The following is a 72,089-nucleotide window of genomic DNA, read 5'->3' on the forward strand; positions in this document are numbered from 1 at the left end:
GCGATCCGCCAGGAACTAACGGGAATTCATGACGCCGACCTGGTAAAGAAATATGTTGTCCGATGTGTCTATCCCATACCTCTCTATGCCGCAACCATTTGGTCCTCTGCTCCCACAACACACTTCAACAAGTTCCTCAGCCTGGAATACTGGCTCCTGAAATGGCTCAACTGGCGGACGGGCAACCAATACACCATTTCTAGGGCTCAGTTCTACATAAATCTGGAAGTCACCCCATGGAAACAACAGATTGTGGCAGCAAATCTTCTTACACTTGCCAGACTAATCACAAGACGACTCGACACCCCTGACATCACTGATTTAATAAAAACTCCACGCATTGCCGGAAGGAATCAAATGGACCCAAGGCTCCCACTCACAATCAGCTTGAACAACCTGAATGGATTGAGACGCATGTTCCCAGGAAACACGGTAGATTTGATGAACAATCTAGCCATCGACCTGGATAGATTCTGCGAACAGCATTCATACAGACGTCAGAAGCTAAAGGACACATATACAAACATATACTTATGAGACGCCACCAGAAGGAAAATGCCACCACAATGCATCCCGTTAAAGATAGGTGAAGCCATCACTGGTCCTCTCTTACTTAGAATCTACTACTCCAAAGACGCCTGGCTGCACTATTACGTTCAAGATTGAAGAATTGAAGAGATACCACGTGTAACAACCGGTGAAGGACTGCCTCATTTCTTTATATTTTGTATATTTCCCTCATGCTTATGTAATTTATAGCAATTTAGAGAAAATAATATCCTTTAATTCTGTTAATTATGTAAAATAATAAACACTAAGTTCTGTACCTGTCGGGTTAGGCATACATGGGCCCCATGTAACCGCCAGGCACATGTCCCTGTCTTAACCTCTGTGTGTAATATCACCCCCCTAGCTTCTAGCTGTCCAGGGGGTGGCTCTTTGGCAGAGCAATAAACAGATTTAATAAATAAATAAATAAATAAATAAGTACTCATAGATTACGCAGTCATTAGTTATAAGATGAAGGAAGATGTTTTATTTATTAAAAGGTAAAAGCACGGGTTTAAGGGAGATTATGATAGTTGAAGGAAGACACGTGGCTTCTAGGCGCCTCCGTAGCCAGGTGGGAAGGAGCTGCAATGCGTAGCACACGCTTCTTGATTAGACCGGGGTTCGAGCCCGTCACCAGCAAATACGGAGGATGCGGAAAGGTCAGGAAATGACCACCGCATATCCCCCGAGCAATATGGCCTTAGTTGCTAATGCTCCTAAAAACCAAAAAACAAACAAACAAACGTGGCTTCTATCAGCTAGACAGAATGCAGATGGGAGAGAATGATAGCATAATGATTTCACCACTTATCACTCCTTTTGGGAAGTCTGAGTTCGAATCCCGTCGGAAAAACCTTAACAAGTGCAAAGAGTGGTAGTTGTCTGACGGCACCAGGTGTTTTCCTCGTCTCCGCGGTGTGAACTCTGTGAAGGCCAGAGATTTAAAAAGTGTGTGGGGAGTGGACGGATATGTAGCGTTGTGTACCGTTGTTCTTCTGACCATTTAGCCGCTGGGTACCTGTTGGGACCCACCGTTACCGCACTTGGCCCCGGGGAGGCAGGTCAGGTACCCAGTAGATTGTTTTGTTCTCTGGCAGGCCCTGCCACTTAGTTTCCAAATATTTCAGTGGCAAGGGCCTATGTGAAAAAAAAAAAAATTAATTAAATAAAAAAGGGGGTTAACACTAGAATATAAAATGCCAAGAGAGGTTTATGTAAGTATGGTTTAAATTTGGACGTTATTAATTGATAAGTTGTGTGGGGTGTACACTGCGAGTTAGACAGAGTGGGGGGGGGAGACTGAAGGCTGGTGGGAAAAGACAGACGTATGGGGACGATAGAGAAGGCGACCCCAGAAATTCAGTGAGGCAGGCCCATGCCTCACCAGGCGGAAGATGGGGGGAAGGGGGAGACAGGAACACATCTCCCCCCCGGCCGTGGAGGAGAGTAAAAGAAAACCAGGCTAGAGTGCTCGGTTTGATTGCCAATGTGGCTGGTGGCAGAAAAGCTGCTCGTGTCTCCACTCAAGGCTCCAAACCCTTAGGATTTGGAATCTTGAGTGGGATCAGGTACCAGTTGATCTCGCAGGTAGATATAGCTGCAGATATCGGCCCGATGGAACTAGGATGAAGGAAGCGAATTTCAGTACAATTGAGCTTCGATGAGGTTGGCGGTTGATGCTACTGGAGAGGGGGGAAAACCTTAACAGGTATGAGGTATGAGGTATATTGAGGGTCTAGCGGCTCCTGGGATTTCTCTCATCTCCGCGAATGTTCTCTGTATCGGTGACAGTACCCTGTCAAAGCCAGAGATTTAGAAGTGTGTGGGTCATGAGTAGTGTTATATGTTGGGCCCATTCTTTATCCGGCTTATTGGCCACCAGGCCCCTAATGGGACCCGACGTTGCCCATACCTCGCCACGTGGAGGCTAGCCGGTGTTACCATTGAGTCAATTGTACTCTGGCAGGTCCTGCCACTTACTTTCGCCGACCGGGCTAGCCGAGTGGGTAAAGTACCTACCCGGCAACCCAAAGGTCGCGGGTTCGATTCCCGCCTCGGGCTTGGATCAAAGTACTGCAAAAACCTTGGGAGGTGCAATATGGCCACAGAAGCCGATGCGCCAACAACTACCAAATAAAAAAAAAAAAAAAAAAAAAAAAACCACTTACTTTCCTGGGATTTTAGTGACTAGGACCTAAAATAAAATTGGAACGACCGCGGTTGATTTTAGTTCACTTACATTAAAGCGCTAATATGGGGTTTGACGCTGAAGGCCTGTTTCTGAAGTGCCTAAAAGGTTGGGCGAAATTTTTTTGGTGTATTTTAAATTTGGACGTGTAGGGCTATACACTGTGCAAGAGAAAGTGCTGGGAGGGGAGAGTGAAGGCTGGGGGGTGAAATAGGAAGAAGAGGGTTGATAGGGTAGGTGACCCCCAATTATTCAGTGAGGCATGCCCATGCCCCACCAGAGGGAAGGAAGGAAAACCTTAACAGTAGCAGTGGCTGCGATTGCTATCCCTCCAAACTGTATGGAAAGGGGTAAATCGCCTCAAAAGCGGAAAGAATTTTTGACGCCCGCCGTAGCCGAATGGTCAAGCGCGAGGATGCATACGTACACGTGCCTTTAGTGACCGGGGTTCAAGCCCGTGACTGCTAAATACGGTCCTGTTTCTTGTATTCTTTCTATCTTGTGAATTCCTCTGACCATGTGGTAGTCCCGAGGTATAAACAGAAAATTTATTTATTTATTATTATACTCACACGAATGAAGAACGCAGATATACCATGAAGGAAATATATCAATCTAATACAATAGAAAAAAATGGCATGGGAAAGTTAAAGCGACGAAAAGTATTGAAAGCTTAAAACAGCTACAAGTTAATTTGTAATTGAAACCCTGAAAAGATTAAGGCAACAAAGGCCGAGTATGAGAAATCACGGACTAAAAGAGCAAAGAACAGGAGAAGTTTTTTTACGCGTGTGAATACGACGAAGAAGAAAACGAATCGGACTGGATCCTGCATAATGGAATTAGCAATTTGATAATTGCAGATCACTGTTTATTAGAAAAACCTGCCAGCCGAAAGGGAAGTAAAGTTCCTGGAATACCCAGTAAGTTTGAGGCAGGCAGCAAAAGAGTGCATTGAACCATATGAGGACATTATAACTAACTACAATTCGGGAGAGATTCCTTTAGATCGAGAAGTACCAACGTATCTCCAATACCTAAAGGCGATTCGTAAAACTGTTAAATTACGGACACCTGAGAATAATCTCATATAACGCTATGCACTGTCTGTGTAAATTGCATGTGTTCTCTGGTTGGTTTGCCTGTTTTTCTGGACGAAAAACCCGAGTTTCCTGGGGTAAGGTGGGGGGGCTAAGATGGATCTTACTATCCTCGCCTGAAACCGACTAACCTGGCTAGGGAGCGAAAAAGCCCATAAAAGTTCCTCGTGTCACTGAACGAGCCAAACCCGAGCTTTTCCCATTCAGTGTGGAGAGGACATTTATTATGCCTACTATGCTACCAACGAGGTGACATCAATGACAAAAAAAAAATATATATATAATAATAATAATAAATAAAATAAAATAAAATAAAATCCCTATTAGCAGACAAATAACTGCCACAGCCGACTTCATGGCATTCTTGGGTAAGTTCATTGTCAAGTATCTCGGCACATTTATTATCTGATCTGCTAGAAATAATATTCAATGCAATTCTTTCGCAGCAAAACCTTCCTTGAGAAATGGAATAATCATTACATAAAACTAATACTAAAGACCAACTATGTCCAAGAAATACAGCCCTATCTCATTAGGCTTATCGCATTCACCCTTTAAACTCAATTAAAACGTCTTGGGGGGGGGGGGGAATAACCTTACCAGTTCTAACAAACTATATCTTGCCTTCTCAACCACCAAATGTTACTATGCAAACTCTAAACGGTCCACTCTGACAAACCTACTAGCTATGACCAAAACACTGAACAGCAAAGAACTTGAGGTAGACCTCCAATAAATAAATAAACAACAATACATAAATAAACAACGTAAATATAAATGCTCTCCTAGCCCTACATGAGAGCTATTTCCATATCAATGATAATATTTAAATACAAGGTACTGCATATGGGTAGCAATGATATCAACTGTGTGGTATTAAACTCAGCGTAGTGAAAAATGAAAGAGACCTAGGGGTAATTGTGAAGTCAGATATGAAGTTGTCTGAGCAGTACACACAGGCTACCAGGGCAGCTCATGGGATTTTGTCGATGATATACAGGAGCTTTGCTACCAGGGATAAGGAGGCGATTATCCCTTTGTACAAGGCCATAGTTAGGCTGCATTTTGAGTACTGTATATATACAGGTCTGGAGGCCTCATTTTAGAAAATTTGTAGATCTTCTGGAATGGGTGCAGAGAAGGGAAACGAGATTGGTGAAGGGAACAAAAGAGTGCTCTTGCCAAGAAAGGCTCCAGTTCTGCAAATTGCAGAGTCTGGAGACGGCACCTGCCAGGCAATCTGACTGAGGTATTTAAGGCTTTGAACGGATTGAGTAAGCTCAATGCTGATGGGATTCTTCCTCATGCCCAGACTACACACATGAAGGAGCATAAATTCGAATTGAGGAAGGATGGTTGCAGGATAGATGCGCGGAAGTTTGAATTCAGCCAGTGGGTGGTTGATTGTTGGAACAAACTTCCATTTGTTGTTGTTTGAATAAATTTAACTATGAACTGTACAATTTCTTGGACGGGGCTGGAAAGTGAGGTAGGTAATTTTTTTTTTTTTTTTTTTTTGGCTGACGCTCTATTAAGCTAGCTTTCTTGCATCATTTTCCGCTACTAATACTAGTATGCCGGCTGTTTAATGTCACTGTTAAGTGATAGAGATGTATTCCTTCAGTACAACAACAACAGAACCTACACCAAGACAATAAATGCTCGGTTCCACAAGGAGGTGTGCTGTCAGGATACTGTATACAGCTCTAAGATATACTAATGTACTTACTTTGTTATACTAATGTTTGCAGATGATATCAAGCTGCTGACACGTATTCTATCCAGAACCGACCTTGAGGCAATAATATCCATCTTTAATAATAAGATCAAGCAAGTCGCAGACTATATGAACAACTTTGGATTGAGCTTAACCTAAACAGTTCGGTTACGATGCTGTTCTCGCCAAAGCAAATACCAACTAAAATCTTCAATTAATCTTATTTGTCATCTCCATTATGTGGTTAGTCATTATGAGAAGTTAAACGATATAAATACTCTGTTACACCACATGAGTAAGTTTTAAGATTGTATTCAAGTGTTACACTTAGTATAGTTGGCTACGGCTTCTGAACCCAGTCTTCAATATCCTAAACAGAAGCCAAAAGATGGAATTCATCAGTACCGTAAAAGCAGCTAACCGCATTAAACGTAGATAGATGTAAAGTTTCAATATCAGCTTTGCTGTTCGCTGCCGCCTTGGAACCCCTTTCTAGCGCAGAATCGTAATTTTATTTCTTATGCTGATGATATAAAGTATTTTGTTGTCTCTAACGAAAGAGCTCTTGTGTCCGACGTCAATATCCACGCCAACGCCAAGCTACACGAAATGCATTTATACTTAAATAAAATAGGTTTATGGCTAAACTCTGACAAATTAGCACAACTGACAATAACTAACAAGAAGATAAAAAATCAAATCGAACTATCACAGGTGAAGAAAGTCAGCTCATACGCCGACCTAGGAGTGACGTGGAACGAGGGCCTTACCTTCCAACGGTACTTTCAGAACACAAGATCAAAAACTCTTGCCGCCATATGGGCTGTAAGACAGGAGATAACTTTGATTCGAAACCAGCAACTAGTGACTCAATATATCCAAAGATGTATCGTTCCTGTATCCCTATATGCTTCCACAATTTGGTCCTCTGCCCCAAATACTTATATTAGGAAATTTCTCAGCCTGGAATACTGTGTGCTCAGGTTGCTAAATAGGATTGCCGAAAAGCCTTTTACAATTTCAGAATCCGTACTGTATACAAACTTAAACATAGCTCTGTGTATTCATATGGTCACCCTACGTAATATCTGCACTCTAGCACAACTTCTGACTGGGAGTTTAGATGCCCCTCAAATTGAAAATCTTGTGGTCAGACCCCGCGCGGGAGCCCCTCTCCATTACCCTCATTTTCTCCGTAGCGCTCTCCATCACACGGAGGGATTAAGGCGGCTGTTTCCTGCCAATACTCTGAGCTCTTTAGAGACTTCAAAATCGACCAGAACAGGTACTGCCATGACAAAACCTACAGGCTCATTGCAGCGCATCTGTACACTAAACTATATATATATAATAAATAATGCATTACAAGAAAGAAGAGTTTTAATAGCAAAAGACTTCGAGCATCCACAAACTCACAGAAATCTGTAATGAACACTTTACAGTGTCTTCAAAAGACTCTTATAGGATGAGGATATTCCGTTCAGCAGAATGACTATGACATTCAATTCATGTGCAAAATGACTGTAGTTATTCCTATTTATTTATTTATGTACGTATGTTCTGATATTTTATTCTATGTAACTATATATGTTCCTATCTAATAAGTTATGTTCGATGTATGTATGAGCCACCCTCCTAGATAACTTCTGTACAGGGGTGTTTCTTTATTAAACTAATAATAATATACACTTAAAACCAAATCACGAAGTATAATAATATACTTATTTCGTTTTAAACCTCTTACAAAAAAGTTAGTGCTAATTTTATATACTCTTTAACACTAAGATCCCTAGCTTTACATACTGATGGGTCCCAATTGCCTTACTGTTTTCTTTAATAAGAAATAAAGATTATATATTTATTTATTTAACTTGGCAACAGCACAAAAGAAAACTTTATAGACAGACTACTTTAATCTAAAAATTTATATGCTGTGTATAAATTTTTACATTAAAGTACGGTTGCATTGGCCTGCCTTACTTTCCCCTCGTTTTTATCTTTTTCAAATAAGTTCTATTCCTAAATTCGCATATCCACTCCTCTTTCATTTCATATTTTTGATTTATCCCAAAATATATTTGTTTCTGAATTTATTCCCTGTTATTCCTTCCTCTCGTCCCTGTGTTAGTGGCGCACATAATAAAGATGGCATTAAAATAACCCCATGCATTATGTATGAAGGGTCCAAGTAAGGTAACAATTTCCTCATTATTGATTGCCTTAGCTATTGAAATCGCACAGCTGACGGTGTCCAATAGCAAGCACGTGGTTATTTATATGTGGCGGCCATTTCTGCTGCCATTTACCGGCGCCAATTCAGCCGGCATTTTTGCGTTTCGTACAAATGTGGTGAACTTATATTAGTGTTTGGTGCTTACGTTTGTTATAAATAATGTTCGTAGTTGTCAACTTTATTATTATTGTTTTACTAAGCGTGTTGACTACCGGAGACAGGTCCTGCACACCGGCGTAACCATGACAACGGTGACGTGTTTCATAAGCGTCGTGCCGATTTCACTGGCTAACGTGAAGTGCAATGCCGCATAACTTCTGAAGACTTAAGCGACTACGGATTTTGGCCAATTATAGGGATAACATGAAACAGTCTAGCACCGTCAGGTCGAGGGGTTCCCAAGCCAACCTAATTCTGATCATTTCTGTATTGCCGATAAATTCAACAACTGAAGTTGAATGAGAATTTAAAAGCCAGTAAAATATTTTAGCAATCCGCGAAATATATTACTAAGGAAACATATGCTCCAAATGGTAGTATCCACACCGCAGACAATTTCATCATTGGCTGGTCACTAAAGTTATTTTGCTACTTCCCGCTTCCTCTATCCAACAAGATTCAACCTACCCCATGAATGCTGCCATGCTTTCCCGGCTACTTCTGTTCGTCTCTACAGCGGCTCCAGACATCAACGCAAGGGCCATGACACCACACCAGGACGTATCTGTCATCCAAAATCATAACCCAAATAACACAGTTAAGGTGAGTTTCATTCAGGCATTTTGTAGATTTTACATTTCGTAAATGATTAACTTAAATAATCAGTGATCATTTAAAAAAACCCTTATTTTGAAAAGAAGAAAAAGCTTACTTGAAAATAAATGTGTAAAACTAACTTAAGGTTATTGTTCTATTATTTTAATAAATTTTTGTAGAAAAACAACTACCCAATAATGTGTTAATTTTAAACTGCTTATTATATTTTTGGATGTGATTACATGGGTAAGTAAACAACACGCCCATTGGGATCGACTCTCATCATACGGTGTATTTGTAATTGTGTAGATGGTAACTAAATACCTAACGATACAAACAACTGTTGCCATGGCTTCGTAACGATGTTTGGGTACTGTTTATTACTTTGTTTAAAGGGAACACTAGTAACTACCATTAAAGGAAAATAAGTCTTCTGTAGGCAAAATATATTCTTATAGGAGTGTTTATAGGTATAGTTATTCGTTATTATTAGTAGCATAATTAATAACGACCATAACTTTTAAAATCTTTATAAATAAGTATACAAATACACTGATGATATGTATTTTTACAATATAACTAATAAGTATTTCTCACAAAATTTAGCACGTTCACTGTACCAGTCTATCATCAACTAATATTTTGCGAATTCCCGGACCCTTTCAGGGATTAGTAATAAACTAATTTCGCAAAATCCCCATGCCTTATTATTATTTTATTTACATATTTATTTATTTATTGTATTGATGGCTTAAATTCTCAACAATGTTACGTATTGCCTATCAGTATAGAACGAAATGTCTGTTTGCAATTAGTATGGCATGCCACGGAGGAAATTCGCCCACTCGATTTCACAGGACCAACTACTTCGGAACCTTTTCGGGCTCGAAAGGATCTCTCTCTCTCTCTCTCTCTCTCTCTCTCTCTCTCTCTCTCTCTCTCACACACACACACACACACACACAGTCCTCCGTTCGCATTGAGGTCCGAGGAGAGTCATTTGCTTACATACATACTGCCCTACTATTCCCTGACGAACTGGAAAAACATCCGTGAAAAAGACAAAACAATTTTTGAGCCATTCCAATAGCTCCTGGTTGTCTACATGAATTGTGAACTATTGGGTTTCACACAAGAACAACTGAGCTGGTTAAAAGTGACGATATAATTATATATCACATACAATATTTTATATTCAAGTACATTTTTTGACCTGTCCTATTTACTTACAGTAACAGATTCTTCGAATGGAGCTACTTGGTTGCAGCCTCAACTCTGCTTTCCGCCCTCCTCCAAAATTACAAACCTATTTCAATAAATGTGATTATTAAATCCACAGACCCGCATGCTATTTAATAATAATGAAACAAGCAATAATTAATACCAAAACAAACAAATTATTTTGTAAATTTTTAACATTTATCCCTGTTGAATTCCAACCTGTTTCGTGGGGGAATTCATCGGAGGGAGTGGAAACGAGCATTATTCTAAAAAACCCCAGGACAGAGAACATAAAAGGTAAGGTAGAGAGAAAACTATTAGCTCGAGATGTCTTATGGGCTTTTTTTTTTTTTTTTTTTGATTTGGTAGTTGTTGGCGCATCGGCTTCTATGGCCATATTGCACCTCCCAAGGTTTTTGCAGTACTTTGATCCAAGCCCGAGGCGGGAATCGAACCCGCGACCTTGGGTTGCCGGGCAGGTACTTTACCCACTCGGCTAGCCCGGTCGGCGTCTTATGGGCTAGTGCAGCGGTTCTCAAATTTTCTGAGCCCACGCCTCCCTTGACCTGTAAAATTTTTCCGGCGCTTCCCTTGAAGTAAAATATCTATAATTGTGCAGTTTCTTATTTTTAATAGTTAATATAATAATTATTAATGCATGAAATAATAATTGGAATATTATTTTATTCTTGAAAAATGTGATGTTTGTGCTGGCTTTTTGTTGCATTCATCAAATCTAGGCGTCATTTCGAAATGGCGACACGTATTTCTTTTTCAACATTTAATTTTCATCTGTACTTAGATTTAATGACTGCGCCGTTCAGACTCATGCAAGGTCAAATAACGTGCGAAAATACCCGAACCAATTGCGCATAGTAACCGGATCCCAAGAATACGGTCAAGGAACACGATGCGTTCTCTTCATCAAAAATACCCCAAATATTTTCTAATAATTATTTACATACAGATCGAATAGCAGTAGATGTCTAATAGAAAAAAAAAAAAAAATCATTCTAAATACATTTTTAATATTTGCCATGGAAATCTTACATAAACTATTACATCGTCCGCGACGCCCCTGATAAATTATGGCGCCTCCCCAGGGGGTTGCGACACACAGTTTGAGAACCGCTGAGCTAATGGAAATTAAGTGCGGAGACAGTGTAATCCAAATTGTTTCCATTGCTAATTTCTTTTAAACTGTATGAATTTTATCAAATTGAACTCGGGAATTCAAAGCTGTTTTCACAAATTACACGAGACAAATATTAGGTTAACACCAATTTCAACCAAAGTACTCAAGTGCATGAATACAGCCATTGTTTTCGCTTACACCAAATTTCCCAGCCCAAAATGAAATACTTGATTTTGACAGCGAACCATAATAAGCATTAGATTAATTTACCCATCGTAACTTACTTTCTGTGCAATTCTAATGTTTATTATAATATAATAGGCTCATAATTTTAACAAATTTAGGAATTCGTTTAAGCCTAGAAGTTCAAAATTTCGATGCTAGACATCAGTAAAGTAATTTAGTTTTGAGAAACCTATGGCTACTGGATATGAGGACTGTTATTTACCATGCAATCTGTATTTTACAGTAATGCCATAAATTAGGCGAAATACTTCTTATCGGTTGTGGAACTGGCAGTTTACTGAATAGTAAAATCTTATGTCCGAAACTCCCCCCCCCCGCCCCGAGGGAAGAGCGGTTAAACTGGGAGTACACGCACTGGAGTTGACCATGATTCAAGCCCACGCGACGGCTACGGTTAATGATTATATTCTTGTCAAAATGATTAAAATTCAATCATTTAAACTCCTCTGACTTAGAAGTATGTAGTCGTGCTGGAGTATAACATTTTTTTAAAACAACCTCAGGCTGAGGAATGTTGTTTTCTGTGGGAGAGGGCATTATCTATTAATTAAAAGAAAATGGGTAATAATATAATAATCTCAATAAGCGATAGGACCATTGTACACAAGTTCACGAGTATCAACGAAGGTTTATTATTTATTGCTGCTTTTTGTTACGCAAAAAATAAAGTTTTCGAAAGATTTTCATTAAAATTCCTATAATATTACCAATAAAAGACAAATTACTCCGTATGTCCGATTAGTTGACTTCTTCGAGAGAGGATGGATAATCAATCTATGAGCGCGTGGAATGTCGTTTCGCGATACTACTGAACGAGTTCGAGGAGGGATGCCTACGGTTCACTTATGTCGGACACAGTGAGAAGGCACACGACTTTCTAGATTCTAGAAGAACCAACGAAAGACAGGAGAAGAGTATCAGACGGTTGTCTTTGGCGAACGGGTTAGACACTTCTATCCAGATTAGGAGTGTTGTTGGTGTAGTGTCCCACGTGACCTCTCCCACAGTTTGCAATCGTTTGTTGGAAGCGGGACTACAATCTCGAGTCCCGCTGAACTGTGTCTCTCACTACTGCCCATTGTCGTCGCCGTATTCAGTGGTGTCGTATGAGTGACGGATGGATGAAGGTTAAAAGACACCCAGGAGGGAGGGAAGGAAGGAAGAGGGGCTGATTTGGACACGGAGGAAAAAACCCAGAATTGCTCGCGGGAGAAGTAGGGGGACCATACTCCCTTCGCCTGAGATTGACTAACTTCAGCACGACTAAGGAGGTCTTTAAGAAATCTCGTTGCATCAGCGGATGTGTAAATCTTTATTCAAATCAAATCTCATCTGTTTCTCTGTTGTATGGAAATCTCTCAGGCAAAGCTCATTCTTTTGTGCTAGAAGCTGTTTTGCAGTATTGCATGAATTTTTTTATGGACTGGTGGTCCCGACTGCAGGTCTCATACTGTGATCTATGCTGCCAGTTTTATGCTAAGATCGCACGAATGACTTTTTTTTTAATGCAGTTTTGTGATAAAATTTTAATTATCTCGAGAGTGCTGGGATTGCGTTGCCTTAAAAAAACAGTGGTCCTAAGAGTTTTCTAGACAAAACCTGTTATAACCTAACTTACTTGCTCAAATTTTAAACTCTTCTCCTCATTTTGAAAAATATTCTATATCATACGATTCATATGCAATAAATAGTCCTGACTCATGGACCACCATGAATAACTCTATTTGACAAACTATTATTTTGGAGTATATTTTCTTGTTTTACTACTTCTGAGTCATTTGAAGAGGTCTGGGTTCGAAGCCCTCCAAAAACTGGAGGAACTTTTTAAGACCTATTCAATCGAGGTTGCAATTAGCCTATCTGGGATGGAGAAAGTAAATCCCCCCCCCCCAAGTTATAGATTTTTTTAGCCAGCACAAAATGCATATTAACATGTGAACACACAAAGAGATACAAGTCAAAGACCCTTGCACACCATGATCAAAATACTCGATGCGCCAAAAACTTCTCAAAACAACCAAATATTAGATTTCGCTATGAATACAAAATTTAACTGAATAAAAATTCGCTTTTAGTGAACGGTGTTTGGCAACAGCTGTTTCGTAACGGTCTGCTAATGAAGAGGTAACTCAGTTTGTAAGCCCAATTAGTTCCATAGCAAGGATAGCATATGTTAACAGGAGTCGTTATTGTCCTTTATGACGCTACACAACAGTCATCAACAAGTGCCACATTTCGTTAAGTTTTGATCACGATACGCTTCGGCAATTTACTGCGTTGTCTGTGCTTTATTTAATGGTAGGGAAGAGGAAATAATTAAATCCCACCAGCCATTTTGCAGGTGATTTAACGTGAGTAATGAATTATCATTAGTTCGTGAACAACATCTCTGAAGAAGGTACAAAAATGAATAAATAACGAATCACATTACAATCAATTATAAAAGGCTAATGTGAGATCGGAAATAAGATACATGTAATATTCTAGAAGTTACCGAAAAAAAGGAGAAGGGAGGGCGGAAATCTGAAAACGAAATTTTAAGGATATAAAGTTCGCCTATATAACGTGAAGAATGAAGTGGTCGGTCTTTGTACATTCCAATTCATTCACTTAGCACCTAGCTAATTCAACGCACTGATCAAAATTAGATAATGACTTCCCCTTAAACTGAAATGTGTCCCAAAAATTGCCCATGTTGACAAAGCATTGTTATTAAGTGTATGGCATTCTAATCTTGGGCACTTTGGAACACTGTTAGTTAGTGTTCCAAACAGGGTGCAAGATAGAGAGCTTCTGTGGAGTAGAAGAATTAATAGCGAACGTGAAAAATTAGAGGGTCTTGTCATTGAAATCTTCAAAACGAGTGACTGATTTTTATTCGATTGTTCTGTAATGCAGATTGACTCAATCTTGTAAGACCTCGTGTAGTCTTAACTTGCATATGAAAATTGTAACGTACTTTACTAATCAGTATGTTCTCTAATAAGAATATTTATAAAATTTTTCAGTATATTTAAAAATTACAAAAAAAATTTCCGTGGGTATCGGAGCAACACTTACTCTTTTTTATTTTTTTTTAATACGCTGGTTTCTAAGCTCAATAATTTCCGCGTTATTCAGGATAGAAATCTGTGTATGTTAAAAGTAAATTTAAGCCTTACACATTATCGCTTGCTCTCACAACGTCCAAATATAACTATCATCTACTATTTTAAAAAACAACAGCAATGGAATTTAAATTAACTTAATAGGCTGATAAGAACGTAGAGAAATTTTGTGAATTTAGGCCAATAAATTCGACAGGACACCTTTTTTTTAGGTGCTCTATAAAATAATATATATGCTCCAACATCCCTTAATTAGGAGACTTACTATGCAACTTTAACGTATGTACAGTATGTGATAAAGGGATTCTGGCACTGCTACTGTAGCGTACATTGACCGACATTTGTTTCCGAATTGGAGACAGGTGAAGGCCTTGCCGGAGCTATCCGTGCGTGTCAACAGTTTGTCAGTCTGTCTAGTCCAACCGTCTGTAACGTCACGATATAGCTGCTAGTAATGTGACATATGCTACTAATGTAAAGAGTTCAATTAGATAATAGAAAGTTGTACATTGCATATGATGCAGATGGCGCGTTCTCTTATATGGATGTCAGAGTTCACACGCTGGAAATGAAATACATACTTCGGGTTAGATCAGTGGCATACCTAGAAATCTCCGTGGGGAGGGGTTATTTATACAATACCATCTGTAAAGAAGATTACAGAAAATTCTTGAGTTCGCAAAAATCTAATTAAACTTACAAGATTTATTAATTAACCAATTAGGAAACGAATAAAAGAATTTAATAAAACAAATTAACAATTTAATAAAATAAAACAATTTAATAAAACAATTTAACAATTTAATAAAACAAATAAAGCTATTCAGAGAAAAAGGACAATTAGAATGCACAAAAGGCCAAGTACAAGTAATATGTATTATATTATTATAAGATGACGTAAAGCATTAATATACTGTATTTTAAATGTTAAAAATTTAGTAGCATACTCAAAATAACGAATCCCTGTTCTCTTAATCTCTATTTCAAATGAAAGAAGTAATTAGTTATGAAACGGAATGTAAACAGACAATGTTTTTATAGGGATTGAACCCTCTCCCCTTTCCTTAAATACGCCACTATGTTAGAACAAGAAGCTAAGGAAAGGGGATCTAGTTACAAATTCAATTCTAGCTACTGATTCAACTCTAAATAAATTTCTCTATATATACAGTACAAAATTGGATTTTACAAGATGGCAGTGTGTATTCGTTGGTTGCTGCCAGGGGAGCCCATGTGCTTGGATTCTCTCAGCAGTCAGAGAAGGGTGCATGGAGTTTCAAGATATTCGTAATAAAGGTAATGATACATAAGACGATTTTCAAGGCATGGCGTCCATTTCACTTGTCATACTGTATTTATTAATAATTATTTAATTTCCTTTTACTATGTTGTGAAGGAAATTTAACTTGTCTATTATGGAAGTGTTAAGTGATGCATTTCTCATTATCAAGGAGTCTTCGTAATAAAATATGGACACAATAAGACGACTTTCGAGACTAGAGGAATGTTTCATTCATTCTGATACGTTTCTAGTGTCTCATAAAAGGGAGAGATTTTTTGGTGCATATACTTTTTTTTTGATAATTTTACTTAATTTTACCTTTATATAAATGCATGCAAATTTATAGTTCATAACTTGTACATCAAGCAGTAATAAAATATCCTTACAAAAAGTAGTTACCAAGATATTTATCGTTTGCAACTGTCAAAAATTGCGTGGCTGAATTTAAAGGTGGCAGAACCAACATCGAAGACAAACATCACAACAGTCCATAAAACAACATAAAGTTCATGACATAATAAACACTTCTGCATGCGATTCACCAAACTTAGCCAATATAATAGCTGCCCCCAGCAGAGAAAATTCAAGAAACCAGCGATTCAAATCCAAATTCTCCAGGCTCAAACAAATGGACAGAATGTTCCCCAATGCATCCCTTCACCTCATAAATCATCACAACATTGATTGCAACAGGTTAATCAACTCTGAAGCCTACAGAAGTCAGATCTCCGATAAAATGAAGAAAAATAATCCAACACAGTAATTACAACTGAAAGTCAAATGTCCTGTTCTGCAATTTTTTTTTTAAATTCATAACTAAAATTCCTAGTCATTGTTAATGTCTATATGAAATCTGCTATGTACATTACTCGACTATTTTATGTCATTTCCTTTGTATTATTACCTGCCCCTAGCCATGTGCTATGATGGGCTTGTTGTATTTGCAATAAATGAATATTTATTTATTTATTTATAATGTATTCTCGGCGAGTAACCGTTAGTGAAATAGTAGAGGCTACGGGTATCTCAACTTAACGAGTGCAAAACACTGTGTCAAATGAATTAGGTATGACAAAGGTTTCTGCACGATGGGTCTCTGCTATGTACATTACTCGACTATTTTATGTCATTTCCTTTGTATTATTACCTGCCCCTAGCCATGTGCTATGATGGGCTTGTTGTATTTGCAATAAATGAATATTTATTTATAATGTATTCTCGGCGAGTAACCGTTAGTGAAATAGTAGAGGCTACGGGTATCTCAACTTAACGATTGCAAAACACTGTGTCAAATGAATTAGGTATGACAAAGGTTTCTGCACGATGGGTTCTCCACCTTTTGACACATAATCAGAAACGCCTTCGAATCTAAACCTCAAAGCGAATTTTTGCTCGTTATCAATTATCCTGAAAGGTTCCTGGCCAGATGTGTAATTATGGATGAAATATGGCTTCCTCACTACCAACACGAGTCAAGACTGCAATCAAACCAATGGCATCACTTTCAAAAAGGCCAAGTCGGTCCAATCGCAGGCAAAGCCATGGCATCTGCCTTCTGGGATTCAAAAGGGATAGATAATGACAGTTATCTTCCAGTGATACAAACAATAAACGGAAAATACCATATTAACTTAGTAATCAAGTCAAAGCGGCCAGGAAAGCTGACTAAAGATGTTCTGCTTCGTCAGGATAATGCACCAGTTAAAACATCAGCTGTTGCCATGGCTGCAATTCATCAAGTCGGCAACGAACTGTTTCAGCACCCCATCTGATTTTTATCTATTCTCGAAACTCAAAACCAATTCGTTCGGAAGGATATTTGAGTCAAATGATGAAGTGATGATGGCGGTCGCACACTAATTTTTTTTTTACAGCACCTCCAAGAAAACGACTACAAAACTGGGATCACGAATATGGATCATCGCTGGAAAAAGTGCATCGGGTTACAAGGAGACAACATAAAAAAAATAGCGTAAGGTCAATCTAAGATAATAATTCCTTTTATGCTATGCTAGAAAGTGTACTAAAAATTTTCGTACTTAGTTATATCGCTCTTTATTAACCCGATTAGTGTCCTGTTGACCCGATTAGCGATAAATAAATGTGGAGAGAGAGAGAGAGAGAGAGAGAGAGAGAGGAGGAGGAGGAGGAGTCATGCTTTGAGTATCACAAGATGGCAGACATTCGTTGGTTGATGCTAGGGGCATCACATGCTTCAGTTCAAGTAGCTGTCTACGGATAACCATCGTGTGTACAAGCCTATATGCGAAGATGGACCGACTTATTGTTACGTCTGAGGTAATGTGCAACGTAACCGGACCTGCATGTGTAACCGGATAATTTTAAAACTTAATTTTATCAGTAGATATTACGCTATGGGTAGTAAATAACATATTAAAACTCAAGGGTCATTTTGTATTAGGCTCCCTCCCCTCTCCTAAAATAAATCTGTAACCGCTAATCAAGATCATCCAAATTTTCTTTTGAATCTGTATCTTTTTTCGATGTCTGGACACATCGAAAGAAGTTACACTCATTGTTTGCAGTACGGGTAAGTAAGAATATACATGTGTACATACAAGAACTCTACATACAAATCAAAATATGAACGCTGCTCACGAGCAACCATTAACTGAAATGGCACTAGTGTAAACAACTTATAATATTGCGGCGCATGGTTTCGTGGATATAATGAAGGACAATTTGTCACATAAATATCCACGTTGTAAGATGACGTGTAATAACAGGATGAGTTGTAAATATTCTTATCAGTACATTTTCCATGTACAGAATATATTTGGGAAAACTAAAACTTCTCATGGCAGCAATTTATGCCAGCGGATTCACATTTACGTCTGTTGGCGAATGTTTTCCGTGTGTTTTTTCCATTCGTTAATAACACGATTAACACTAGTCTTTGAACACTCCACAAGTGAAACTGTCCTCTCTCCTGTAGCACCTACTAAATGCACACAGACAATCATACCTCTTTGGAAGTCCGTAATTTTCCGGTTCGTTTCCAACTTACAGTGCTTTCTTGCATACCGCACACACCATGTAACTTCTTCAAGTTATATAATTTGCATAAATTGTTTCGAATATCTTGTTTATACTCCGTCACGACCACCAGGTCAGAGGAGTTTACAATAAATCATCAATACAAACATTACTCGTATTCAGCAATCACGGGCTCGAACTCCGGTCCACTCAAAGAGAGCGTGCTACTGCACCTCGCTCGTGATCACTCGGCTAAGTCAGGCCTTCCAGCTCGAACTTCCATAATCTTAATAAAATGACCACGGTGTCAGTTAAATTTTCTTGCCTGCTTTTTTCTTGGGGAAGGGGGGGTAAAGAAGCACAGCGTTTGCTATTTCGTAGACAAATACTGAGTCCAGTTCAATAAGGAATGTGGATGAAATTTTCAGTTCTAATAACAGTTCTAAATGATCGTGAATCCAACTGCCATCTGGAAAAGGTATAAGATAGAAAACACAAAATTACACTGCAAAGATGAGGAAACCTTGGATATAAAATTGTCGTTAAATGAGGATAAGCTAAAATTGCAACCGGATATACTGTAATGATAAAAACTTCGCGAGAATCATCATAAAGCCGATAGTAAAATCCATATTCAGTCCAACACATATTCAGTAAATGGTTAAATTTTCATAATAGAACACATCGACTGCACTGTGAAAGCATCGATTAAGCTTGATGTAATGAGAAACATGTAATCGATTTTTCGAAGAACTCCCGTCCTTAGAGTTAGCGTTTCTGGGTACTCTAACAATACTTTTCTTTGTCAGTTTCGTCACAGCTTTGCTGTGAAAGAAAAGCCAGACGTCGGTTTCGCATATGCTAATTCTGGCACTTTTTTCATCACATTAAATTATTTTTAGCCGCACAAAGTGTCCGTAATATTTTGCCATTAAACCCAGTTTATTTCGTGAGGCATCTCGAAAAATTCCATGCTTTTTTGTACTTAAGATATTTCGAAGCTGCAATAAAAACATTTACAGTATTTGGCACCGTAAGCAATGACTGTGCATAACACCAGGCGTATTCACCCTGTATATATCAACATTCCTAAAAGGATCACAATCAAATGAAAGAAAAAAATACGAAAGTTTCAAATTTTTTTGATTAAAAAAAATAATATACACACACACACACACATCCGTAAATAATCTACTTCAAATTTAGCCCAATCTAAACTATGTGATTTTCTACTGCCCTATAGTTGAATTTTTGTATTAAATGCATGATAAGGATGAGTTATAGTTTAAATAAATATAAAATAAAATTTGTTTATATTCCCGGACGACCATACGGTCTGAGGAATTAACACAGAGAATACAGAAACAGCATCGTATTTAACCGTATTTTTATCTCCACGAGAACAAGAACCACAGTCGCGCTTAAACCACTCGGCTACGCCAACCTCTTTTTATTCTGCTGGTGCGTTCCCTAGTTGGAGCTATCCATGAGCAGGAATCCTGGAAAAAAGTATGCTAAGGTTCTGAAACTTATAAGGGCTTTGCAAGCCACATCAGTGTGCGAAGGCTGACAGAAGACACTATATTTTTACTACTTTTCACTAGTTTGGAGAGATTTTGGTTCAAATCCCAGATGTGCCCATAACTGGAAGAATTCTTAAAGATCTCTTCAATCGGAGTATGGCTAGCTGCTCCGAAGTAGAATTTATGCTGTAAGTAATTCCAGGTTTCACAGTTTGCTTAACATCTGGATAGGCTTGTGACCGCACGCAATTCTCACGCATCGAAAACTGCGTACCATTCGTGTGTGATTACTGGGATAAAAAGATTAAATTTTTATACTGTACTGTAATTCTTCTTGGAAAAAAAATATTTTCTAAAATGAACCGAATCCTAAATATCTCATGCACATTTATTTGCTTTTGTCACAAGTGTTTCATCACATTTATTATTAATTGAAGAAATGCACTCGTTTACTATGTGTGAATTGCTAATTGTTTATCTAAATGTAACCATCTCAATACATACTCAACAAAATATGTTTTGGCTGCGTTTCTGGCTTTAACTAAACATCTTCGCCTAGCCAAAACATCTTCGATTATGAATCATACTGAGATGATTACATTTCCATTAACTTCTTAACTCCTCTGACCCTATGTGACCATCCCAGGGTATAAACAGAAATTTTTTTTTATTTATACAACTCATATGTAAACGGTACATTATTTCAATTAACTGTCGTTAATATTTAAATCACTGCTAAAGAAAATGTGCTATACCAAGAGCTTGAAATTCTGTTGTTTCGCATAATGCTCTCATTACAGAGATCGGATGACTCCCTGTTGATGCCTGACAGGCTCGGCAAGCGGACGAAAGGTAATAGTGAGGAAACCCCTGGCTCTCTGGTACTGTTTTATTCAGAAACATTTCAAATATGGTAAATACCAATGGATTGAGACAGTTATGTTATCAGGAGCTGTACAGAGAAAGGTCTGGTTCTGGTGGCTGACCATTATTAACGCGAGCGTTTTTCTGTCATATTTGTAGCAGCAAATGGTACGCAAGGAAGCAAGCTTATACAGCAATAACAAAAAATACCCCACTTCTATCCATTCTAATAATTTGTCTAATCTTTCCTTGAATTTATTCAAACTATCCACTTCCACAGCACCAGATGAAGACTTGTTCCAACAATAAAAAATTACTTTCTGGCTGGAAGAAAATTTTCGCTAGCAATCATCCTTTTTCAATTTAAATTCATATCCCCTTACGTGTGTCATCAGAGCAAAAATATATATGCCATCACCATTTAGTTTACTCAATCCATTTAAAGCCTTAAATACTTCAATCTCGCCCGTCCTAGTTTCCATACGATGTAATTTGCACAACTGAAGTCTTTCTTGTTAAGAGTAACTGGTATCAAGTATGTTTTATTAGATTTCAACGTTTATTAAAATTAATTAATTGTTATTTAATTATATTTCATCATATGTGTAAAACAGTACAGTAATAGTAATTTTCTTAATTTAAGCTTCGACACTAACGTATGTCCCGGTATTAATTTGTCCCTTTTACTCTTTTTAATTTTAGCTCATATGTTGGTTATGATCCAGCAACGGTCATTAAATATCACCTTTGTATCAAATTTAGGATAGGTAAAGGAAAACTGCAGCCATTATCAACCCACTGCAGGATGGAAGCCTCCTCAACAATTCATGCTGAGAGAAATGGACCATAATCTACCACGCTGGTCCAGTGCGAGTTGGTAGATAGACCGTATTTAGCAGTCAGGGGTTTGAACACAGGTCTACTCACAGAGCGTGTGCTATTGCACCCCCCGCTCCTGACCACTCGGCTACTTACGTCAAAAGCACATAATGTTCTAACTTTGAATTAGCATTACCGTTAGTAGAGGAATATGATGCAAGAAAGCAAGCTTATACAGCATAATCAAAAAAAAAAAACCCTTCCCATTTCGCCCATCTATTCACTCCTCCAAATCTCTGTCTAGTTCTTCCTTGGAATTAATTTAAGCTATCAACTTCCACAACGACAGATGGAAGTTTGTTCCAGCAATCAACTACCAGCTGACTAAAGGCAAATTTCCGCATATCTAGTCTACAACTGTCTTTGATCAATTTGAATTTATGCCCCTTCAGGTTCGTAATCTGAGCAAGAGGAGGCCTCCCATCAGCACTAATCCTGCTCAAACCATTAAAGACCTTATACACCCCAATCAGATCACCTTGCAGGTACCTAGTCTCCAGACGCTGCAATTTACATAACTTTAGCCTTTATTGGTAAGAAGACCCCTTCATTCCCCTCACCAATCTAGTTTCCCTACTCTGTACTCATTCTAGCAACTCTACATCCTTCCTAAAATGAGGCCTCCAGACCTGTACGCAGTATTCAAGGCGTGGCCTCACCACTGCCTTATACAAAAATTTGTACAAAGGGATAATCACCTCCTTTTCTCTACTAGCAAAATTCATATATATCATTGAGAAAACCCCATGACCTGCTCTGGCAGCCTGTCTGCACTGCTCAGAAAACTTCATATCTGACTACACAATTACCCTTCAGGTCCTTTTCATTCTCTGCCACCCTGAGTGTAGTAACACACAACTGGTATGTTTCTCTGGGGTTACTGTTACCCATATACAGTACTTTGCATTTGTCTATGTTCAACTTCAGTTGCCACTTCTCAATCCGTCTGCCCAACTTTTCTAGATCCTGTTGCAGTAGCATACTGCCATTGCTATCATTTAACAACCCTGCCAACATTTATATCATCTGCAAACTTGGACATTACGCTTGATATACCTTCATCAATATCATTGATAAATATACAAAACAATGGGCCCAACACCGAACCCTGGGGAACTTCACTAATAACACGAAGAGCAGTGTCCATTGATTACCACTTTCTGTGTTTTCCCACTCAACCATCCTTTTATCCATTATAGCAACTTGCCCTCCAATTTGTACAGTGGTCTTCCATGGGCAATAGTATCAAAAGCTTTCCTGAAATCTAAGTGTATGATATCAAAATTATTTTTTGCATCCAGTTCCTTTGTGATCACATAATATCCAATAAAATTTGTCAGACAATACTTCCCCTTAACAAACCCATGCTGTGTCGGAAGTATTATTGCAGTCTTGTCTCGATGATCCTGCACTGCTTCTTTAACTAGTGACTCCATTATTCACGTGGTTTAAGAACATTTCATTACATCATTTAATTTATGGATAATTACATATTGTAGTGCCGTGAACTCCAAAATCATTTGTATTCATAGTTATTTTTTTCCACTAATGGTGTACATAATATATGGGGAAGGGAAAAACAGTAAACTATTCGAAATTCCAAAGCAATAATTCCACAATTCCGTTTTTCCTTTAGGAATTTTGGCGGCGATCATTTTAAAAACCATAATGTTGTTCTGTTGTATTTTCTGAGAATCTCAACGAACTATATCCGTAGAGTGAAATGGAAATTCGAAATTCTGAATTTTCATTTTATTCTAAACTTGAAACCCCACCTTTAAGGAGGTTAGCGAAATGAACAAATCGAGAATGAGTGGGTGGAAAAAAATTTACTCAAAACTAATGGCAACTCACTCAGGTTGCTAAGCGATAAAGATCAGCAGACACTGTTTATCAATGTTTACCCTGACAACTGGCAGCAAAAGAGAACAATATCCATGTGTCACACACAAATTTATCCTTAGTTATAAAAAGCCTTTATAGGTCAGTTTATTTACTCGAACAAATGCACACTGAAGGATGTCAGAGAAGGTAGGGATAAATGCGTGAGAGAGAGAGAAAGCCTTTGAAAAAAAATTGATTATAACGGAGCAACTATTTAGTATTATCTGGTGAAGCATATATACTGTATATATATTTTTATTTTTTTTATTTTATTTTTTTATATATATATTTTTTTGTTGCTGCTGCTCTTTAAGATAGCATCACAAGATACAGTAATACAACGATCGCAACAACATTAATATGTTGCCGCTATTGCTCCTCGATTATACAAGAAAAAAATCAATATTTGCATTGTTCAATTCTTCTTTTTCAGCTTTGCTAGAATGCCAAACATACCAGTATTATGTATTTCAGGTTATATACATGGGTGAAAAATCAGAAAACTAAAAGTGTAGTTACTGCATATAATACGCAAGACATATGACAATTAAAGTTGAACAAGATATGGTCACCGTAGTCGAGTGGTAAAACGTGAGGATGCAGTTGCATAACAGTTTCAGTGCATTATGGTTCAAGCCCGCGTGATTACCAAATACAGTAATGGTGTTGTATTCTCTCTATTTTGTGATCTTCACTGATCCTATGTGGCTGTTCGGGAGTATAAACAGAAAATTTATTTATTTATTTATAAGTTACCGAAAATATCTGCTGCCAACCTATACACGCCACAACTGGATGACAAATGCTGTCAGAAAAACGACGTAAAATTTCATTAGAAATACTTTCAATAATGTTGGTAATGTTTTCTGTAAGTTACTCAACTTAATGCAGATTGTTTTCGAAAACATTATTGTTGGGATAATTCTATAAGAATGTTGAGAACTCAGATCAGAAAAATTTTGAAGATTATGGTTCTTATAACAAGCTCAAATGCTGAGACCACCTCGGCCAATACAACAGCGGCGGCATGGCGTGTTGCACCATCTCATTTGGAAGTGACTATTCTAACATTATCATCATACAAGCTGATCAAAAAAGGCTTGAACAGTTTATAGATAAAACTTTCAAAATTTAGTTTGTTTAAAAAAATAAATTTGGTCATTCTCCGGTATACTGCACAGCATACACCAATTTTAAGAGAATGTAGAGGCATCTCGTGAAATTAATGTGGATTCCCAGTGTTCGCGATCCTTATGTTCTGGCTATTAATGCCATCTGCGAGGCGAAACCAAGTTTTATTAACATAAAGTGTGGCAAGTAATACCTTCGAATTCTCTTTCGATGTGACGATTAAACTAACAGAATTACCTTTCTGGTTCTTTCAATAATGGAAGAGTACACTAATAATGCCATTAGGGTAAAGTTTTAATAATCTGTGAGTTACTCTTTTTTAAGATTCATGAGACAGCTGAAACTGGAAGAACAAGTGCCACAGTGATTTCAGTGGAGTTTGAAAGTTGATAACTTGATATCAGTTAACAAGTCTACATTTGATAACTGATATCCTACATAAATTAACCCAAAGGTCGCGGGTTCGATTCCCGCCTCGGGCTTGGATCAAAGTACTGCAAAAACCTTGGGAGGTGCAATATGGCCACAGAAGCCGATGCGCCAACAACTACCAAATCAAAAAAAAAAAACCCTACATAAATTCCAGAATAAAGACAGTCGGCTTTCCATATGAAGGCCAACAGTACAGCAACGAATGCAATTGGTATAGTCCTCCATTCCCCCAGCAGAACAGAGGGTAGTTAAGCTACTGACTGTAAGACATCGGGTGAAGGGCTTGCCTAACAGCTACTGATGAGATACTGCGACATATGGGTTGATCTGGCCTCACCCGACGTTCCAGTTCATCCTGTAGGTCCCATAGGGGTTCAAATTAAATTCTGAGACGGCCATTCTAACTTTTGTACATTCAAGTCCATTCTCAAACAAGCACCGGCGGTATGTCATGGGATCTTATCCTGCTGACACAGATGGATCTGTACCAGCGAAGTACCATACCATTGGGAGTAATGTAATTGCTCAGAATGTTTAAGTAGGCGTCTGCGTTTATGATTTCCAGCATAACCACCAAAGAGCCTAGGCTACTTTATGAGAAACAGATGCACAGTTAACACCATGCGCTCCGGCAGCAGACGCTCCAGGCATCATCCGTAAACCCACACCATCCTCACTCATCGGAATAGGCTGTAGCAAAGTGTTGGTATTCAGTGAGCTAAACCAGCGTTCGATCACGGTGCCCATTTATCGCGGAACAATTTCAGGACGACTATCACGGCATAATATCAAGTTATAGATATGAGTGAGCAGTTATGTCATCGTTATCTTACAGACACCTTAATTCAATCAGTAACGAAACTACAAATTCTACCCGACCATCCCGTGTCCTAACCGAATCTAATAATTATACTAATCAAATCGTCGGGCACTCGAACTTTGTTCACCCTATCTCCGGCAATGGCAATTCTAGAGACATGGTAGTTTCGCCATTGATTGCTATTCACATGAGTATCAAGTTAAAAAAAAAAAAAAAAAAAATGGCGACTGCAATTCTGATATCTGGAAGCGTTCTGTACTCCTACATTAGGAGGAAATAAACAAGCGCACTGCTGAGTTCCGAGAAACATCCAAGTACGTACACAAAAGTCTGCCCAGTACTGAGCTAAGAACTCTGCTCGACCTATTACATAAGTCTTTAACTACATTTCAGATATTTTAAAAAATGCCCTATAAATTTTGTGGAGAGAAACCCACGGTCCATGGCCGAATTCTATCAGTTACAAACTAAAATCAATAAACTCAAATAATAATTTTTCAAAAAAAGGTTTTGAAAAAATCAACAAAATAACTGTCTGTAAAGAAGCAACTTCCGTTCTTCTCTTTTTTGGAAAATAAATGACAGCTTAAAGATACCATGAGCAACTAGGTCTATATTCAGTTCTCGGAAGAATTCAAGAACAATGTTATTGTTTTCAAATAAAAATATTTGAAGAAATATTGGATTTTTTCAAAAAACAACATTGGGTTACAGCATAGTACGTCGACACCAGAAATAACAGACGACGCTCGAGAGACTTGCCGTCCCCCGGCGGTCGAGGTTCACTGATACTCGTCGCACTTATAGTACAGTACTATACTGTAATCTCAAGTCGAACCTCAAAAATCCGGAACTTCTTGAATATTTCTCCGAGGTACAAGGGTAGAGGGGAAATCGGCCCTCAGGACTTAATAATAAATAATAAAAATAAAAAAATAAATTTCATTCAAATAGCTGAATCATGTGACTAACCTTAAAAATGAAATGTCTAGATATAGATATACTTCAATTAAATAGACTTGAATTTCCTCGTTCTATTAATGTGGTAATTTCAAGTTGTTAATTTTGTTTCAGGTTCCAGAAAAGCTGCTAATAAAAATGAAAGATGTGAAAACGCTTGAAGAATTTCTTTCGAAATTTGTTATTGAACAAGAAATTGAATCGCCACCTGAAGGTGTTCACAAAGCCTATTTAGAAAAGAGTGATAAGACGGGTATGCACAGCCATATGCTATTTCTATTTTTTTATTATTGCCCTTATTTATTATTGACACTGAAATACGTTCTGTATGGTTTTATTTCATTACTAGCTAGCAGATCGCAAGTTTTATTTCGCAAATAAACTGCGGAACACTGACAACAGTAATTTCCTTTGTATGTACATATGCACTACATTCTGATATTAGAGATAAGTTTTTTAACCAAAGGAAGAAGCTATACACGTTACAGTAATTTATGTTAATCCGCAGTATGCAAAATCATAATCTAAACACTCCTTGTCCTCCATTCATTTTTGTTTATCTTCAGAATAAAGATAAATCAACACTGGAATGCATCAACAGATCTGCATAATCACGAATACATATACATTCATATATATTTAAAATATTCAATGTAATAGCTCCAGAAACTAAAACAAGTGAAACAAAAACAATACATTACAGGAGTTTATAATTGTGTCTCCTGTGATTATCTAAGAAACTCCAAACGCTTTTTCGTTGGTGTGACTAGTATAAGCTTTCCAGTGCTAACCACATGTGTATTCCATTTATATCGTTTCATTCGGAACTATATAAAAGTATCTAAATCCTTTTTAGCTGCTAAATGAGATTTAATCGGTAATTATTTACTGCTATCTCAGATGACCATTCTGGTTTTCAAATCTTGAACTTAAAAATCTTGTGTTACTTGGAATATAGATTTCTATAATGGCCACTTATACCATGTGAATATTAAGATACTGTAGTTTATTTAGCTATTAAATAAACGTATAAGTAGTATAAGAGTGGTCATTATAGAAATCTAGATTCCACGGAAAATTGCCATGTAACGTCCCTCTCCAACTATACGTGTGTTACTTGTCATGGCGAAGTTTTAACCATAATACTGTACTTTTTTTTATCAATGCACTCGTAAATGCAGATCCAGTGTCTTTCCCCCACACCCTCACAGAAGTACAAAGCTTGCTGTTGACGATCTAGTATCACACTCCCGGAAAGAAGACATGCATCCAATATGATTTCGCTTGCACTGAACTTGACAAAATAGAAAAGACTCTGATAGTGAGTTATTTCCAGTGTGTGCGCATTATCGAACGAAGCACTGAAATCCGCTAAAAATAAATTATTATTATAATTACTTCCGCTCTTACAAAAGTGTTATAACTTTTTCTTTACGTTAAGTGTAGTGGCCTTTCAGAAGTGGCAAAACTACCACACTAGGATGGCCATCACGGGGGAGGAGAGAGCGAAGAGTCCAGGAATGTGGGTCTTCAGAAATATCGGTGGGATAGAAATATAGGGGGGTACAAATATTCGCCTCTGCCTTTCAACTATGATTGGGCACTAATCTTTCATTTTATCAGACATTTTTAGGAGGAACTCCATCGAAAATGCTTAAAATTCACCAAACAGCACCAGTACAGACAAATCAATAATAAAATTTACATGCGTGAAATTAAAGACGTTTAGCATTGGTGCGCTTCGGAAAGTAGACTGACTGTGTGGACGTTGCTTCTTTGTATGAGGAGAGGAATTAAATCAGCACTATTCCGTAAGAGTATTTAAAATAAATAAAAAATATATATATAATGTATCAACATTATTACAGTTTGAATTTAAATGATTTTCCATTTGTTTATTAACACTTTGTTTGCCCATTTACATAGTGAAAATACAGTAGAACGTCGTTTATCCAAACTAATCGGGACCAGGGTGGTTCTGTTAATCAAACAGTTCAGATAATGAAACATACATGAGAATACCCATTTATACGAAATAATGTATAATTAGGCCTACAATTAAATTATTGTACGCACGGTTATTAATAATGTATTTTGAAATATGAAGTATAAAAAATAATTGATTTAGGAAATGGTTATTTACAAACCATTTCCTAAATAAATTATTTTTATAATACTTCATATTTCAAAATACATTACGTTTTTACATTACATACATTACAAAATATATAACTAAAACGTTTTGAAGAAACAATGCATATTATATTTATTTTGAACCTGTCTAATTGTTTTTCATGGTTTCAAATATAAATCACACTTTTTTTTTAAACATAAACAGAAATAAACAAACACACGTAATTGCACACAAATCTTGGGAAGATTATTTTTTAAAATAAGTAATCTTGAATTTTTCTTTTAACCATGCGAGATTGTCTTTTTTCACGGAGAGGTCTCTCATTCTCTCTAATAGCAGCATCTCCGTAGAACTGCATTCAGACTGTTGCTCACACCATGCCATTTCAGTTTCTAGCGCAGCGAAGGCCTCCACGTGAGTGGACCCGCTCCCTCTTTGTCATCAAAAGCACGTTCTTCATCCTGGACTAATGCAATAATTTCTTCTTCCGTTAAAATATGATAACCACGATCATCAGCATCGTTGTTTAACCATGCCTCTACATCATCTTGCCCACACTCGGAAAACTCGGGAATCGCACCTACTTCTTCATTCAAATCTTGCACATGTGTGATCGTCTCTTCGGCAGTACCCCAAAGTTTATGCCATGCCTTTTTCAGATTTCCCTCCGACAATATGTTCCAGGCATCTGCTAACAGGTAGCAACAAACCTTAATCTTAAGATTCTTTAAAGGCTCAACCACGATTTCTTCATCTCCCTCTGGTAGCAACAAGCGAAGCAAGACTTGTTTTTTGTACATCTTTTAGTTTTTCTATAACACCTTGATCCATTGGCTGCAGCAGGACTGTAACATTTAGCGGTAAAAACCTGGCAATGAAGTTCTCGTCAATTGAATTCAGTTTTTCAATAGGAGGGTGGGATGGTGCATTATCGACAATAAGTAAAACTTTACCAGTTTTACCCTAATTTTCTCGATGGCTCTTCACACCTGGAATAAATTCTTGGCTAAATCAATCCAAAAAAATTTTGGAATTCATCCAAGCATTTTTTCTGTCCTTTATATCGTAGGCAAGTTACACCTTTTAATCACCTTGGATTCTTGCATTTTCCAATCACTAACAATGGTAAAACATGTTGTCCACTTGCATTTGCACACGCCATAACTGTGGCACGCTGTTTGTTAGCTTTGAAACCAGGAGCAGCCATTTCGCATCGGAATTTAAGTGATTTAAGAGGGAATGACTTCCAATTAAGACCAGTTTCATCTACATTGTAAACATTATCCTTGAAAAAACTTTCTCCTCCGCCATTTTCAGAAAAGACTTTAAAAACTTTTTAACTCCTGTATTTATAAGACTTTTAATTCCTGTAATGACACATTAGGACTATTTCTATGCTATAGTGCATATATATTCGAATAAATAATCAGAAACGAAACGTATTAAGCGGCAGGAGTAATATTTCAGCATAACAACCAATGCTATAAAAGTAGATACTGTAATGGGGGTAATGGGGTAGTTCGGATAATTGACGGGTCGGATAATCGACGTTCTACTGTAATTCACTTAAATTACGTTATAGCAGAAAAAACAATGTTTTTAACAACTCGTAAAATCTTATAGAGATATTTAAATGGTTCAAATTTTAAATACAGTTCATTTAGTATTAGTATTGGTAATGGCCGCATGGTGCAAGAAAGCCTACGGCTTATGCTGCACCAGCCAAAAAAAAAAAAAAAACGAATAAAACAATGATAAAAAAAACTAATAATTAATAAAAGAAAAGGAAATTAAACCTATCATCCTATGTGTTTCCCGCACCCGAAGGTACTATCCAGATGACCTTTGAATTTCTCCAAACTGTCAGCCTCTACCACCCATGTAGGCAACTTATTCCAGTAATTTTTAACTCGCTGGCTAAAATAAAACTTCCTGCAGTCCAATCTAAACATTTCCCCCCGTAACTTGAATTTATGTCCCCTAGTTCTAGCATCATTTATAATCTTGAAAATTTCGACTTCGTTCATTTTACTGATGCCTCTCAGAGCTTTAAACACCTCAAGTCGTCTAGTTTCCGAACTCTGCAACCCACATATTCGAAGTCTTTCTTCATAAGGACGCCCTTTTGCCGAGGGCGTCCTTATGAAGTCTTTTTTTAAAGACTTTGATGTCTTTCTTTAGGTGCGGTCTCCATACTTGAACACAGTATTCCAAGTGTTGTCTAACAAAAGTCTTATATATAGGGATTATCACGTCCCTATCTCTACTTGCAAAAGTTCAATAGATCATCGATAGGACACTATGGGCCTTCCGTGCAACCTGTTTACAATGCTCAGAGAATTTCATGTCTGACCGTATCGTAACACCCAAGTCCCTTTCCTCCAGTACTGGGTTTAGTTGAACTCCACCAAGTGAATAAGTTATTTTGGGATTACTGTTTCCCAGGTGTAATACCTTACACTTTGTTGGATTAAAGCATAGCTGCCATTTTTCTGACTATTTCTGAAATCTATGTAGGTCTCTCTGAAGAAGCTCAGCTTGACAGTGATCGTTAACTACTCTACCAATTTTAACATCATCTGAAAATTTAGACATCACGCCCGCTATCCCTTCATCAATGTCGTTTATGAAAATTAAAAACAACAGTTGTCCTAAACCGATCCTTGGGGAACCCCACTTCTTACATCAACCCAATCTGAGGAATAGCCATTTATCACAACCCTCTGCCTCCTGCCCTGAAGCCATCCTGCTATCCACCTGAGGATTTTCCCAATGATTCCAACCTGTTCCAGCTTACAAAGCAACCGCTCATGTGGAACTGAGTCAAAATTGCTGAAATCTAAATAAACAATTGCTTAAATCTAAATAAACAATGTCGAAATTATTCCCTAAATCCAGCTGATGAGTGACCCTTTCAAAATAGCGAACCAGATTTGTTAAACATGATTTTCCCTTAACAAAACCATGCTGAGTATCCTTGAGAATTTCAATTCTATCCAAATGATCCTGAATTCCACCCTTGATCATTGCCTCCATGATTTTCCCTACCACTGAAGTCAGACTGACAGGTCGATAATTTTCCACTTCACTCTTAGAACCACCTTTATGTATGGGAGATACATTGGCACTTTTCCAATCCAACGGAATCTCCCCAGAGTCTAGTGATGCTCGCATAATTTGCCTCAATGGTTCAATGCACTCACTTGCCGCCTCCCTTAAGATTATAGGGTATATTCCATCAACTCCAGGAGCCTTACTAGCCTGTAGGCTCGAAAGTTTTTTCATTAAATAATCTTGCGAAATTTCAATATCATTACTGTAATTACATATTTTTCTACTTCGCTCCCACAATTTCCCATTGCCACAAAAGGTTTTTCATTTGTAAATATCGATGCAAAATAACTGTTGAGTTCATCTGCAAAGGCAGCCTGGTGTATTTAATACTATCCCCTTTCCCTTACGTAAAGGTTCAATCTGGTTTGTCCTGCTCTTCTTAGCATTTATTTATGATGAAATTAAACATAAAATGTAATTACAATTATAAAGAATTTAAATAAATATTTAAGTGATTTAAGTAATCAGGAAACGATGTAAAAGGATCTAATTTATGATGATCCATCGAGTCAAGTGGGCTGCATTTTTTCCATAATTTGTTCTGTATTTTATTTTGAGGGTAGTAGGATTTACGATAAATGTGGCGAGTATTTTCAGTTTAATGTCAAGTAAAAGGGAAGATTTCAAGCAAAAACAGAGGATAAATTTGTTTATTAATTTTATCTCTCGGTGATCTGAGAGTGTACTTTGATAATTCTCACTTACAACATAACAGATACCCCTAAGAATCTGGGTGTAACACTTGATAGAACTTTGTCTTTTAAAACACATGATATTGTAAAAATAAATCTCTTTTCATGTGTTTACAACTTAACTTTTTGTTTTTAGAGTTTTAGTTCGTTTCTATGTTAAACCCCTAGAATTTTTGCTGTTATGGGCATTGCATCAGCCATACATGTAAAATTTACTTATTTTCGCTGATTGCAATAAAGATATTACATCCGTTGAAGACCACCGCAAAACTGAAAACGAGAAATAACATCCTCCAGCAACTAAGTGGTACAACATGGGGTTCCATAGCAACGACTCATCGCTGCTCGGCCACTTGACATCTCTACTCCACAGCTGAATATTATGCCTCTGTCTGGTTAAAGAGACCAAATGTTAAAAGATCGTTTTATAACTGAATAATACAATGCGCTAAATCTCCAATAGGGGAAGAAAACTCAATTAACTTCTAACCTTCTAAAACTCAGTACTATCTTATCACTCGCAAAAAGGTCTACTGCTCCCGTGCTCATCTTTGATGACACAGATTTCTAGAGATCACACATTTCTACTGGGGATTACCCTGACTTCTAATCTCTCCTGGCATAAGCACATCACGAATATTGTTTCCTCTACATCTAAAAACTGAATTTTCTTTTTCTCTCTCGGCGTAAAGTTTATTCTGAACAAATATCAGATCCGTCCTACCACGGAACATTGTTCCCATATATGGAGCGGTTCTTCCAAACTTTTCTCAAGCTCCTAGATTCTGTTCAAAAGAAAGCAGTCAGGTTGCTTGATAACCCATCTCTTGCAAGCTCTCTCACTCTGACTCAGAGACTGTCAGCTTCTCCTGCATGGAAACTGTTTCTATGTAGCAGAAACCTTATACGGTGCAGACGTTCCATGTGCACTATTATTGTGAATCATCATTTATAATTTCACTGCTCTCTTCCAAACCAGTTTAAACACTTGTCTGAAACAGTCGGCTTCCATTTATTGTCCAACTCCAATTCTTTTGCTCTTCCTTATTTATACCTTCTACTTGGAACAACTTTCCTTCACATGTATTTCTTGAAAATTAAACGGAAATTCAAGTCTAATGTTAACAAGTATTTTCTGTCTTCTCAACACCTTCACCTCCTGCATGGTAATAAGTACCATAGATTCTAATACCTGTCGTGTTTGGGGTTTTAATAAAAAAGAAATACACTATTCTGTCACAAGAAAAATTTATCGCGAAATTATGAATAAAAATATATTCCACAAACACCTTTAAAAAATTAAATAAGTTTAATACTTTTCAGACTCTAAAAATAAAACTCACCAATTAAGATTATTTTACATCATGTCTTTCAGATGAATTTATAATAAGAGCTGACGAATCTGGCTGCATGTCAGATTATCAAGTTGTTGAGCTTCCATCACCGGATGATCCATCTGTGATATTATGGCCTCCGTGTTATCGTGTGAAAAGGTGCGGTGGATGTTGCACGAGCGCACTACTCGAGTGCGCTCCCACTCAAACTTCTACAATAACTGTTAAGGTGAGAACTATCTGACTGCATATTGTAACAATAATTTCATTCATTTTCTGGTAAAAGATGAGGATAAAGTAATCAGCTGGGCCTTACAAGCTTTTTTTTAATAGTTCGAAACGTTTTGACTTACTGTAGTTGTCTGACTTCCTTAAGACTGAAGTTATTTTCGATGGACATACATTAAAATAATATTGAAACATACATTGCTCCAATTTTCCCAATTGTACCGACCCGGCTGATAAAGATTTTGATGTTTATGCCATCACAATTTGTTCATTTTGTTCATTTAACAAACAGAACACTAAACAATCGTAACTAACCACTCTTCTAATACATTTGATCTTTTCGTCACTAGAAATCCTTTGAAGTATACAATTAATGTAAACTGTACTTTACTCTTGATTAGAGCTGGTGATCTCGTCTACCATGCCCTCTTTCATAGCTACTGTTTCCCTTGTTGAAGAACATTACATCAGTCCCACTGGAGTATTATGGCTAAGCTGCTAATGCTGTGCATGCTACTTTTTTTTTTTTTTTCTTTTCCTTGGCTGCAGCTGCTGGTTTTTAATCATCATAAAATTCAGATAATAATAATAATAATAACAACAAATATTATATAAGTGTGTTTATGTATATATATATCAAATTTCTTTCCTTCATTATTTTCTTCATTACTTATTATTTAATTAAGGATTTTTTTTATGTTATATGGTTAGTAGTTGGCTGAGATGCTAATATGCCGCTCGTACTATCAACGGTACTTGAATTTCTTTTGGATGTACTCCTATTTAACTGTCACCCAGTGTCAGTGGTTTGGTGTCGCCTTCTGAGTGCTCTAATCTATTCTAGTATACTTTTTCACTGCATAAGGGCCACCGCTATTCAAATCTATTGAATTGGCAGGTTGATTAGGGTATCTGCCAATTCAAATACATTTTTTTTTGTTTAATTGTCAAAATGTAATTCCCCAACTATTGTTAGCTTTGTGGCCTTCTGATGATTGTCGGTCTATTTTATTTTATCTCACCCTGTTGTTCACGTTGTTGTGGCTGGTTTTTATCTCCGTTTAAAGTGATAGTGAGGAATTTTTATGGGCCTTTTTTACAATGCAGCTGAGTTAGCTGGTCTCATGCCAAGGTAGAATGTTTTTTTTTTTCCTCCCGGAAACTCGGGTCCAGCAAACAAGCAAATCGATCATAGAACAATGATCGATTTGCTTGATCGATTTGCAACGATCATAGAACATCGCAATTTACAGACATATTAAACATAGCACAATATGGACTAAGTCGCTGATGCGCCTGAAACCCTACAACAAACAAGTAACACACTTTATCTCGATTTATTCCACTCCCCTCCTTCTTCGTTTGTTGCTGTAATTACGTACTAGTTTAATTTCTATTGATCACTTACTTGGCTTACCATATGACTGATATAGTCTTTATTTATATTCAAATTACACATACACATATTCTTAAATCTGTATCCGTTACTCGCTCATAAAAGAACATTACAGGTGTAATGTTCTTCTATCAAGGTGGTGAGAACGATCGTGCCTACATATTTAGTATGAAACAAGGATATAAATTATAAAAATCGTTTTTGAATATACTATTTTACAGTATGTATTGGAGCCGACCGGGCTAGCCGAGTGGGTAAAGTACCTGCCCGGCAACCCAAAGGTTGCGGGTTCGATTCCCGCCTCGGGCTTGGATCAAAGTACTGCAAAAACCTTGGGAGGTGCAATATGGCCACAGAAGCCGATGCGCCAACAACTACCAAATCAAAAAAAAAAAAAAAAAAAAAAAAAAAAGTATGTATTGGGATACATCGACCCTGGGAAGTAACGGACGGCTATTTCCAAAGGTCACGTGGCCGGTATATAGCAGTACCAGTTGAAAAAATGATATAAAAAGGCATGCACACTTGATACAGGTACTATAGATGGAACAGAATCTAGGATTTAGGTTCCTTCACAAGGAGAGTGATAGTGATCGTAACTTTCGCATACAGGTGGCACGTTCATTCATCAAATAGCAGAAAGAGTGAGACTCCTCAAACAATCTGCTGGAAACATTGTACACCAATGAAAGACAGAAGATAATGCGACCTTCGTCCCAAGCCAGGCACACAACTATTAATGGCTCCCAAAGCATACCGACAGTTGAAATGCATAGCGAGAGGAAATCGAAAAGGCACCCTTAATAAGGTGCCTTTTCGATTTCCTCTTAACACTTATCCTAGTTCTGTTAATTATCTCGTAATTAAACTCTAATGAGCTTAATTAAGAGATAGTTAACAGATCTAGGATAAGTGTAGACCAACAACTATCAGAAAATTCTTCACAGAATCGGTTACTCTGATTGTGTCGTAAGCCTACGTTTCCCAGCAATGCACGTCATTGTCTACTTCTGATTAGAGAACAAAGACATATATTACTGCAGAGAAGAACATGATGTGAAGTGACAAATCACGGTACTCACAATCCAGACATCAGATAGACGCTGGGGTTTGGCGTATTAGGATATCTGTCAGTTCAAATGTAAACAACGATTTCACCCAGACTTTATTGAACCAACCGTGAAGTTGGTGGTAGAGTAATGATATGGGTTGTTTTACATAGTTTGGACTTGGTCCATTGTTCATCGATGAAAATATGAATGGAGACAGTTATTTTGAAAACTGAAATTCCATTCTTGAATTTTAATCCCATTTGTGAAACTAGTTAGTGTTTAAATTATATATATAAAATATAATCTAAAATAGAAACTGTAGTGATATATAATAACATTATATAATAATGTATAATATTAACGGTTTTCATTATAATCCATTAAAACTGTAAAAACATGTAACAATCCATTGTAATGATGATGCACATGACAGATCAATGCATCATCACATAAAAATCTTTTATTTTTTACCTAGTCTTAACTTTGGTGTGCTTTTGCCCTGGTCTAGAAAAGGATGTATGTCGTGCCATCATTATTTGGCTAAAATTAATGAATTTATAGCACCACACATTTCAGTACCTCATGTTGATTACAGTGCTTTTGTGAAAAATTTACCTGTTAAATGTTCTCCAGATGTTGCCACTTTATTCTGTTTTCTCTTGCAGGTGTTCAGAGCAAGGTATATACCTTCGAATCCAGAGTTCTTTGAAGATGATGGTTTCGAGAGTATACAGGTGGAAAGTCATGACAATTGCGCTTGTCAGTGCAAGGAAAATGCATTGCAGTGTACAGAAAAACAAATTTATAAACCAGAAGAATGTCGATGTATTTGTAACAACCAAGATAAAGCAGCGCAGTGCACTGGAAGGGATAAATTCTGGAATCATAAAGAATGCAGCTGTGATTGTAAAAACCTAGAAGAATGTTCCACAGGATTTGTCTTCAGTTCGCAATCGTGTAGGTAAGTGAAAGTTTTTTTTTTTTTTTTTCAGTTTAACAGCCGTTATTTTACATACAAGCACGAAATGTACGAGAATTGACAATTAAGTTTCAGGACTGAGTCAATTTAAGAGAACCAGATGTCACAATGAAATAAGCTTTTAATATTTTTCCGAGTAGTCTCCTTGAGTACATATACACAAGGTGGCCATAATTAAATTATTCCTATTCAGAGCTCCCTGTAGCTCTAAGTAATAAGCGGAATGCCACCAAAATTAGTAAGTAAACTATTCAAGAAATGGGGGAGAAGGATCCCGTGAAAAAAAAAAAAAAAAAAAAAAAAAAGTTCCAAAATCTTCCGATGGCGAATAATATGGCGCTGTACAAGAGGAAAGACATGACAAAGTACCAACAAATAAATAAGACAAATCTTAATGAAATTACAAATTTTATTTGTGCTCTTTGCACAAAAAAGAAAGAAACTGAATTGCACTAAAGTTTTAAATCCAAACTAAAAAATAAAACACCTGAGAAGGCAGAAAATTTGAAAAAATCTGAGTTAATTTAATTTTCCCAGCAACAGAGAGCACAACGCGAACATCGCAAACATATTCTGTAAGTTTACTGTGAACAATGCGTCTCACTCTGCTTGATCGCGCTTTAATTGCGAAGTTCTTCTACGTTAATGGATGCAATGCAGCAGCCGCTCTGCTTGAATTTAGACGCTGTAAGAACTTACGTCAAGGTCCTTTATCAGCTGCGGCAATTAGAGGGATGATTAACAAATTTGAGGAAACTGGATCCTTTATTGTTAAGCCTGGAAGAGGAAGGAAGCCTGTTTCACCTTAGGTAGCACAGGAAGTTGAAATGGCTATCGTTGACCGATCTATGGATACAGCGGCTTGTACTAGTAGCAGCGCACGGGGAGTAGCGAGGCAATTGGATGTCCCATATTCCACTGCATGGAAAATTCTTCGGAATCTAATCCACTATTATCCATACAAGATCAGTCGCCAGCAGCAACTGCAAAGAGATGATCCAGAAAAACGAATGGCATTTGCTCTAACGTTTTTGGCCAGAATGGAAGTGGATGATGCCTGGCCATGGAACATTCTTTGGGGAGATGAAGCCCGTTTTTATCTCGATGGGACTGTCAACATTCAAAACTGCTGAATATGGATGCAATGCATATTCAGCAGTTTTGCATTCAGCAAATCCCACTGCACTCGCCGAAAATCACCGTCTGGTGTGGTGTGACTTCAAATTTCATCCTAGGGCCATACTTTTTCGAGGAATTGCACCCAGCAGGAGCAGCCACCTGTTCCGTTACAGCACAAAGATATTAGCACATACTGAGTAGTTTCATTGTTCCTCAACTGCAGCAAAGAGAATGAGACATTTTTTTATGCAAGATGAAACTCCTCCTCATATCGCACGACCAGTACAGCAGCTTCTCCAGCATCACTTTACTGCAAAAAGAGTCATTAGTCGTTTGTTTCCCACTGCATGGACACCACGTTCGCCTCACCTTACACCGTGTGATTTTTGACTGTGGGGGGGGGACATCTCGAGGCCAATGTTTATCGAGGAAGGGTTCCTAACCTGGCTGTCTTAAAGGACAACGTAACGCAGCATGTGCGGAACATTACTCCGGAGACGTTGCATTCTGCAGTCGAGCACACTGTGCATCGAATTCAATTTCTGGTCCAGTACAATGGTAATAACATCAAAAACCAACTCCATCAGTGACATCATCGACCATTGGGAGTAAATTGTGAGTGAGGTTGGAACTATGACACCATTTCCTCAGGCAGTTTAGTTCAGTTTTTTTGTTTTTTTTGCAGAGGATAAATAAAAATCTGTAATTTCATTAAGGTTTGTCTCAGTTATTTATTTGTTGGTACTTTGTCATGTCTTTCCTCTTGTACAAGGACATATTATCCCCTATCGGCAGATTTAGCAACAAATTTTTTTTTTTTTTTTTTTCACGGGATCCTTCTTCCCATCTTGAATAGGTTACTTACTAATTTTGGTGGCATTCCGCTTATTACTTAGAGCTACAGAGAGCTCTGAATAGGAATACTTTAATTATGGCCACCCTGTATTTGTGAGATCACGCGTGGGGCTGGCAACATTATTTAATGCTTTTGAACTTGCCATTATCAGTAAATTTGTTAAGTCCTCTAAATCGTCAAATTGTCTCGTCCTTTCAGCGTGGATTTAATTTTCAATCTGCGTAATAAAGCAGATGTGAGCTTACCTCCACAGTCCGGTCGTATTGTAACATGCACATAGACGTGTTATATTTTATATAAAGCAGCTCCTGAACATTAGCTGAATTTCGCCGTGGTTCTCTGTGATGATATAAACTCTGTAAGAGGGACAGAAATGTGTGATGATATAAACTCTGTAAGAGGGACAGAAGTGTGAAAATTGTAATATTTGTAAAGTGTGCGCTTTGTTATGTTTAAAGGTATGTTGATTTGTGTGTTGTATCTATCCACACTGACTCCCAGTACCCACTATGCCGTGAGGAGGCGAGCTACAGCTACCCGTACTGTCTTGTATGAAGATAAGATAAAATGTCATATCAATATTACCATTTGAAAGAGGTTGTTTAGTTTAGACATTCAGTCAAGAAATATTTTTCAATATTACTATTTAATGAAAATTCAAAGGACTGGATAATTTGGATTCGGTTGGTTGTTGTAGGGTTTTAGGCGCACAGCAACTTAGGCCATATTGCGCCATATATTATATGTTTGTGTGATTATTTTGCATAAAGCATAAGACTACGCCTAAGATTCACTAGACGCGTAGTCTCATACTTTGCAAAACAATCATCTTCATGTATACTATTGCACATCATCAGCATCATCAGGCATCTCTCATATTGATGGAATTAGACTTCATAACAGGATTGTCACGATTGCAACACCAGGGTATCTACCCGTCCACCGATGATAAGCCAATAAGCCTTGAAACGGCCACCAGGGGGAGCCTGATGCTGCCCGGAATTTCCAAGAATAGTCTTTCCTACTGGGGAAGCATTGCATAACCGAGGAGTTATGAGTGGTGTGAGTTGGAGGAATTACTGTCCCTTTCATTCTTTTACACAGTTTATTTTCTTCTTCCTCTCCTACTATTACTTTACTCTATATTTTTTGCGTTCTAAGTCTAATAGGAACAAGTGGATAATAGAGCTATTATCCCACGCAAATACAAAGAAGCCTTGTAACGATGCCGTCTGGGTGGTGGTATCCGCCGAGAATAAGTAACATTAGTGTTCTCCATCGGTGAAGCGTTACTTATTCGAGGTAGTGCAACACCATGGCAACTCGTTGTGAAAGCAATCACAATATGAGATACAATTAAAACGATGCTAATTTATCTACTTCGGCAGTTCACTACGAACAAAATATGGTGCAATGGCACTAACCCGTTCACTAATAATATATCTGTAAATTGGGTGTGTTCTGTCGTCGATTTGCTCATGGACGAAAAAGCTGGGAGTTTCTTGGAATTAAAACCATGCTACCCTCTCCTCGTAGCACACGCTTCTTGATTAAACCGGGGTTCGAGCCCGTGACCACCAAATACTGAGATGCGGAAAGGTCAGGGAATGACCACCGCATATTATCCTCGGAGCAATATGGCCTTAGTTGCTAATGCTCCTAAAAACCAAATAACAACAACAACAACAATCTCCTGAGACCAACTAGCTCAGCCAAGTCGTGAAAAGACCTATAAAAATTCCTCGCGTCATTGACGAGATTCGAACTCAAGTCTTTCCACCCCCGTGTGGGAAGGACGGTGATTATGCGAACTGTGTCGGTATAATCACCATCCACGAAGGCGAATTAGATTCGGTACGTTTGAAAATTTCCCAAGAGTGACAACCATATCCTCTTCCTACAACTTCATGATAGTGAGACCGTTAGTAACACTGGATTTCCCCCTAGGTGCAGAACCACTGCGCCTAGAGTATTGGAGATAACCACCTAGGTGGTTATCTCCAGCACTCTAGGCCTACATAACCGTCGGTAAATGTAGCGTCCACGTTACACAGAGGAACGGCCAATCCTCTGAGTCACCAGGCAATGCTAAGTGGTAGATAACTCTCACCACCAGGTGCAGTATCACCACTTTGCCAAATGGACGCCTGAACCGATGAAACCCATGTTTAGTCTCCAGAGGCCAAAAAAGGCCATGAGGCGTCAACATATTGTGTCTGTAAGTTGCGAGTATTTTGTGGTCAATTTGCTTGTTTGCTGGACGAAAAACCTGAGTTTCCAGGAGAAAAATCCATGCAACTTTCGCCGAAGACCGGCTAACTCGGCTACGTTTGAAAACGGCTTAAATTGGAAAATAAAATAAAGAGCCCAACGAAAATTCCTCGCGTCAATGGCGGGATTCAAACTCAGGCGCCTTTTTTCGCTCGGTGTGAGGAGGACGGTAATTGCATCCACTATGCAATTATGGTCCCCTGCATCGAGACGATTGGTAGCTTTGTAACAGTTATCTGAATTAACTAGTGTATATATAATAATCTTGTTGCCTATACACTGTAGCTAATGATTGGAATGGTTTACTTTTATTAAACAGTAAACAAATTCACTGTTTAATAAAAGTCAACTTATGTCAAGGAGCTAGGTATATTCTTGCTGTGTGTATACCATATCAAACATTTTCATTAATGAATACATATTCCCTTCTATTTTTACTATATCTACTTGATGCACCATGAACAGTCGAACAAACAGAACAAAGTTATCTGCAAAAAAGATCTAAACCTCCAAAAACCTTCACTCATTTCACAAATATGCATCGTCTCAGTTCCAATTTCAGTGATATCCACTTTCACCTGCAATCTGTCAAGCTCCACTTACTTTTTTTTTTAAATAAACTCAATTATCAGTTGGCTCAATCACCACACATCTCAATTGTCTTAATTATTCGCTCTATGCTTCCTTTCGCCTCAAAGGCGGTAGTTGAGCATACGTCCACTCCGATATGCCTTGGCAGAGATTCCTAATCTGGAAACTCCTCTCTGATCTCCAATAGCTTAAAATCTCATGTCCCCGTTCTATCAAAATCATGTGTGGCCTGTATCGTTCTTCCAACTGTCGGGAGTGACTTCATACACCGGTTTACGCATTTTTTGCTGGACGAAAAACTCGAATTTACATGAAAAAAAAAAAAACTTTGCTGTCCTCGCCCGAAACAGAATAACCGAATTGAAAAAAAAAAAAAGAAAAAAAAAATTCCATAAAAGTTCCTCGTGTCATTGATGGGATTCAAACCCGTGCCTAGTCCCCCAGGTGTGGAGAAGATAATTATTAACCAATGTGCTACCCATGAGGACCCTTCCAACTCTACAAATCACTCAAAACCTTTTGACTTCCTTTCACTGAAACTCTACTTTCTCCAATCTAACTTTCCAAGCAGTGAGGTAATCTTCCTCCGAGATTTTAATGTAGTAGTAGTAGTAGTAGTAGTAGTAGTGGCACATGATGCAAGAAAGCAAGTGTAGGAGCTTATGCAGCATCAGCCAAAAAAAAAAAAAAAAAAAAATCATCACGCCATTCCCTCCAAATGCCTGTACAGTTCCTCCTTAAATTTATTTAACCTATCAACTTCCACAACGACAGATGGAAGTTTGTTCCAGCAATTAACCACCCGCTGGCTAAAGGCAAATTTCCGCACATCTATTCTACATCTGTCCTTTCTTAATTTGAACTTATGTCCCCGTAGGTTCGTAATCTGAACAAGTGGAAGGATCCCATCAGAATTCAGCGTGCTCAACCCATTCAAGGCCTTATACACCTCAATCAGATCACCGCGCAGGTGCCTAGTCTCCAGCCACTGCAATTTGCAGAACTTAAGCCTCTCTTGGTAAGAGAATCCCTTCATTCCCCTCACCAATCGTGTTGCTCTTCTCTGTACACGCTCAAGCAAATCTACATCCTTCCTAAAATGAGGCCTCCAGACCTGTACGCAGTACTCAAGGCGTGGCCTGACCATTGCCTTATACAGAGGGACAATCACCTCCTTTTCCCTGCTAGCAAAATTCCTATATATCATTGACAAAACCCCATGACCTGCCCTAGCAGCCTGTCTGCATTGCTCAGAAAACTTCATATCTGACTGCACAATTACTCCCAGGTCTTTTTCATTTTCTACCACCTTAAGTGTAGTACCACACAGTTGGTACGTTTCTCTGGGGTTACTTCTACCCATATGCAGTACTTTGCATTTCTCAAGGTTGAACTTCAGTTGCCACTTCTTAGCCCATCTGCCCAAATTATCTAGATCCTGTTGCAGTAGCACACTGCCATTACTGTCATTAACAACCCTGCCAACCTTTGTGTCATCTGCAAACTTCGACATTAAGCCTGATATACCTTCATCAATATCATTGATAAATACACAAAACAACAGTGGACCCAACACCGAACCCTGTGGGACTCCACTAATAACATTAGTCCATGAAGAGCAGCACCCATTGATTACCACCCTCTGTCTTCTCCCACTTAACCATCCTTTTATCCATTGTAGCAACTTACCCTTAATACCATTCTGCTCCAATTTGTACAGTAGTCTTCCATGCGCAACAGTGTCAAAAGCTTTCCTGAAATCCAAGTATATGATATCAAAATTATTTTTCGCATCCAGTTCCTTTGTGACCACATCATAATAACCAATCAAATTTGTCAGACAAGACTTTCCCTTAACAAACCCATGCTGTGTTTGAATTATTGCTGCAGTCTTGTCTAGATGATCCTGCAATGCATCTTTAACCAGTGACTCCATTATTTTACCCGGAACAGAAGTTAAACTAACTGGTCTGTAATTACTCGTGTCACCCTTCGATCCACCTTTGTGAATTGGGGACACATTTGCACATCTCCAGTCCGTGGGAACCTCCCCTGAGTCCAAGGATGCTCTCATAATTATGGCTAAGGGTTTGCTTAGTTGCTTTGCCGCCTCCTTTAAAATAACTGGATAGATCCCATCCACCCCAGGTGCCTTTCTTATGTTTAACTTCAACAATTTCTCCTCCACTTTGCTCTCAGTTATTACAAAATCATTAAGCACACTGCTACAATTTGATAACCTTCTTCCATTTTCAAACTGTAATAATTCCTCACGTGTGAATGTAGATGCAAAATACTCATTCAGTTTGTTTGCTATCTGAGCAGGATCATCAACAGTCGAACCATCGATGTCAAGTGGACCAATCATATTCATCCCCTTCCTTTTAGAGTTTATATAAGTAAAGAAATCCTTGCTGTTTTTCTTAGCATCCTTTGCCAAAGATTTCTGTTCACAATTGCGGCTGACTTCAATTTTCTGGTTACATGGACCCAACTTGTCGAGATGTCGAGAATTTTTGCAATTGCTAATGACTTTAGACAACTTGTTCAATTTTCTAACAGAATACCAGATAATACTAACCACACACTCAACACTTTTGATCTTTTCCTCACCAACAACCCTTCCAACTATACAGTCAACATTAGCGGACTTCTAGGACCTCAGATCACAAATTAGTGATATTCTCTTTCTGCAGCGGAGACTCTCTCTCATGGTCATTCTCAGCCTCGTGTTGTTTGAAATTACAAAATAGGAAATGGGATAAGCTGCGTGATTTCTGTTTCTATTTTCCTTAGTTTGATTACTGTTTAAAATCTTCCGAGCCTAATATTTGCTTGGATCATGTCAGTGAAATTAAAATTATTCTTGTAGTGATGAAATCTTTTTTTTTTTTTTCCACATTCTGCCCAAAACTTTGGTTTTCCAATAAATGTGCTAAGGCTGCTCAAGATAAAAATGTAACATATCACAATTGGCCTATATCCAAACCTCCGGCTTCATTTCTGCCTACACTAAAGCTGGCAACAATTTTAAAATAATTATTAATCAATCCAAACTATATTTTGAACACACCAAGAGAGCAAACTTGCTTCTTGTCCAAGTGATAATCGGTCCTTCTGGTCTCTTTCCCAAGCTACTGGCTGCAACTTCTGTCCATCTATACTTCCGCCTCTGCAAGTATATATGGACAGCTGAATGGCACAACAGGAGGGTTCTGTTATACCATTAGCTAAAGATGAAACTCGCTTATTGGCATTTTGTTATCAGTACTTTTCTTCTAACTCTTGTATCCATGATCTTTGTAAATCATCTTCTACCATATAAAACATTATCCACTCATTTGCCTACGGTGATTTTCCGAATGTAAAGAATTCTGAACAATCTTGATGGCAAGAAAGCTCTAGGTGGCACCTTTCACCTTGTTCTCAAAGAGTTGCACTCCTAAGTTTGCACCTATTTTATGTCACCTTTTTACACTTTCGTATTCCCGTGGTGTTTTTCCTTCTGCATGGAAATTGCTCACGTCTATCCAACCAGTTCCGAAAACGGATGACAAATCCCTCTCTCCCATCCAATTCTCCTCCCAGTACACTTAGCTCTAATCTTTCCAAAATAATCGAGAAATCCATCATTCTCAGCCAACTCTTACACTATCTGGATTCCGTCAATGTCGATTCACGGTAGTAAAATAATCCCATACCACTAGTGATATTAGCTTATGGTACTCAACACATCGTCGGACAAATTCTATGAAAATGTTTGAATGAAAAACAAAAATTAGCAGTTGCTCTGGACATTTCTAAGGCTTTTGATCACATTTAGTAAAGGTTTTCTATATAATTTTCCATGTTATAGAATTGCCATACGTTTTTTGGGTGGCCAGTTTTCTCTCTAACCGCTTGCTGCGGGTGATTGCAGACCGTACGTACTTCTCTCCCTCTCTTATCTCTTTTAACGGCGCAATATGGCCTGAGCAGCCCTTGCGCCAAAAATAACAATAACAACAATCTCTTTTAACTTCTCAACTCATGCTGGTATTCTCGAAGCTTTAATTCTTTCTCACAATCTTTCCTCTTGTATATTAACGGCCTCCTTCAACTGACTGAAAATCAGCCTCCGTAGCCAGGTGGGCAGGAGCAGCAGTGCGTAGCACACGCTTCTTGATTAGACCGGAGTTAGAGCCCGTGCCCACCAAATATGGAGGATGCGGAAAGGTCAGTGAATGACTACCGCATATCCCTGGAGCAATATGGCCATAGTTGCTAATGCTCTTAAATCCAAAATAACTAACAATAACTAACTGAAAATCATATTCATACCTTTGCTGGTGATAACACACTACATTCCACCTTCCAGTTTGAGAAGCCTTTTCCTGTCCAAACAACTTCAACTTCTGGAATATGTACCAATTCCTTAAATGCCAATTCAGAAGAACAGTGCCCATGTAATTATATTCACTAAGTATTTGTCTTCCAATTTTTTAAATGCCGATCTCCCGGCTATGTTCCACTTGGGCGAAGAGAATACAGTTTACTCCAAATCATTCTAAAACCCGGGCGTGTCTTCTTTCTTTCAAAAATTAGAGTCTACAGGCCTATTCTTATCTTTGATGACACTGATTTCTAGACAAGATTACATATCTGTATTGGGGATTGTTACCCTGACTTCTAATCTCTCTTGGGATAAGCACATCCTAAATACGGCTTCTTTTGCATCAAAAATGCTGGGTATACTTTTCACTCCCAGAATTTCTTTTCTCAAAAGAAATTCTGAAATATGGCTCTGTACAAATCTCAGATCCGCCCAACATGGAATATTGTTCCTACATCTAGGGGTAGTGCGCCCGAAACTTCTTTCCGGTTCCTTGATTCTATTCAAGAGAGGTCAAGTTAGTTAACAGCTCATCTCTTATGAACTCCCTCCATTCTCTGTCTCAAAGACGTTCAATTCTGATGAGTGCCTTTTCTAAAAGATACTTCTACGGACAAGGGTTAAGTGGGCGGACAGAGTGAGTAATGAGGAAGTCTTGAGGAAAGTAGGAAAAGAGAGAATGTTAGTAAAAGAACTAAGAAGAAGACAAAAGAACTTTATGGGACATGTATTGAGAAGAGAAAGCGCGTTGAGGAAAATGATTTAGAGGAAGATGTACGAGAAGAGCTTAAGGGAGAAGGAGAACTGGAATGATGAATTGGATGGGAAGAGGAAATTACGCAAATATCAAAAGGAAAGCACAAGATAGAGAAGCATGGCGTCGATGGAGCCCTGAGCCTGCCTGAGGGCAAAGAACTAGAAGGACTGTTCTTCTAAATTAACTTCTGTAATTCTCCTGTAGCCTTCCAAGCCAAATTCAAACACGTGTCTCAACCAGTTAACACCCATTCACTGTCCAGCTCCAAACTCACAAAACTAACTTTTCCTTTCTAACACCTTTCGTGTTTGAGGCTTCATTAAGAAAAACTTCCAAAACAATCCTTTTTTGTTCATGCTCCAGGACGTTCACATAAGGTCAGAGAAATTTATACGATATAGAAAATACAAGATTAGTAATGTATCTATCAATCATGTAGACTTAAACCACAATGAACACAAACGTGAATATTACTGTACTCTTGCGTCTGCCTACTCGGTCTCAGCGGCTTCCGAATCTATGTTTAAATAAGTAGATCAGTCTAATCTTGACAAGGACAAAATTATACGAAAAATCGCAGCATGATTTGATCCTGGGGAAATATTGTCCGACCAATCTGATTAGCTATTATCAGGTAATCAAGAACGAATCGGATATAAAAATTTAAGTTCACATTGTATACCAAGATTTCAGTACAACTTTGTCATGCAATATGGCATTAGGGAAAAACTAATGTATAGATAGAGGGATGGTTGGGCGGTAGAAGAGTATTACTTGTATTTGTAAGTCACTTGTTCCACAACAAAATCGAGCACGATTTGCTGCGTTGTAAATCTCTTGAAAGTCGCGCGACTGGAGAAGAAATGCTTAATATCATAAGTACAGTAGTTACATGATAGAACATGAAATCGATTGGGAAAAGTGCATTGATGAGTGCACTGATGGGGCCAGAGCAATGACAGGAAAAACGCAGGCGTGGTGGCGCAGTCTTGTTCGAGTAGTTACTGTATGCTCCATCGACAAGCGCTTGTTGCCAAAACGATGGAAAAAGAGCTAAAAACTGTGTTGGATGATGCTGGAAGAAACTATTTATGGTAGCATCGTCCAATATTTAAATGGTTTGTAAGAGGCGTTTCAGAAATACTGTACTTCCCATCTTCTACCGCTGACGCTATATGGGTTCGAAATCCATTTTGTGTTTCAGAGAAATCGGATGGTATGTCAGTGAAAAATTATAAATACTGTATTTGATAGATATTACATCTGATACTGGCTTGAAACAGAAATTCACTGAGTTCCTGTAATTGAATTCTGGTGCAGACTTCTTCAAGAATATTCACAGGTATCTAAATATGCAGTGCTTGAATTTCTTCCGTTTCCCACAACTTATCTGTGCGAAGCTGGATTTTCAAGGACTGCTGAAACAAAATATAAATTTCGTTAAAGCCTGGATGTCGCACCCGACATGAGAATTCAGTTGTCAGCAATCACTGTCAACTTTAAAGGACTTTGAGACGAAGAAACAACACCATTCTTCACACTAGTAGCCTATGAGGTACGATTGAATGCATGCTCAAATAGTGACAGTTTATAATTCAGTTGTTTTTTTGTGTCAGTGTAAAAAGGCAGATAAAGATACTCGTAAAATAAATCAGTTTTGAGATATAAATTTTTAATTTTGGATACATATCAACTGGAGACCCTACATTTACGTGAGCAAGGATGTGAGGATCCGTGGTTATTTTTCGAAGCCAAAAGGGGACCGCGAGCAAAAAGTTTTGGGAAGCACTGTTCTAGGGTATACCCTATTATTCTTTTGGAAGTGCATCATTCGCTCACTGAGCAAGGACTTCAGGAATGCTAGTGCATGTAATGTGAAAAATAGAGCTCCAGCAATGCTAGAAGTGCTCTGATGTTTACACTATCGAAAACAGCTTCAAGATCTCCTTATAATAAGAACAAATAGGCTTTCGCACTAAAGGCCTTGAGAAAAACGCTTATCATTTCCATTGTCATCCACCGTTATTGCCATAACGGTGGATCAATGACGCAGCAAACAACTGCATTATAATTGGTCCTTCGGGGAGAAGGTCGTCTGCCAGAGCAGGCAGGATGGCTTACTCCAATAACCTCTTATTTACTTAAATGTGATGGGAATTTTGCTTGTACTGTAACATGCTTACAGACCTGCAATAAAGATTGTTTATTACTGCAATTTGCAATCTAATCTTTCTAGTTATTGGCATTTCAATTGGTAGCAATAAAATCAATAAAGCGAAAATATCGAAGTTTCTTAATACACACACACACATAGCAAAGGAAGTTTCTGCAATATGGAATCTAAACAATGTATTTTTTTTATGCCTCATTATTTCGTAACCATTACGTAAGCGTGAACTTTCGTTACGTTACCTCACCTGCATAATTATTTCTCTTAATGGCTGACAAAGAAAAGCTATTAGTTAAAACCAATAGCTTCAAAACTTACTCGAAAGCTATTAGTTCAAGCTACCAGTATTTTTAGGTCCGTCCGTCCACATATAATAACTCGACTCTTAATGGATGGATTTTGATTAAATTTTACATTTCGCTTTTTTTAAAAAGATCCAATAAGCCTTACAAAATTTCATTAAAATCGGACCAACAGAAATCAAGATTAGCAATTATCATTTATTTGTTCGTCCGTCTGCATATAACACCTCGACTCATTTGAAATTTTATATTTGGCTCTTTTAGAAAATTTTTTCCAGCTTTCTAACAATTATTATTATTATTTTATTATGAGAGCATCCTTGGACTCAGGGAAAGCCAACACGGTGGAGATGTGCAGATAGCAGGGCCGCCGTAGCCTAGTGGTCAGGCGCGCGGGTGCATAAGTACACGTGCCTTGAGTGACCGGGGTTCAAGCCTGTGACTGCTGAATACGGTGGTGTTTCTTGTATTCTGTCTATCTTGTGAACTCATTTGATCGTCCCGGAGTATAAACAGAAAATTTACTTATTTATTTATTTATATACGTTCCATAATCCATCATTCCCCAATTCATAAAGGAGGATCAAAGGGGGACACGAGTAATTACAGACCTGTTAGTTTAACCTTCTTTTCTGGGAAAATAATGAAATCACTGGTTAAAGAAGCATTGCAGCATCGTCTAGACACACTACAGTTTTAGTTCAGACACAGCATGGGTTTATTAAGGGGAAGTCTTGTCTCACCAATTTGACTGGATACTATGATGTGGTCGCAAAGGAACTGGATGCAAAGAATAATTTTGATATCATATACTTGGATTTCAGGAAAGCTTTTGATATTGTTGCACATGGAAGATTACTCTACAAACTGGAGTAGTATGGCATTAAGGACAAGTTGCTGCTGTGGATAAAGGAATGATTGAGTGGGAGAAGACAGATAATGGTAATCAATGGATATTGCTCTTCGTGGACTAATGTTATTAATGGAGTCTCCCAGGGTTCGGTGTTGGGTCCATTGTTGTTTTCTGTATTTATCAATGATATTGATGAAAGTATATTAGGCTTAATGTCCAAGTTTTCAGGCGAAATGAAGGTTGGTAGGGTTGTTAATGACAATAAGGACGGTACGCTACTGCAGCAGGATCTAGAAAAGTTGAGCAGATGGACCGAGAAGTGACAACTGAAGTTTAACATTGACAAATGCAAAATACTACATATGGGTAGCAGTAACTCCAAGTATCGCACATTTGGTACCAAGTCACATTGGTACCAAATGTGCGATACTACACTCAGGGTATATGTAGTAGAGAATGAAAAAGACCTGGGGGTAATTGTGCAGTCAGATATGAAGTTTTCTGAGCAGTGCAGATAGGCTGCCAGAGCAGGTCATGGGGTCTTGTCAATGATATACAGGAATTTTGCTAGCAGGAATAAGGAAGAAGAACTCTTTATTGCATACAAAAGGCACACGCCGTACACAATACCCTTCACGGCTACAAGCCAGGGGTTTACAGTAAAGGCTAATACAATCAAGGATAAGAAAGGAGAAAACAACAACATTATTACTAATTATAAAAGTGTAGGATTAAACATTGGAGAAAACAAATTGCAATTTTACATATGAAGATATAAAAATATATACACAAGGAGGTGATTATTCCTTTGTATAATGCAATGGTCAGGCTACACCCTGAGTACTGCATACAGATCTGGAGGCCTCATTTTAGGAAGGATGTAGAGCTGCTGGAAGGAGTACAGTGAAGGGCAACGTGATTGGTGAGGGTTGTTGTTGTTGTTGTTATTTGGTTTTTAGGAGCATTAGCAACTAAGGCCATATTGTTCCGGGATATGCGGTGGTCATTCCCTGAATGACCTTTCCGCATCCTCCGTATTTGGTGGTGACGGGCTCGAACCCCGGTCTAATCAAGAAGCGTGTGCTACGCACTGCTGCTCCTTCCCACCTGGCTACGGAGGCGCCGATTGGTGAGGGGAACGAAGGGTTGCTCTTACGAAGAAAGGCTTAAGTTCTGCAGATTTCAGAATCTGGAGACTAGGCACCTGCGAGGTGATCTGATTGAGGTGTGTAAGGCCTTCAATGATTTGAGCAAACTCAATGCTGATGGGATCCTTCCTCTTGTTCAGATTACGTCCCTGAGGGGGCATAAATACAAATTGAAGAAATACAGTTGTATAATAGATGTGCGGAAATTTGCCTTTAGCCAGCGGGTGGTTGACTGCTGAAACAAACTTCCATCTGTCGTTGTGGAAGTTGATAGCTTAAATCAACTAAAGGAAGAACTGCACGAACTTTTGAAGCGAATGGATGGATGAAATGGAAAGGTTTTTTTTTTTTTTTTTTTTTTGGGCTGATGCTGTATAAGCTTGCTTTCCTGCATTATATGCCTCTATAATGCTAATGCTATTTTTTTTATTCCTATCTCATAAGGCCTATGTCATATGAATAAAACACAAAACACTACACACACATGACCGGATTTGAAGCAAGCCTCACTACAAGAAGTATTCCTTTGATCATCACCATTTTTTTGGCTTTTCAGTCTCCTCCTCTCATCCATGGATAACCTATGTCATAGGTTATCCATATACGTATTACTCAGGTTTCCCTTCATCGAATTAATCTTATACATCTACCATTCATTGTACCTGAAGCAACTGGCTATTAACTGGAGGAATGCATGCAATATGGCAGATGCGAAAAAAAAAAGTTCTCGATTCGCACATCAAAGTCGTTGCTTTTTTACTCGTTTTTTTTTCTTATCACAAATAATGATTTATTGCTATTTGTTAACGCGCCTGAAACGTATCGCATTGCATATATTAACAAACTTGTTAGACTACATATTCCACTGTCACGTTTTTTAAACTTTCATAATGATAACCTACAGCAAGTGCTCATGTTTGGTAATTTTTTAGCTCACGCAAATTTTAATTTATCTTTCGCTCTTCATCACTCTATCAACTTCTCCGTCAAAGGAAGTGAGCTATATAATTAAATTTTTGATAATTTTTGATCAATACTTAGAGCATAGGTTAGTCACCGTTAGTGATTCAATTGTGAAAAATTTAAATGAATTACAGAAATTTTACCTTATAAGGCTGATTAAATGAAATCCTTTTCTACTAATACCAATACATATTTAATTTTTTTTTTATATTTCTATATGGACTATATGGCGAGTTTTATATGAAACGTTAATTTCGGTAAGCATTATGTCATTCTTAATTAACTTAATTTTGTTTATTGTTCTACGTTAACGTTCTTATTCTCCGTTATGTTATTCTTTACTGACAGGTGCGAAGCAGAAGGTGGTGCTCGTGTACATAAGGATCAAACCATTGGACCCGCACCCAATCTTGGTCCCCCCACTAGGGACGATGGAGGAGAAAACGACGGATATCGATACAAATATCTTGGTGCACACTCACATGATGATATCAGGCCATTCAGCATGGACCAGTTTAGAAAAGACACCGAAAAAATCTACATTGGTGAAAGTGAGGACCGAACAGACGACGATGAAGATGTCCATTTCTGAAGTAAAATTGCTAACTAAGCAAAGGTAGAAGACTGAACAAATGTATACAAAGACTGCATACCTCTTAAGATGTGGCAAAGAAAATTGCAATTATTCTGCTACATTACCAATGTACAAAGCAAAAAGCATGAAATATTCAATTTAAGCTATAAAACTACATAGTTCCTAAGTCTATCGCCTTTCCTAAACACATTAAAAGGGATGAAATCCCAGAGTTTTTAACGCGAAGAATAAAAGCAAATCGCAAATTCGTGATCGAAGGATATATGCAAATTCATGATCACAAATCCTCCAAAGCACAAAGTCTCACCAAAGGGCTACGTGTCAGTAAGTCTTGGATATTCAACATCGAGGATATTCTGAAATCTCAGCGTTCAATGCCTATCTTCACAAGAGAAAATATTTTATATTACAAACGTACGTATTACTTTGCAATTATATTTCGTTCACCCTGTGCATTAACAGTTTATATACTTATCTGTTAAGGACGCTATGCGTGATCTAACTGGGCAAAAAGTTACTTAAAAAATTTCTCAAAATCTATACTATGGCACGGCCATAAATAGAATACCGAAATGAAAGATCTAGTAATGAGAGAATAAAAAACTGTCGCAATTTAAGTGTGTCGTGGCTTCTCTCATGAATTATATGTCAAACATGCTACATACATTTTTAGCACCTTGATGCTTATACTTATGATTTTTTAGCTAATATCAAAAAGGTTAACAATTTTATAGATGCTAGTTAACTCTGCCGTAATTTGGTAACTTGTTAAAGATGAAATAATATCTACAATTATTTTTATTACAGAAATAACTAACTGTTCCGTAAGACCTTAACAAGCTGGTAAAAACTACCTCAGGATTTATGTTTTGTATTTCTAAATACAGAAGGAGAAAGGTTAACAGGAGGAGAGAGTTCGTATTAACTGTATTGCTGTTCAGGATGTGATAGAAATTTGAAGGTTTGGCAGAAACGAAAGTAGCTTCAACTTTCGGCAGAAGTAATACACTCATTTCATTTTTTTTTCAACTTTTCACATATTAGTGTGAACCCTTAAGTTTTAAACCATGGTATTCAAACATCTCTGCTGTTTGGAGTAATCCACAAGAATAGTGGGATCAATTTTTAATACTTTAAAAAATGATCTTCCAACACTACACTCATACAATATCCATCCACTTTTAAATCTCTGACCTTCCCAGTGAACTGGTATACCTACAATGAAAGCAACGGGGAGACGGGGGAAACCCCTGGTGCCGTTTGACACTAAATACATTTTACACTTTACTTATTGTTGTGTAAAGATTCAAAGGAGAGTTCAAGTTCTTGTAGTCTCGCAGCATTTCATAATTCCATAGACGTAATACATAATATGATGTATTATGTATAATACATGTATTACATAATACATGTATTATGTAATATGAAAAGATGACACTATCAATTACAAAACGATCTATTTTATTATTGTTAAATCTGTTTTATTATTAATAATAAATAAATCTAGGAGCCAACCTTTCAAACCAGCGGAAATCACCTAACAAATATGTGAAATACAAATGCGGACAGAAACGAAAGCAATATCTGGAATTTCGATTGTCCGAAAGAGCCTTAAGAATTCTTAAAAGAGATTCAAAAATTGATTTTAAGTATAAAAATCAGCTAGTTCGGGATATTTTCAAAAGCTCCATGAATTCACAACCTGTTTCCATTTGGAGTGCGATTTCTACAAATGGGAAAATCGGACCTTGTCCTATTACGGATAACACTGGCAAATGCAGTGATTGAAAATGGAGAAAGTTAACGAAACATGAATGAGAATTTTCTGAGCCGCCTAAAACTAAGGATTCCATAAGTGGAATGGAATACTTATGGAATCCTTAGTTTTAGCAAGACAGAGTTTTTTTTTTTTTTTTTTCACATAGTTTCACATTTGTTATTTCACATAGTTATTATGTATTACGCCTATGCAAATGGGCCAATATTTCGTGGGCCAATATGCACGATATGTGGGCTGAAAAAGAAACGCAAATTTTCAGCCGTGATAGAAGAGGCCTTTAAGAATTACACCAGTCTTCGAGGGGATTCTAATCCAAATCCCTCCATACGAGTGATGAACTCATTATATGGTCATGATGTACCTTCCATTATGAAATTATACTGGCTAGCAAGGACTACAAATGACAATACTACACTGGATAAAAAGTCAGGCAATGTACACATCACGTTATATTCAGAGGCGTTCGATTACAAGGTCAAGTATTTTTCATCTGGGAAAAAACACGTGGACGCTGATTCCAAACCTCTTTCCAGGTTTTGCTCTAGCACATCTAGAGGAAAAGTGAAAACCGTTTTTGTGATGGCTGATGAGACATAATCAGGATAAAGCTGATTATACTAATCGCATACCTATTCAGCCGACTTACATGAATATAATTAATATTTATTTATTATTATTATTATTTAAACATTCATATTTAGGTAACTATTTTAAAAAAATACATATACAGGGTGTCCCAAAAATACACGGCATAACTTCAGGAATGAGTTCCTCATATGTAGACAATAAAAATATTTTATATCAACATAGTTCCGGAAATGCTTGGTTCCCGAGTTATTAACCGGAATGTCTTATCTCCCACAGTTGATTTCCTTCATCAGGAGCAAGCGAATATGCACTTTATGTACGGTTTGGCAGATGGAAATGCTCTGGAGGCTCGTCGTTTGTACCACGAAAGGTTCCCAGAACGAAGATGTCTAGACAGGAAAACGTTTGAAGGTATCCATCGCCGCCTATGTGAACATAGGACCTTTACACTTCGTGCTCCTGGTCGGTGGATATGTAGAGGTGGACCAACTGCCTAGCCTACACGCTCACCTAATTTAAACCCACTAGATTTCTTCTTGTAGAGCCATTTAAAGTCATTGGTGTATTCGACTCCGGTAGCTGATTCGATTGGCCGCAATCGAATTGTGGCAGGTTGTGAGACAATACGAAACATGGCAGGAATTTGGCATCGTCTTCGCGAGTCCATGAGACCTCGATGTGAGGCCTGTATTCAGGCAGAAGGTGGACATTTTGAAAAATTACTATAAGGTGATGTGAACAGTTAAGTGTCATAGACAGACCTTCAAAACTCGGAAACCAAGCATTTCCGGAACTATGTTGATATAAAATATTTTTATTGTCTACATATGAGGACCTCATTCCTGAAGTTATGCCGTGTATTTTTGAGACAACTTGTATATATATATATATAATTATATTTAAATAATGTTGGAAAAGAAGTATTACTTAATACAAATAAAAAGGAGGTTAAGTAATACTTCTTTTCCAACATTATTTAAATATAATTATGTCACATGATAGTACTGGGCGAATTGCTAACGCTGCGCCTGTACTGCCATCTATAGTTTATTATTTGTTTATATAAACGGGTTAAGTTTACTTTTGTCAGTAGTGTGGCTTTGTACTGGAGTGCTCTTGTCTGTTGTATTTCTGATTTTCGCAGCATCAGGACCACCGCTGTTCAATTCCCTGCATTGGCGGTTCGATCTGGGGATCGGTGTGGCGGACTGATCTTGCGATCGTTTCGCCTTTGCGGCGATTTGTTTAGCGTTCGAAATGCAGCGATTCCCTGGCCATTATTGGCCTTGTGGTCCTCTGTTGAGATGGGGCATAATGGTCAGTCTATTTTTTCTATTTTGTTTTGTTTTATTGTGTATGGTTTAAATCTCTGTTTGGTGATATTTCACATAAATTTGGACCTAGTGCCCATCAGAGGGGGCACCGCTAAATTTCTATTTAATTGGCTTTAAATTTCAATGAATTATTATTCGTATAATTAGATTTTCTAAATTAATTTAGTTTCCGTTGCAATATATTTTTATTCTTGTTACCTTTCTCTTCCCTCCCTGTTAGATTTGAATTTAGGTTTAATTTTGTTTTTTCGCTCTTGTCTTGCCATACTGCTGGCATTATTTTATTATTTTAAACCTTATTCTAATTTATATGACTATATATATATATCCTTTTTATTTCATAATTTAATTGTTTTATTATAAATTCTTTGTAGTATGATCCGGTGAAATAATGAAGCACACTGCACACAAATTATACAGATTCGCTGCCATGCCTCGAAAGTGCAAAAATCATCCCAACAAATTCTCTTGCATAACAAGAACTTAAAAGTCATCCATCCTGAAGGCCCACTCTGGTTCATCTAGAAGAGATATACTATAACAAGAAAACACTACGCGAAACAATTCAATACAGCACTCATCAATGGAATATCTACGGTGATCTCAAATTCAATAGTATATTAAGGAGCATGCAAGACGAATTCACGAAGTATGTGTCCTGTGCCTATAAGACAGCTGTTCTATCGCAGACCATTTTATAATATGTGATTAGCCTCAAAAGGAACATACTGCATACTACTCGTTCCTGGCTCATATGCGATCAATAAGATGAACGCAACAGGATTTAATTACTTAAGTGAAACATTTTCAAAAATCAGTGCAGAGAAAATGAAAGAGGGAATCTCAAATCAGAGAGCTTCTGCAAGATGAAAGCTTCGAAAATTGCACCAATGTAGTAAACTAAGAGAATGGCAGGCTTTAAAATGGTTTTGTGGAAACCTTTCAGTAATCACAGGTCTCCAACAAACGAAGATGGAGCTCAGAAACTGCTTGTTGTATACAAAGAAATGGGATGTTGTATGTCGCTGAAATTTCATATCTTGCAAACGCATTTAGACTTCCAGAAACCCTTGGCGCGATGAACATAGGGTACGATTCCATCAGGACATTAATTCTATGGAAAATCGTTAACATTGTTTCTGGAAAGAACGCATGTTAGTAGACTACTGCCGAATGTTGCCGCAAGGTTCCAGACAAAGTGTACCAGAAAAAATCATCCGCCCAACATTTTCAAATTGCATATCTTTTTTACGATAGCGTACTGTATTATTTTTGTTCTGTGTATAAAGAGTATTCGTTTGAAACTGTAAAAGTGACAAAAATGTAATTGTAAGAAAATGTGTTTTGTAAGGAAATCATCTTAATTAAGTTTTATTGATATGTATTGATTTCGAAAACTATAGGAAAACAGAGAATATATTTAAAATCAGTGCGAAAAAGAGGTTTAGAAAAGTGTTTCCTTGTTTGATGAAAAAAAGTTATTTTCTTGACGAGTGTTATTAACTAACTTTAATAGAGGGCTGTTTGATTAATAATAATTATTATTATTAATCATTAGTCAAATATTAGTATAAATAATAATACTAATACTTGAGTTATTAATGAAATAAATTAATCAAAATAAATAAAATAATATCCAGTGTTATTATTCAAATAAATTAACTCTAATAGAGTGCAAATGACAGCAGGAGAATTACAGAGATGGACACACTTGAATAGTAGAAATGCGACAATATTTGCTGATGCTATTAAGGCAATGTTAGGTGGTGCTGAAAACTGCTAGTGTGGGGAAATACACAGAATAACAGTTTAATGACAACCATGAGCATGCTAGGAGCACAATAAATAAATTTGATGAATTTGAAGCAGCGGTCAAGACTTCAAATGCTGACATTATAGTAATACACTGCTCGACAAAATTAACAGAATAAAATGTTTTTCAATAATATTTTACTGTGAACAGCTTTTTTTTACTTTTTTAACTTTTCCTATTCAACTCTTTTTTCCTATTTCTATGGTGGGTCCCTCTGTCTGACCCCCTCTTTACTTTCTCTTTCCTCCATGAACAATCCGATACTATTCCTACTTTACCCCTTTCACTTTCTTTAATTTGTCTGTCTCATGATCTTGTCATGATACTATCGTATCATGATACTTGTCATATCGTATCATCTATCGTATCATGACAAGATCTTGGCCGTCTCCACGTGGCAGGGATGGGGTGGGACGTGGTGACCAGGTTTTGCCGCTTCCCATCTGCTAAGAGCCAGGTACCGGCCGACTACATAACAACAGAACACATTATAACATTTACACACCCAACACACTATATACAAATGGCCAGTTTTGGCGTAAACTTCAACACAAGAAGTACAATAGCGGCTAATGGGGGGAACCCTGGGGTCAGCCACAACAACACATGAATACCCCTGGATATCCCTATGAACAGTGTCTTCAGTGACACTGTTCACAATAAAATAGGAATCTCGTTTTAGCCTACAAATAGATCCTGGACGTTATTTCATCTGGAGACAACGAGGAATGCGGTACCATCCCTCCAACATCAGAGAAAGGGACACTTACGGTGGAGGCGGTGTTCTCGTGTGGGGTAGAATAATGATCAATGGCCGCACCCCTCTTCATGTTTTTACAGGGATACCGTAACTGCGCAGAAGTACTGAGAACAGATCCTCGAACCCTATGTGCGACTTTTTAGGGTGCCGTTGACAGATTTTCTTTTCATGCACGACAGCGCCACTGCACATAGAGCTCAAGATTCTTCCAGAGTGGTGGAAGAATATTTTGAAAATTAAGATATCCAAGGACTGTCGTGGTCAGCAAATCACCAGACTTAAAGCCAATCGAACATGTATTGGACGCTCTTGGGTCGCACACATGTTCGATCTGCGATGGGGGAAGAATGGGATTTGTTGCCACAGAATCTTATAGACACCCTTATATCGAGCATGGTTCAACGCTGTCTAGCCGTTGAAAGAGGATCATACACCTTATTGATGTCATGTGGCCATATTTTCGAGAATCTTGTATAGACTTCTGTAATGTCTCTCCTCAATTCATCGTTATTCTATGGTACACCACCATACCAAATTTTGTTCCGCTTCATCGCAAGCTACACGAGTGTTACACGAGGTTTTCCACGTACTCTGTTGATTTTGTCGAGAAGTGTATTAGAAATACGGTATCAGTCTGACACAGATGATGCAAAATTGGAATCCGGTAAGTATAATGTGTACAGAAACAACAGATTTCTGTCTGTCGCTAACAGGAGGCGGTATTAAGCTTTTAGTAAAATACAGAGGCAGCCTAGTATGACAGAAGCATTCATCATCAGTAATTCAGTCTTATGACTGGTCAGTTCCTCTGATGAGCTGTCGCCATCTTTGTCTCTCCTGTGCCGTTTGTTTTAGTTCCTCAAAGTTCCGAAGTCCTGCTTCATCCAGCAACGTCCCGATGAAGGTCTTTTTTATCTACTCTTAAGGCGTTTTCCCTCCACAGTCCCCTCCATTGCATCCAGAAGCAATCTACCGTGTCGAATCACGTGGCCAAACCATTTTAATCTAGTTGCTCTTATTCTACCTAAGATTATCCTTTGCTCTTGGACAGGTCTTAATACTTCCACATTTGACACTTTTTCAGTCCATTTAATTTTTTACATCCTGCGCCAGCACCGCATCTCGAAGGCTTCAAGTCTCTTTTTGTCCCTCTTTGCTAGAATCCATGACTCTGCTGCATATAGCGCCACTGACCAGATATATGTCTTTATTATCTTCTTCCTAATTTCTTGTGATATCTTCTTCTGTATAATCAAGGACAGTTTATTCTTGAAAGATTGTTTTGCCATTGCAATTCTGGATTGAATCTCAGTTTGACATGAAATATCCTGTGCAAATATACTGCCCGAAATACCTAAAGTGTTGTACCTGTTCTATTCTTCGTTCTAATCCTGTACCTGTTCTAATCGATCTCAATTCGGAACGGAATTAACTTTTTACCAATCATCATTGCCTTAGTTTTCATAACGTTCATCTTCATTCCATACTTCAGCGCTTTCTTATTTAGTCTTTTGATCATTTTTTGCAGCGTAGCAAGCAGGGCAACCTGCTAGCTAGTATGGCCTGATCGTCTGCAAACTTAATAGCCTGTACGTACTTTTCACCTATTTTAATCCCCCACTTCTTATTCCCAAGTGTCTCCTTTATTATCACTTCGGCGAAAGCATTGAACAAACCAAATGAAAGTAAGCATCCCTGTCTTACTCCCTTTTTAACTTTAGCTTTTTCTGTTAGTTCTCTCCTCCCACTTATCATCGCATCTTGTCTTCTATATAAGTCATAGATCAGTCCAATAATCTTCTTCTTGCATCCGATTTCTCAAGCAATGGGAACAGTTCTCTTCAGATTACTCTATCAAACGCCTTCTCGTAATCCACAAAACACACATAGAGGTTTATTCCCATGTTATACACTTTCTCACCCAACGCTCTCAACATTCCAATAGCATCTCTCGTCGATCTGCCTCTGCGAAAACCACATTGTGCGTCATCCAGAAATCGTTCAATATGCCTCTCCATACGAACTTTGATAACTTTCAGCAGAATCTTGGATGCATGAGTAATAACACTTGTAGTTCTATAGTCTTGGCATACTGTTGGTGACATCTTCTTGGGTATGGAGATTATAACTTATGTGCAGAAATCCTCCGGCCAATGCTCGTCCCTGTATATCATTATCATCTTTATCAGTTCAAATAAGGCTTTCTTCAGATTTGCCTCACTGTATTTTAAAAGCTCTGCAGGTATGTTGTCAATTCCTGGTGCTTTACTATTGCTAAGGAACTTCAAGGCTGCGTTGAATTCATCCTTAGATATTTCCTCCCCCATGTTTTCTTGTTCTTCTAGTGCCGTATTCCTCCATGTGTACGTGCTTGAATCGTCATAAAGTTCTTCGACATATTTCCTCCATCTTTCCTTTTGTTCTTCCAAGTTCAGTACTGTAATTCCTTTTTCATCCCGCATTGCTCTCATTTGGATTGCGCTACTCTTTCTTGTTAATTCTATGATTTTTCTATGCACCCGATCTTGTTGTTCAAGCGTTTCAATCTCTTGACAGTTCTCTGCCCACCACTGTTCTTTAGCCTTCCTACATTCCCTATCAATTTCATTCTTCAATCTGCGATAGTGCCTTTGTTCATTAATTTTTTTTTTTGGCCTTTCAGTCTCATCCTCTCATCCATTTACTGCAGTAAAATATCTGTGATCCAAGGCTTCCTTCCTAATTTTTTCACTCTTACCCAGAGCCACCGATGCAGCTTTACAAGTCGTTTCCTTAATTAAAGATCAATTTTGCTCTAGATAGTCTCCTCAGAAGCAATTACGTTGGCCAGATCTTGAAACACATTTTTTGCACTCTCCTGCCTAAATTTCTCAACGTTCCAACTCATGAATGATTTCCTTTTATTCAGGCGCTTCAATCAATTTCAGTTCCACATTCATCTTCACGAGTGAGTGATTTGAATCGCCGTCCGCTCCTGGATAGGACATTACTTTCGTCACTTGGTTACGGTATCTCTGTTTAACTAAGATGTAATCAATCTGGTAGCTTCGAGAGTCCCCAGGATTCTGCCATGTATATCTTTGAAGCATTAGGAAAACAAAAATGAGAGTAGAACTATACTATAGACCAACTGCTGAGTGTGTGATAGACTGTAATGAGAATAGCAGCTGTACAGACAAAAAGAGTGCGTCAGTAAATAAATCATAATGCCTTATAAGGGAGGATTTCAACCTTCCAGATATTGACTGGAACTTGGCAGCTCACTAACAAATAGGTAGAAGAACATTTCCTGACTTCCTGGACGACTTCTTTCTATACCAGCATGTTAAGAGGCAATAAGAGAAAGCAATATTCCTGATATTGTTATCAGCAGTAATTCTTCGAGTATTAACAATCTCCAAGTATGAGAACCTAGGCAGCACTTCAATACTAATGAATACATTATGATCATTATGTTGATGTGGCATTTATTCAAAGAATAACTGCTCTCAAGAGAAAAGGAGAGGGATTTCGGTTAGCCCAGAGTCCACAAAGTACAAAGTGCGTTAGTTGGCTGACGGCACCAGAGATTTCACCCATCTCCGCGTTGTGTACTCTGTTTGTGTAACACAGAACTCTGTGTAGGCCAGAGTCCACATCTGGCCTACACAGATCTTTATGATGAATTACAACATTCATGATGTATGAATGCTCTCACTTTCAACTAAAGTTGGGTCTATGCCTTATTAATTTGTTAATTAAAACTCCCTGTTTTTCAAAACGTAATATTGTCCAAATACTTTTCGAGAAGCTGCAGTTCTCTCCTGAGCAAAGCTCTCATGGCAGATCGTGCATTTTTATTTTCTCCTGTTAGAGTGTCTATATCAATTTCCAATGAAATTTCTACCCAAGAAAATTCTGCCATTAGTTTTATAATCAGTCTACTGTTTCTTATGATGCAAACTGTTCCTAGGATATCATTGAAACAGTTTTCTGAAAGGGCATCCCAAAAACAGCTGACTGTGAATAGACAAACGTCATGCAGATGCCAGTCATTAAGCAATTTCTTATCAGGAGACTGAGTAATGAATCCCAAACAGTCATTTTTAACATTGATGTAGAACAAGCTTTAGCAAAAATGATCACAAGATATTACCACAATTAAAGAGAAATCAGAGGAGAAAATAAAACAAGCATACATAAATATGATTAACGATTTTTCAGAGAGCGCCTACTCTACTGAAGAACCAATAATTGATGTTAATTCAGATATAAACATAGACTAAGAGAATACTGCAACAGCAATAATTTCAATATACAGAGAATAGAAAGCTGTTGGTAACGCATTCAGGAAAAACATGGCGAAACAGTATAGTACAGCAGCTCATCAATAAAAATAAAACTAAGGCTTAACACGGGCATAAACGTGTATTGTATCGTATATAGGCGGTTTCCGAAAGTTAGTTCAACTCTGTGGTACGCCATGATGATACATTTCTCTCTAAAAAATGAGTATAGTGCTATGGAAACTTTGCTACCAGGACCAGCGATCACAATGAAGGCTGCTTTTCAATACTTATCAATACCACAAGGAGGCGGGCCTCAACTATACATGTACTTTTTTTTTTTTTTTTTTGTTAGTTGTTGGCGCATCGGCTTCTGTGGCCATAATTCACGTCCCAAAGTTTTTGCATTTTTACTCTGATCCAAGTCGGTCCTTGAAGTTGTCACAGACATTCTCTCAGATATACCAGACAAGCTGTACTTGCTACCTGGGAATCTAAAACGCTGATGGAACTGATATTCGGGTGACACTCAAGTCAAGTGGACCCAATTTCGGCGAAGTCCGGACGGTCTGTGACAGCCAAATCCTCTGCTTGCACCTTCACGACGGTGGGACTGTTAGTAATCCTGGGTATAACCCCCATGCACAAGTACATGGTGGGTGACCACCCAGGTGTGAACCAATGTAAGCAGGGGTCAAGGTGTGGCGTCCACTTTCATTTGGAGAACACTTTCATTTGGAGTTTGTCTTTTTTTACACATTTCAAAGAATAACCAAAATAGCTTAAACAAATATAACCACAAAAATAAATTTTTTTCTTAAAATACAGATAAACTCTTAAGAAGTTGATTTTTTTAAAGAGAGCAAAAAAAAAAAAAAAAAAAAAATCTAAATCCTGAACAGGTACGTTATAAAAAAAAATCTAAATCCTGAACAGGTATGACATTATAGCTATCTGGAACCATGGAACAAAAACCTAAAAAAATTCTTTGAAGCTCTCAACAAATGTTCCTTTCCTGGGCAATCCTGTTCACAAGAAAATCCCCAAGGTTTTCTTGTGGAACATATGGAACTTTTCAGGAAGCCCATTGATACTGGAGTTATATTAAACTATAAATCTTGCCATCCTTTCTCAACAAAAATCGGTGTTCTCAAGTCCTTCATTCTAAGTGTGAATTTGTTCAAGAAGATAATCTACAACAGGAACTACAAATAACAACCAGGTTTGCCATGAAGAACGGATTTCCTCTACACGTTATCAACAAAGCGTTTTCATACCGGGTTTCTGGGAGCATCGGCGAGAGGAGTTTGTCAGCAGCATGGTCTGATGATGGGTGTGTAAGATGCCTGAAACGTCACCTTAATATAGTAGTTAAGGCGAATAGCTTAATAAACTATACTATTAATTTCACGTGGTATATCATTGGTATCAAATACAGTAACAATCTCAACAAAAAAGTTGGAGTTTGTCTTTTTTTTCACACATATAACATAATCTAAGGTCATTAAACACAACTTTAATGACAATTGGAAACTGATACATACCTAAGGACAAGCTCACTTTCAGAAGTATGATTAGAAAGAAGCAATATTTTCTTAAGAGCATACCAACAAACTTAATCAATCCCTTAATATTTTAAAGCGAGCAGAAGGCTGCCATTTACCGGGAAAACCTGGTTTGATTTTTAAAATGGGTCTAATTAAAAAAATACACCAGGGTAATCAAAATAAATACTAAGAGTGCCACCAGGTGAGCGACATCTACCGACCGCAGCGCCATCTGTTGGAAAAATGTAAATGCAAAATTTTATAAAAAATTAATGAGTCTAATTAAAAACTACACCCTTGTAATCAATTTAAATAAGAGTGTTACCTGGCGAACGACACCTAGCGATCGCAGAGCCATCCGTTTGGAAAATTGGAAATGCAAATTTTGATAAAAAGTGAAAAAAACATATCTTCTAATAGAATTAAATTCTAGTAAAGAGACCCTGTTACGGAGCCCTATAGCCTGAAGTTAATCGGTTATAATACTCACAAAGGAAAAATTAGAAATATAGAGAAAACTAGCACAGTTACCGTGTGGCTAATAACAATCCAGATTCAATCAACCATTCATTGAAACACACACGGAACCCACGCTGCCACAAAAATTCGGTTTTGCCTCAAATATGGAAACACAGCAATCAGATCAAATAACTGATTAAACTCTGCAAAATATGTAATCAGCAGACATCCAACACCATGAAGAGCGCCAGCCATTACAATTGATATCAATACTGATATTGTGTACACAGTAGCTTATCCAAACAGGGAAGAAACCACTACAGCCTGAAAGAACAAAGAACAGCAACGTTGGAAGCCAAAATAACATCGTAATGATTATTTTACAGCATATCATTTATAATGAATTGCAGGTAACAATATTCATATGAAGTATTTCTGTAAAAAATATTTCTATAAACTGAACGAGTCTCCAATAAATCGATTTATTTCCCTTCACCCACCCCTCTTTCTTCGTTTGTTGCTTTGATACCAGGTGATGGCCCGGTATGCCATTTCCTAAAAGAAGCTTGGATTACCTCTGTTCCCGGTGTGTCTGGACGAAAATACCGCAGTCACAAAATTCCAAACAAAAACGTGATTGGTCACTAAATACGGCACGTTATTATCCTTTTCTGCACGTAACTCGCTCCCCGCATACTGCAGATGCTGATAACAATGGAATAGCATAAAAGGCAGAAGAAGCGACAGATGGCGAAGCTCCACTTATTACAGTCGTCTGCTGTTGTGTTCCTCAACAGACGCAGAGGGCGTTACGATGTTGAAATTCTGGCAATTTTTGATAGGAGTCAGATTTATATCACTAGGCCGTGATTAAGCGATCCCACCATCTGACGTTCTTCTGATGCTAGAAGAGTCCTGGCAATATCCGAGTGTCTTCCTGTACTATCTGTGGCGAACAGCGTTCATTTGTTTAATCATAACGACTAATACTAAAAGCGATTTGCAGAATAGAATAGTCAGCATCTGACATTTCAATGATTTGATCCCTTTCAAAATCCATCAGCTGTGCATAACACAGCCTCACGCGGTTAATTCTGCCACCGGTTCGTTTGCTTGCTAAATTTTACACACGTTTTTATAACATTCCGATTCCTACTTTACTGGATGTCCAGCCTGCTATGAAATTCGTGAAATAGGTCAAAAAATTTTCAGAGAAATCTGTCCATTCTTTCTAGGTGGGCTTACTTTACTCATTAATGAAGAGCTTACTGTACATAAGGCAATAAACTAAACAATTACTAAGAAAAGACATAGATCAAGAGCATGCCACTGGGGGAGGGGAGATATGATTCCCGACAGCTGTAAAGATTTTCTGCAACAAAATTTAAATTGACTTAATATGTCAATCAAACCGCAGTTTAAAATAAGAAAAAAATAGCAATTTCAACACGGTTAGAGTACGCGTATTTAGCTTTTAAAAGAATGTCCAGCGTCCAGCTTGGAAAGTATTCAGTTAAAAGACTTTGGTAAATTTAATTTAAAACCTATTGATTGCAGAACAGAAGCAGTATTAAACATTACTTAAAACTGAGACAAGTGAGCTTATCTAATATGTCAACTATCAGACAACCAAGAAGTAGTAACACGGTCGAAAGAACGGTGATAACTTTTTCATTATCGCATGTCAAAAAAAATAACATAATCGGAGGTCAACAAAGCACTATATAATAACAATTACATACAGATATCGAGATTATCGGGGCGATTATTTCGAAGGTGTTGTATGACGTAAGACTTAACGGTAGCACAGGTGGCGACCCCAAGATTTTCTAAAGCTAAGTCAGTGAAAACAATCATTAGGCTTTAATCATGTAGTAGTAAACATATCCACATTATTATGATCTTAACAAAAGGTAGGAGCTAAAGGGGCTATAGCCCCTTTAGCTCCTACCTAGGACCACTCCTACGTGTACACGAGATGATTATACGAGTGGATACACGTATAATCACCGTCTTCCACATACCGGGTGAAGAACGCCTGAGTTTGAAACCCATCAATGAGGAATTTTTATGGATTTTTACAACGAGGCTTAGAAAAGACACTTCGCGGCCTCCTAGAAGAGTCTTTTCTCACCAGACAACTCACAAATCAAAAACAAACTATTATATTATGGTCACCCAGTAATTTCTTTCATATACCAGTGTATATTGTCTGTAAACTGAGTTTGTTCTCTGGTCAATTTGATTTGTCTATTTTGCTAGACGAAAGAAACCCCAGTTTCTGGGTTAAAAATCTTGCTATCTACGCCTGAGACCGACTAACTCAGCCATGGAATGAAAAAAGCCCATTACAGTTCCTCGCGCCATCGACAAGATTCGAATCTGGGCATTTTCCACCCGGTGTGGGGAGAACGGTGACGATACCGCTGTGCAACCCGTGCAGACACCAGGCAACTAAAAAAAAAAAAAAAAAACCATTATATTAAGGCCCCAATAATTTCTTATATATGCCCGTATATGTGTTGTCTGTAAATTGCGTGTGTTCTCTGGTCGATTTATCTGTTTTGCTGGACAAAAAAACCCGTTTCTTAGTGAAAAAACCTTGCTATCTAAGCCTGAGACCGACTAACTCAGCCACGGAGGGGAAAAAAACCCATTAAAATTCCTCGCGTCATCGACGAGATTCGAACCCCGGCCTTTTCCACTTGGTGTGAGGAAGACGGTGACAATACCACTGCCCTACCGCGCAGACCCGAGCAACTCACAACACTAATGGACGAAGCACTGAATTTATCTAGATTTTTCAACTTTATTGCATGAAAGAAAGCTGATTTTCATCAATAAAATGACTGCAGGAAGAATACTCAGCGGCTAACATTTGTGACTCCGTGTACTTAAGAAGCCCCCAACCAGCTACCCGCTCCAATTCCGACTTTTACTCTTCCTCATAGGTTACATTTCATGATTCACTTCCATCGTTATCAAAAGCTCCAACTAGCTCAATCCTCGGATACTAGCTGTCGTGGGTAGGCATAGTTGGTAGGATCGCAGTCCTCCCCACACCGGGTGGAAAAGACCTAAGTTCGAATCCCGTCGATGACGGGAGTTATTTTTATAGGCGTTTTTCACGACTTGGCTGAATTATTCGAGATTATCAGGGTGATTATTTTCGAAGGTGTTGTATGACGTAGGCCTTAAATCTCAGGAAAGAGTAGCATGCTTTTTTCTCTCCAGGAAACTAGAGTTTTTCGTCCAGCAAATAGAAAATCGAACTCAGGACACACGCAATTTAACGACAATATATATGGAGCAATCTGGCCTTAGTCGCTGCTGCTCCTAAAACCCAAGAAGAACAACAACAACCTTGGATGCTAACTAATGTAAATTCCTTGTCGACAAAAAGTATAGACGTCACATTCTCGGTCAGAACATATTCCTCACAGCCATCAACTGATATCAGATCGTGTCCGAGCGGACACGATCTGATATCAGCTGATGGTTGTAAGAATTTGTCAAAGAAAACTCAATTCAAGGAAACTATCATGTCCTTGTTCCAAAAGTCATAATACCTGCGTGTACCTTTGTACCTATTGCAATGGTTATTTATTTACATCTTTATCTAGGCCTGGACGGAATAGTACAGTGGTTATAATCACCATCCCATCAATACCAAGCGGAAAAGGCCCGATTCGAATCCCGTCAATGATGTGAGCAACTTATGCGCTTTTTTCACTCCGTGGCTGAATTAGTCGTTATTAGACTCTAACAGTAAGTTTTTCCCTAGTGGAAAGTTGATTTTTTCATTCAGCAACACAGGTAAAGCGACCTGAGAACACAAGCAATTTCCGGACATAACACACGTGGGCAGATGAAAGTGTGGTAGGCTGCTGGGAGTAGTCTAATGGTGCGAGACACGTTTTCGTGGAAGATCCTAGGTCCTCTCCTTATCCCACTGTGTAACACCGTGAACGCCAAAGCATATCTGAACATCGTTGTACACCCGGAACTGTTGCACATTTACTTCTATGGACAAGGTCCTTTCAACGTGACAACACAATCAACCATGGTTCGAAATGTATGAAGGAGAGGTCTGAGAATGACTTCAAACATCAACCTGGCCAGCCTAATCAGATCTCTCCTATTGGACACCCGCAGAATCAGCTGGAAAGGCTTGTTCATCAGCATAATCCTCTGCCCATGTCATACCAGGAATTGAGAGTTGTTTTGATACATTAATTGTCCAATATTTCTCATTTCACTTTTCAAAACATTGCTAACTCCATGCCACGTCGTTTAGGGGCAGATTCGGATCATGGTTCTAACAAATTTGGCCAAGCGTATATAGCTCTTATACACTGCACTATATTAGAGACTGTAGCAAGGCTTTTAGACCGTACCTAATAGCAGCGTGTGTTCACATTTAGCGATGAAAGTGGTACCTAAGTGGCAGATTCGCCTAGGTAATTACAGACTTCACTGTAATGTTATTCCGATTCCTGCTAAAAGAATGCCCCTTTAGAAAAGACACATTAATTTGGTTGCGAAGACCTAGCTCTGATGCATTGAATCAACGGATTCTCGATGAAGATCGTGTCCTGTCATATGAAGAGCATGGCAGATTCTGCATATTACTAGAGTTCTATGAATTCCACTGTTACTCAATTCGCGCTGTGTCATTTTCGTGTTAGAACCCATTACTCTCTGGATACAAAATCAGCATTATGGAGTAAAACTGCTCATAAAAATGCGCTAGCTTCCAGGCGACACGAGATGAAAACCTAATTAAACAGCCTCTATGAAAACAGTCCCAACACGAGAACAATATAAGCAGCAGCCTACACAGCAGGATTCACTGCTTCATGCGGCTTCCTCCATACCTTTATGCATTAGTCAGTGTCGTCGTTACAGGCACCCAAATGAGGTTAACATCCTCCGTGAAGAATATCGAAGAGCCAGAAATGACTACACCTCCCTTATAAGGCATCATAAAAAATCATCTTGGGAATGACTCGTGAAAACGACTGGCAATACTGAGCCCTGGTGGGGGGGGGTACCGCATCACCACCAAGAAACTCATCACGGGCGAAGTTATTCGATCCACTCTCACATCCTGGGGCACTATGACTACATCGTGGGAGCAATATATGGCCAATATTCTGGACACACTTTTTGCCACAGATACTGACCCTCTGACAGCACAACAGCAAGAAAAATGCCAGGCAAACAACACCTATTTCAACAATGCTGTAGAAGACCAATTTACCACCGATGAACTGCAGCAGGCTCTCACCAAAATGCAGGAAAGGAAATGCCCCGGACCAGACCTCACTGAACCTGAAGTCCTTAAAAAGACCATCCAAATAACATCCAGTTTCTACTCGACCTCTTCAATAAGTGCTTGTCCCATGGATCTTTCCCGGAGGAATGGAAAAACGCTAATGTAAAGCTGATCATAAAAAAAATCCATCTAAACCGCTCCAACAACTAGAGTCATATGGACCCATTGCTCTTTTATCCATGGTCAGTAAATTGTTTGAACGTCTACTCCTAGGTACGGCTCCAAGACTATTACACCAAAGCCGGGCTCCAG

At 38.1% G+C, this 72,089-nt stretch overlaps 1 protein-coding gene across 1 annotated transcript; it reads left to right on the plus strand.

The window, feature by feature from the left end:
• The first annotated feature begins 8,094 nt into the window (after window positions 1–8,094).
• On the plus strand, window positions 8,095–53,950 carry LOC150085609 (uncharacterized). The gene is made up of 5 exons (XM_090374616.1): window positions 8,095–8,552; window positions 27,142–27,280; window positions 34,343–34,530; window positions 37,643–37,938; window positions 53,707–53,950. Exons 1-5 carry the CDS (start codon window positions 8,421–8,423, stop codon window positions 53,948–53,950), a joined length of 999 nt encoding a protein of 332 aa, XP_090230742.1. The 5' UTR covers window positions 8,095–8,420.
• The last annotated feature ends 18,139 nt before the right edge of the window (window positions 53,951–72,089 follow it).

This window comes from Mastigoproctus giganteus, chromosome 5, assembly GCF_048544385.1.
Source record: "Mastigoproctus giganteus isolate SK-2022 chromosome 5, ASM4854438v1, whole genome shotgun sequence".
NCBI lineage: Eukaryota > Metazoa > Arthropoda > Arachnida > Uropygi > Thelyphonidae > Mastigoproctus > Mastigoproctus giganteus.

Excerpts from the sequence above, each read along its gene's own strand:
- LOC150085609 (XM_090374616.1), top strand. The coding sequence starts at position 8,421 with ATGAATGCTGCCATGCTTTCCCGGCTACTTCTGTTCGTCTCTACAGCG. Across the intron at positions 8,553-27,141 it reads ACCCAAATAACACAGTTAAG|GTTCCAGAAAAGCTGCTAAT; the intron begins GTGAGTTTCATT and ends ATTTTGTTTCAG. Across the intron at positions 34,531-37,642 it reads CTTCTACAATAACTGTTAAG|GTGTTCAGAGCAAGGTATAT; the intron begins GTGAGAACTATC and ends TTTCTCTTGCAG.